Consider the following 72,089-nt stretch of genomic DNA (forward strand, 5'->3'; position numbering starts at 1 on the left):
TGCCAAATTGGATGATTCATTGTGGGCTTACAAGATAGCATACAAAACCCCTTTGGCAATGTTTCCTTATCAACCAATCTATGAGAAAGCCTACGATCTACCTGTGGAGTTGGAACATAAAGTTTATTGGGCCATCCAAAATTTGAACTTTGATTGAACTTTAGATAGTGAAAGAAAACTACTACAATTAAATGAATTGGATGAATGTAGATTGCAAGCATATGAAAATACCATTCTATACAAAGAAAAAATGAAGTGATGGAATGGCAAAAAGGTAGTGTAGAAGAATTTCAAGCCTAGATAAAAAGTGTTACTCTTCAATGCAAAATTAAAATTGTTCCTTAGAAAACTAAAGTCAAGATGGAGTGGACCTTTTATTATGACTTAAGGTTTTCCTTATAGAGCTGTAGAAATTTTGGATAAGCCTTTTAAGGTTAATGGGCATTGATTGAAAGTATGTCAATAAGGGACCATAAAAAAAGTTTAGGAAGTTGTGTGTTTAACTAAGCCATAGATTTAGGGATAGTCAAGGATGGTCAAGCTTAACCAAAACTGGCACTTTTTGAGAGGCAACTTAAATTTTATTTTCATGGTTTATGTTTTTTTTTAATTTTATTAGGAAATGTAAGTTTTAATGTTTTTGTAGGGATGAAGTGAAGCAAGAATGATGCCTCATATAAATGGAAATTCGACCTTAAGTAAATTTAGGAAGTATTTTTTTTTCCTTCGATTGCTATTATGACACATTATTTAATTTAAGTGTTGGGGAAAAGAAAGCTTTTTGAACTTAAATTGTTTTTGAAAATTGTGATCTAATTTTTACTTTCAAACCAAATTGACCGACTAGATTTCATAATATTGCACACTTAGTTGAATTTGCATATACTTTCCAAGATTGACTAAAGTATGATATAAAGTTGATTATGAATATGGTGGAACTTGAAAGGAATTATTAAGCATGTTTCTCTTTGCACATGATTTTTATACATATGCTTATATTCTCTTTTAATGAAATGCTATGATTTTTGTGAAAATTTGTGAAATGTGAACTAGCATGAGATTTAAAGATATGAATAAGTGCTTTAGAATTCACCTACTCAACCTTTGATGTGAAATCCTAGACTATATTTGATTCAAGAGATGATCTAGGTAGTTCTTTGGACGATTTGAGTCTTTTTCAATCCACGATATTATGATGCATCCCTAGTACATTTATTTTGAGCTTATTATATTATTTCCTTTTCTTTGTTTAGTCAACCACAAAATAAGCCAATAAGCCTTTTCTTTGATTATTATCATTTCTTTTCTTTACCTAACCCAATTGTGCTTACTTGTGTATTATGGACATGATTATGATTTTTAGGAGGAAAAGAGGCATAAAGAATGAAAGAAAGAAAATGCCAAAAAACAAAGGCAAAGGCTAATGAAGCCAAAAATGGCTATATTTTTCCTAAAGAAAAAAAATAAAGAACAAAAAAGATGTTGTGAAAAAAGAACAAAGTGATGCCTTAAAAGTCAAAGTTTCAAAAAATGCTATCAATTTTTCAGAGCCTAAGAAATTCAAAGAAAGTAAACCTAGGGTTTTGATCTTAAATTTCCTTCTTTCTACCTTGACCGAAACCTTACATTACAAGCCTAAAAAACCTTTTGACCTAAATCAAGTAAGTAAGTTTAATATTAGTGGAGAGGGAAGGGAATAGTGAACATATGAAGTCTATTCTATCTTTCGATTGAAATGAGATGAAGTATTTTGCATTTTTTTTACTTGAGTTATATGCATCAATTAAAGGTTAAGTAAATTCATATGTGTAAAAAGCATAAGATATTGGGAGCTTTTTTTTTAAGGAATTTATTGTAACTCTATGTTTATATTTAGCTTTGCATTATGCGATAGTACATAATGGAAATTTTATATAATTTTTGACTTTGTGAGTATGTATAATGATTTTTAGTTTTATTAATTTGACATTTTTCCTTAAGGACAAGCAAAGATTTAAGTGTGGGTGTATGATAGCACCTTAAAATGCAATGCTTTTACATGCTAAAAGTGGTGTTAAATTTTAATTTTGGTTGATTTTTTATATTTTTCATGTTCTTTTCAAGATTTTAGGGTTTCAAGCATATGAATTTCATTTTCATGTAATCCATGCATGCAAGCATGCAATAAGCATTTTCAGCCATATCTTAGAAGCCTATAGCCAAACCATATTGGTATAAATTCATCCATCCGTGCAACCAAGATAGAGTTCTACTTGCACAAGGACACATCCCCCTCTCCCATGGTATTCGACCAAACCAAAAATGTAAGCAAATAATGCTCATTTGGAGAATGTGGCATGCATTAAAGACTCTTTCATGATTGATCACATTCGGCCACCTCTATTCCAAAAAGGATTATATGCAATTTTCAGCTCACTTGGACACCACCCAATTTGGCCAAAAGAAGTTTAATCCAAAAGTGACTCTTTTGCTTAGCCATGAAGGAATTTAATTGCATAAAGACTCCTATCTCTTCCATTAGACTAAAAACATAATTCAAGAAGACTTCATGTAACTTTGACCCAACAAAAAGACCAACAACATTCGGCCAAAGAGAGATTGAGAGGAATATGACATTTTGGCTTAGCTTTGAAGAGTTTTGCTTGGAAAAAGACTTAATCTCTTTAAACTTCAAGAGTTTGGATGAAATTCAAATCCCTTCTCTGAAACCCATCGTAGTTGAACCTAAGAAAGAGATTTTATCAAGATTTCATCAAGTGAAGATCAATGGCCAGGATCACCATCATATTTGGCCAAGGCATTCAAGAATGAAAAGTCCACATTTGGCATACCTTGTTTGAAGATAAAGATCAACCTTATCATGTAGCATTTGAATTTGAAAATAATTCTTGTAATCCCTACCCTTTTGGCCGAATCCCTCACTAAAAATAGTAAGGCTAATCACCCCATTCCATTATCCCTTAACTCATTCTTCTCTTCTCTCTTTAGTTCTTTAGTTCTTTTCTTTTTAGTTTTAGTTCTTGGCTTAGGTGACAAATTTGCCAATACCAAAAGTTTTGTTCTTTAAATTATTTTCTTTCAATCAAAAAGTATTTTTTTCAAGATCTCTTTTACATTACTTTTAGATTTCAAGTCTTGTTTTTCCATTCTCAATTTCGGCAAGTAATCTCTTTATTTTTCAAGTTTGACTCAAGAATTCTTACTCTATTTCTTTACAAGTTTCAGCCATTGCTTTTCTTTACATGATTTCATGCAATTTAGTTTTATTATTCTTTTATGCAATCTTATACCATTTGGCATTCATCAAGTGTTATTATTTTCCAAATTGTTTTCTTTAGTTCTTTGTGACTATATTCTTTTTACTTCCTAAGAGATGGTGAAGTCAAGAATCAAGCCTATATTGCTTTCAATCTTTTCTTTTCTTTATATTTGCAACCAAACCCAAGTTTTCATCTATTTAGATAAAAGATCTTAAGATCTCGCTATTGGTACTTGAAGAATTAATCAAATTTACAATATATAATCCTTTATGAGACTATACTAGAATATTTTATTACTTGATCTGTGCATTTGCAGGCTATAAATAGGAAGAAATAAGAATTTTATGTAATTTTTGACTTTGTGAGTATGTATAATGATTTATAGTCTTGTTGATTTGAAGATTCTGCCTAAGGTTAAGTAAAGATTTAAGTGAGGAAGTATATGATAATACCTAATTATATAATTATTTTGTATATCACAATAGGTGGAAAATTTTAAATTTTAGTTGATTTTTGGTACTTTTAATGTTATTTTTATGATTTTATGGTTTCAAGCTTTTGTACATGCAAACCATGCAAGCACTAAGGAAGGAAGCATTCGACCATGCAAGGGAGGAAGCAACCAAATCTTATTGGTCCAATTGCCATCCATCCATATGACCAAAAGTTTTACATGCATAATGGTACTTCTATTTCACCTATATTATTTAGCCAATGCAAATGCAAGGAAAGTTGGAGCTCATTTGAAGAAATTTGCAAGATCAAGAACTCTCTAAACCTTATTATGCTTGACCACTTCAATTGCAAGAAGAGAAAATGTACATTTCATTGAATTTTGCAAGCACTGGGATTCTATCCATTTGTCCAACCTATTATAAAAAGACTTCATCCATTCAGCTATTCTAAAGATCAAGCTTACATGTGGTATTTGAACAATTTCAAGCTAATGTGGACTCTAAGACATTCAACAAAAGAAGGTTTTGGCCAAGAAGGACTTTTATTGCCCAGTTTTGAAGAATTTCAAATGGAAAAGGATTTTATCTCTTTGAAATTCAAGAGTTTGGATAAAAAGCAAATTATCTTACCTTGAAATTCACCTTTGCCAAACCTAGGATGGAGATTGGCTCAAGATTGAAATCAAGAATGATCAATGGCCAAGATGAATTCCATAGAAGTATGTTTAGCTACACCTCTTCAAGGATAATGAGTCACATTCGATCATTGTACTTTAAAGATCAAGATGGAGCTCTATCATTTAGCATTTGATTTAAACACAAACTATTGTAATCTTTACCCCTTCTGGCCAAACCTATGCTTATAAATAGGCAAGGCCATTCACTTGATCCCTCATTTCTCACTTTTCCTCTCATCTTTCTTTTCTTAGTTCTTTAGTATTTCTTTTGTTTAGTTATTGGCTTAGGTGCATTTGCAGGCAATACAAAAAGTAGCAACCAAAAGGCCATTCCAGTAAAAATTGCTTGCCATTAAAGCATAAAGTTCATGTATTTATCCAAGCTGGGTATATAAATTTTGACATGAAATAGAATCCAAATGTTATTAGAAACTCACTACCCAATCATACTGAAGTAAAAATAAATGGCATAATAGAATAAAAGGCGAAATGGGTTAAAACACCAATGTTGGTGATATTTGAAGCAAAGGTCATGGCAAAGATCATTCCAAAGATTGAAGAGCCAAAAGTTGATTCAAGTCATTTTTGCAAGTTTCATGAAAAGGTTTTTAGACATTCCATTGAGCATTGTATTGAATTTTGTAACAAAATGTAAGATATGATGAATTCTAGCAAAATCAAATTTTTTAAAGAAAAGGAAGGCATAATTACAGAACCATCTTTGGCTACTCCTCACATAGAGTTTCCATAATGAGCCCTTGGAATGTTCTTCCAAATCTCTGGAGTTTAGGAATGCTACCTTTGTAGAGGAAGGACCAAAGACACCAATAACCATCGTAAGTGAATCTACCAGGACTTTAGAAGAGGTTAAAGTGTTTAACTATGTGTCCTTGTCCTACGAGTTTTAAGATGAAGAATTCACATCCCTTTGAACTTCCTTTTGTTTTTAATCTCTTTCAAAGTATTACAATAAACTTGTTTCTAAATGCTTGTACCCAAGAGCATTAGGAATCTTTCTTGTATTGGCATTTATTTACTTTTTTAATACTTGAATAAAATGAAAAACATAATGTGTTTTTTCACATTTCCTTCTGCATCACCTTTGTTTACCTTTCATATACCTTTCTTTATTATCCTTATTACACCCATTGCTAAATTCCCAAATAATGTGATTTTGAATGACCTAACTTCTCAAGACAAAAAGAAATATCCAATGAAAATTCATCAACCATCATAAATGAATGTCTTCCAAGATTTATTGATTTATGAAAGAAAAAGAAAAGTAAAAAAAAAGATATAGGTTCATTAGTTACACCATGCATTTCAATAAAAGCTTGTAGCCTTTCAATGATCACCCATACGTGTTTCAATTCTCAATAATTACACTTCAATGAAAGTTTTGAAGATTGAAATGAGGAATAGCTATCTTTTATATACCTTTCTCAAGAAAAAAATTACCCATTTGTCACCTTTTTTGAGCTAGTAAAGATCTTCTTTTGATAAATACAATTAATGATCACCATTCACATTAAAGGGTAAATTTTGAAAAGAGAATTCATTTGATAAAAAAAAAGACAAATGATGAAATTCTCGAAGGGCAAAAGAAATAATTTCCTCGATATTGAGAGGTAAATTTTTAAATTACTTTCTCAAAAATTTTTTAAAAAAAAATGAAAATCATAAAAGGAAAATGCTAGCATTAATGCTTGAAATGATGAAAACTATCATTTGGTTTACGATCTTTAGACATATATTTTTGGCCTATTTGTCCATTTTTCATAGCCCTAACCTTAACCCAACTTTACATGCCTATAAAGTCCATTTTGATTAACTATGAATATTTGAATTAGAAAGTTCTACATCAATTCTCAAAATTCTTGTGGTGTTAATAAAAGCCAATAAAATTTTGATTCATTTTCCAACATGCCTTTTTGGATCAATTTGAGATTCAAATACATGACAAAATTCTCAAATAAAAATGAAACCTAACAAAAAAAACTCTAGAAAAGGAAAGGTTCAGGTTGAAAACATAAAAAGTGACTTAGATTTGGAAAAGTGCATCCACGTTGAAGAATCAAAGAGGCGACTCAAATGAAGGAGCAAATTACAAGAGATAAGGCAAGTCTTTGATAAATTACAAAAAACTTTCAAAAGACAATGGGCAAAAATCAACTTAAAGTGTTCTAGACATCAATCATGGATCATTCAAAGGATATCCTAGATTAATCGATTGGTGGTGGTTTGGATTTTCATTATATGGGTATTTTTGTTGGCCTACATAACATTTGACCTTTCATTGTATAGCTTTAACTAACATTCAAATTATTGCTCCTATTAAAATAAAGGCATGCATTTTCCCATCTTTCCTATCTTACCTATGATTTGCTGGCCTATTTGTGATAGGAAATTTATAATGCATTATATTGGTTATAAATTTAGATGATGATGCGTAAATAAAATGATAACAAGCATAAGAGATCTTGCATTACTATGAGAAATATTTGAGAAAAATTAGAAATGATATTTGAGCAACGAAAATGAAACATTGAAAATCATTTTGACTTAGAATGACATTGATCCTAACAAGATAAAAATGGCAAGCTTGAATTAAGAAAGAATGAGGACTTGAAAAGCGGAATTTGAAAATAATTAAAAGGATTGATAGGGGTGAAAATTTTATTTATTCGAATTAAGACAAAGAAATATGAAAATCTGAATTTAGATGAATCCTAAATTAAGGGACATGTTAAGCTTTTTCTAACAAATGTTTGCATTTACATCTTTATAGAGGCACTCGCACCATTAAAATAAATTTTGCCTTTCCATTTTTGTATATTGCATTTTGCATTTGCATCATTGTAATCAATTTTTGCATTTGCACCTTCAAAAGGAGCATTTACCTTTGCATTAGTAGGTAGGCATACAACATCTGCATTTACACCTTTAAAGAGAACATTTGCATTTGCATCTTGATAAAGATCATTCACATTTACTTCATGATAATTGATCATTAACATGGTTTATATTTTACATTATTTGATGAACTGTATTTATATCGTTTAGTGAGCATCGATATCATTATAATTTCAAAGATTGGCATGATTCCATCCAAAACCTTTACAATTAGTTTAATCCAAGTCATTTTGAAAAAGCTATGAAAATCACTTTTAAAATAACATTTCTTTTCAGATTTGAAGTTCAATCCTTATCATTTTCATTTTTCATCTTGTGATTCAATACCACTCATTTAATTTTTTCACTTGTAGTTTAGTCTCAGTCATTTTATTTTTTGATTTATAGTTTAGCCCTAGTCATTTTATTTCCTAACTTATGGTTTAGTCTCGATAAGTTCATTTTTTGACTTGCAGTTCATCTTTAGTCTTTTAATTTTTTGACCTATGGTTCTATTTCAGTCGTTTCAATTTTAGACTTGTGATTGAGCCCTGGTCATTTCTGATAACTTTATAAAATAAAGTTATTTAAATTTGTTTTCTATGTTTCACTTACTATTACGTCGAATATCTTGGAAAAAAAATTGAATCTTGGTGAATCTTGATTAATCTTGAAAATTCTTGCTCAATCTTATTGGGTTCTTGGTACATTTGGAGTAATCTTGGACTATTCTTGGTAAAGTACTATTGATTTTTAAAAATCTTGGAAATCTTGACATTGGAGTGATGAATTTATGCAAAATTAGTGTTGCCACTTATGGGAGTAAGAATTGATGAATCTTATTAGAAAATCCAAAAATTTCAAGCAATAATTATGTTAGGGATATTCATCCATTATAAAGGACAAAAGAGTAATTTCAAGTTGAATGCAAGCTCATGGAGTTCTATGTAGTGTGTGTAATACATGGGATTACTAATAGATGACATGGCATCAAGTTCAATCCCATTAGCCAATAGAGATGACATAGAGGCTTATATGACATGATGACTTGGAAATTCAATCCATACTTTGGAAAGACCAAATCACCTTTAATTTTCCTACTTCACTAAAGTTTTCCTACATTGACTTGAAAATCTCACCTTGGCTTGCAATTTCAAATTACATATCAAGTTTTTAGCACCGTTGCCAAGGATTAAGATTTAAGAGTCCTAGATTAATATCGATCTTCATATTCATCTATAGATTGGGTACCTTTAGTGTACATACCTTAGGCTAGAGCTTAGGTTTGCTTCAGTTTTAGGTGTACATATCCTAAGTTTTCTTGTTGATCATTATTCCCCTTAGCTATACATACTTAGGTTTCCATTTCTATAGTGGTTCATAAGGTATAATCTTCTTGTGGCCCACTTATACACTCAGTTAGGAATCGTGAGTTAATCCCTTTAGATCTTGAGCTTAAGGCTACTCATAGGAGGATTAGGAAAGAGAGACAAATTGATCCTACCATCACCTTAGCTAAGCAAGACACTAGAGTCTTTAGAGATTATCTTATGCTTGATCTTCATAGTTTTAACCATAGCATTAGGAGGCTAGTGATTCAAGCCAATAATTTTGAGATTAAACCTACCTTCATCCAGATGATACAATAGTCAATGCAATTTAATGGTCATTCAAGTGAGGATCCAAATGCTATTTTTTAGAGATTTGTGATACATTTAAATAGAATAAAGTTATTGAGGATGCCATTAAGCTTAGGTTATTTCCCTTTTCCCTTAGAGTTAGAGCCAAGAGTTGGTTAGCCTCAATGCCACCAGATTCCATTACCACTTAGGATGATTTAGTGCAGAAGTTTATGGCTAAATTTTTTCCTCCAGCCAAGATGGCCAAGCTTCAAAATAAGATTACTACACTTTCCCAACATGACTCAAATACCTTGTATAAGGCATGGAAAAGATACAATGAGCTCCCGAGGCAATGTCCACACCATGGACTACCAAAATGGCTGAATATTCAAATTTTTTATAATGGATTAGTGCCTAACACTAAGACATTTTTAAAGGTTACATCAAGAGGTGCTTTGATGAGTAAGACTTTTGACATAGCTTATGAGCTTATTGAGGATATGGTGACTAATAATTATTAGTAGTCTAATAAGAGATATCATCCTAGATGAGTTTCAGGGGTGTACGAGGTTAGTGAGTGTATAGCACTTAGCACTAAGGTAGATTCCCAAACCAAATTTGTAGAGTCTTTACATAGCAAGGTTACACCCTCAAAGTCGAGCCCTAGTCATTTTAGGTTTACTCATACCCATAGTTCCTTAGTAATATGTGATACATGTAGGGTAGGACACCCAGGGGAGTCATGTTTGAGCACCGACCCAAAGAGTATCCATTATTTAGGATAAACCCCTAAGCAACCTAATAACCCCCATGTTCCCATATATGGCTCGAGTTGGAAAAATAACCTAGTTTAGTCTATCTAGTCTATTTAGATACCATAACAACCTCAATACACTAGACCACCTGACCTACCAGGTTTTCAATGGCCAGCCTTTAAGCACCAGCAACCTTCATAGCATTACATTCCTAAATATCCATCTGTGCCAACCCCTAAGAAGAAACCTCAATTGAAGATCTCTTAGGTATCATGATTAAAACTTAGATCTCATTCATACCAACTCAGAATACTATGTTTTAGAATCATATCACCATGTTTTAGAACTAGTCACATCCATAAAGAACTTAAAGACCCAAATTGGTCAATTAGTGACCTTTTTTAGAACCTGAACCTAGGGCACCTTACCCAGTAGCACAAAGGTCAATCCTAGGAAGTAAGGGAAGGAGCACTATAAAGCAATCACATTTAGGAGTCATAGGTAATTAGCTAACGGCCAGGGCCTAATAAGTTCACAAGATGTGGCAGATGAAGGTTTGATGATGATAAGCCTGATAAAGACCTAGTTTATGATAGGGGAAGGGTAAGAAAAAAGATAAGGGTGTAGTACCTATTCCTACCCAATTTCCATAGATACCATCCTCTAATGCTATATCTAGTTCATCTAGGCCTGTTTTTCTTAGAGTTGAGCCACCTAGACCTTATATTCTTTTCCTTCAAAGATTTATGAAACAGAAAAAAGAGAAACAATTCTCTAAATTTCATAAGGTGTTTAAAAAGTTGCATATTAAATCCCATTTGCAAATCCATATGAGCAGGTGCCTACCTATGCAAAATTCATGAAAGATATTAACTCTTAAAAGAGCAGATTAGAGGATTATGACCAGTGAGTCCATGTCTATGATTCAAATAGGACTACCTATGATGCTTAAAGATCATGGTAGCTTTACCATTCCATGTACTATAGGTAGTATGGCCTTTGATAAAGCCTTGTGTAACCTAGGTGCTAGTGTCACGGGCTCTGACCTTAGACTCAGAATCCATGCGGCCTTAGGCTTAGAATCTTATCTTTTATGCCAAAGTTAACCTAAAACACAAGCATGTGAGCACTAGAACAATGGGAGGGCTGACTACGCAAGTTAAAGAGAAACAGGATGAACAAGGTAGAACACTAGAATATGCTGTATAGCCACTGAAATAAAAGTGTTTGATGGTGTACAAATAAGGGTGGAGCAGCCCTCTATTTATAGTTGAGGCTCTAGCTACACTTAATGGCAATATCCCTAGAATAAAGGCTAAAATCATGAGATTATACAAATTACAATCAATCAGGATGCTAACCCCTGATTTTCAGGGTCAACCAAATCTGCCAGGATGCTCTTGCTGATCCTGCCTGCTTCCAGAAGCTTCACTTGCGTATCTAGCAGCTTGGGCCCTTTTGGATGTGGTGCGGGTAGCTTGTATGCTAGGCCTTGGTCTCATGAGCTGGCCTACAAGCTAAGCGGGCATTCTGAACTCGTTTGCTAGGCTTTACACACAGATACTTGCCAGCACGCCTGGTTTGTGGGCCTCAACCTCTGGCTCGCCTGCTAGTGTGCCTAATGTGCCTGGCGAGCCTGCCTAGGGCATGACATTCTCCCTCACCTGATTGTGCAACGCCCTCGTTGCGTCTTCTGCATAGTACTACCTAATCTGGTCCTTGAACTATCATAAGTCTTCTACTAGTTCCCAGCTCGCCTCATTATTTGAAAGTCCCTTCTAGCACACCAAGTACTCTTATCTTGGTTGATAGTTCTTCCATCTCATCTCTCAGTCAGCTATGATGCTGTGAACCTCCTTCTCATATGAGGCCCTTGCTCCCAATGGTGCACGCTTTGACTTTGCCCATCCTGGATCTCCCTCATCCTCATGGAATGGCTTAAGCATGCTCACATGGAACATCGGGTGTACCCTCAGCTTAGGTGGCATATCCAGCTTGTAGGCAACCTTGCCTACCCTCTTAACTACTTGGAAAGGTCCCTCATACCTTTAGACTAGGCCTTTGTGTAGCCGCCTATGGCGCACAATGGGATGTAGCTTCACCAACACCAAGTCTCCAACCTGGAACTACACATCCCGCCTATTCTGGTCTACCCACTTCTTCGACCTCCTGGCCGCCTTGTGTAGACAAACTCTGGCCAAGTCAGTTTGCTCCTGCCATGCCTTGGCAAATTTGTATGCTGTTGGATTTGACCTTGTATAACCTGCAGCAATCGAATCGGGTGTTAGTGGTTGTTGCCCTGTCACAACCTCAAATGGGCTCTAGTTCGTTGCCTCGCTCTTTTGCAAGTTGTAGGAAAACTGTGCAATATCTAATAGCTTTGGCCAGTCCTTTTGTGTGGCACTCACATAGTGCCTGAGGTAGACCTCCAATAGTCCATTCACACATTCTGTTTGCCCATTGGTCTGCGAATGCATGCTGGTGGAAAAGTTCAAGTCTGACGAACAACTCAGTCTAGAACCTGCCCGTGAAACACCTGTCCCGATCACTAACAATGGTCTTCGGCACTCCTCAGTACTTAACCACGTCTTTTAGGAACGATCAAGCTGCCTCCTTGACTGGGCACTCATTGGTTGCTGGAATGAAGATTCCATACTTGGGAAACCTATCCATCACTACCATGATGCTTCCAAACCCTTCTGCTTTGGGTAGACCGACTATAAAGTCCAAAGAAACACTCTCCCATGGTTGCTCTAGCACTGGAAATGGCTCTAAGAGACCCCCTGGTTTCTTGAGCTCCACCTTGTCATGTTGGCACACAAGATAAGTCTTCGCATAGACCTCCACATTGTCCCTCATGTGCAGCCAGTAGTACCGATCCTCGATCAGCGCCAAGGTGCTGCTCACTCCTGGGTGTCCAGCCCACCTTGAATCATGACACTCTTGCAAAACTTCCTTATGGAGCTTTCCGTGCTGCGACACAAATAGTCTACTGCCCCTAGTGTACAACAAACCATCCTGCATCCAAAACCGCCTAGTCTTATCTTGCTAGGTGTACTCCATCAGAGCTTTGGTTGTAGGATCATACGCAAGTCCCTCCTTGATTTACGACACCAGTGACCCCTCTGGTTGGCTAATGGCAGCAAGGTTAGCCTTCCTGCTCAGGGTGTCTGCCACTAGGTTCACCTGTCCTGGCTTGTACTCCATCTGAAAGTCAAATTCGGTAAGAAAATCTTGTCATCTCGCTTGCTTGGAGGACAGCTTCTTCTGCGTCTAGAAGTAGCTGGTCGCCACATTGTCCGTCCTCACCATAAACCTCGACCCCAACAGGTAATGGCACCAAGTGCGCAAGCAGTGCACCACTACAATCATCTTTTTCTCTTGGATCGTGTACTTGCACTCAATCTCGTTCAGCTTCCTGCTCTTGAACGTGACTGGACATCCCTCTTGCATCAACACCCCCTATGGCAAAGTCTGATGCATTCGTATGCACCTCATACAGCTTGGCATGGTCTGGTAAGACCAAAACTGGCTCTTCGATCATAGCCCACTTCAACCTATCAAAGGCTTTCTGGCACCCTACGTTCCACTCCCATGTTTTCCCTTTCTTGAGCAATTTAGTCAATGGCGTGGCTATTGCTGAGTGACCTTTGATGAAGTGCCTGTAGTAGTTAACCAGCCCAAGGAACAATCTCAACTCAGTGACCTTGGCTGACGGTTGCCACTCCAAGATGGCGTGTATCTTGCCTTCATCCATGCGTATCCTGCCACCTCCCACTATGTGGCCAAGGAACAGGATCTCCTACTGGGTGAATGAGCACTTCTCCCTCTTGACAAATAGCTTGTGTGCCCGTAACACCTTGAACACCTGTTTTAAGTGGTCTACATGCTCTCCTAAAGTCTGGCTGTAGATCACAATGTCATCCAAATAAACCACAACAAATCGATCAAGGAACGACTGAAGTACCTTGTTCATAAGGGTGTAAAATGTTGCTGGAGCATTCGTGAGTCCGAAGGGCATCATCAAGAACTCATACGAACCATACCAAGTGACACATGCTGTCTTTCACTCATCTTCCTCTACGATCCTAACTTGATAGTAGCCCGACCTTAAATCTAGCTTGGTGAACCACCTTGCACTCCCAAGTTGGTCGAACAAGTCTGCAATGAGTGGGATGGGGTATTTGTTCTTGATGGTCAGCTTGTTCAAAGATCGGTAGTCTATGCACAACCACAACGACCCATCATGTTTGCACTGGAATAGAATCGATACACCATAAGGTGCCTTCAATGGCCTGATGAAGCCAGCATCAACTAACTCTTTAAGATACTTCCTCAACTCTCCAACTCTGGTGGAGACATTTCGTAAGGGGCTTTAGCTGACGGCTTGGCCTCAAACACCAGCTCAATCTTGTGGTCCACCTCCCTCTTAGGTGGTAGCTGGCTAGGTAGCTTTGCAGGTATCACATCACTAAAGGTCTTCAGCACCTTTAGCACCTCCAAGGGTGACTTGGTCTCATTTTCCTTTGGCTCATCATATTTCAGGGCTACCAAAAAGGTGTCTTCTTCCCTGCTTACCGCCTTGACAAATTGGATGGCTGACACCACCCGTGACCTAACTCCAGACCCTCTCCTCAATGGCACTAGGCATTGGCACCGTGCATCCAAGATGCAAACACAATCGATAAAAAGCACAAAGAGGGCATTAATTTGAACAAAGAAATCCAACCCAATCATAAACTCATAGTTGTCAAGGGGTATTACCTCTATGGTCTCCTTGCCTTTTCAGTCTCCAAGCTGTAACTCCACTCCCCGCGTTACTTCAATGGCTGGAACTTTCTTGGAGTTCACCGTTTTAATGGTACCAATCTTTTTCTGCATCTTTAGTCCAAGCTTTAGGGTTCTATCACCTAAAATAAAAAGATGTGAGGCACCTGTGTCCATCAGTGCACTCACTTTCTGACCCGTAACCATAAAATCTACAAACATCAAGCCCTTTGGCTTGCAGCTCCCCTTACTCTGGACAGTATTAAGCACCAATGACCCAAGCTTTGCTACCCCTGACTCTAGCTCCTTGTTAGACTCCTTATCTATAGCAGCCAGCTTGCCCTTCTGCAGGTAATTGCATGCTATGTGGCTCCCTCCACATAGGTAGCATGCTAGTGGCTCTCGGTCCCCCTTTGCTTTCCACTTACTTGTTGGTGGCTTCCTCTCGCCATCCTTGGTTGAACGGTCTCGATCTCCATCCTTAGACTCCCGATCATGATATTTTCCCTTGGACTGCTTCTTTCGGTCCCTATCGTCCCTGCCCTTACCCTTGGGCTTAGAAGACTCGAACTTGTTCAGAGGTTTGAACTCTATCAAGGCCTCAGCAGTAGTCATGGCTTTAGCCAAGTCATGAACTCCCCTCTGTTGTAGCTCATGCTTCACCCACGGCTTCAGCCCATCCATGAAAGCAAATAAGGCATCATTCTCACCTAGATCTGATATCTGTAGCATCAGTTCAGAGAATTTCTGGACATACTCCTTATGTCCCTTTGCTGGCTAAGTCGACGTAACTTTGCTCGTGCCTCATCATCAGCATACTCCGGGTAAAATTACTCTCTAAACTATTTTTAAAACTCTGCCCAAGTTTCAATCTTAGCACTCCCAAGCCTGACATCATCACACCTGCACCTCCATCATAATAAGGCTACATCAGTGAGATACATAGCAACGGTGCTTACCTTTATCACCCCATTTTGCATGCTCATGGCCTGGAAGTACTGCTCCATATCCCATAGGTAGTTGTCTACTTCCTTGGCCACCCTAGTCCCCTTGAACTCCTTAGGCTTGGGGACATCCAATCTGGACTTGGACACTCCAGCAAACATGCCATTCCCAATGACAGTCTTGCAAGCAACGAACTCACTAGTAAGCTCTTCCATCCGCTGGCGCATGGCCTCCATGCCATCGCACAAGGTCAGCACTTCAGCCTCCAAGGCTTTATTCTTCTGGGTGATCACGTTCATGCCTTTGTTGAGAGTAACTTCTAACTCACTTTGGATCTCATCCCCCATGGAGTCTAGAGATGCAATGTGAGTCTCTACTTCCTCAAGCTTTTCCCTCATGTTACCTATGGTCACCTCCACCTTGGCCAGCCTACCGTCCATGGTAGACCAAATATCTCTAGAACTGGCTTTCTTGCCTCTTCCACGCCCATGCTTCTGGGCCTTTGGGTGTTGGCTAGCAATGTTGCTTTAGGATGCCATCTCCTCAATCACGATCTAACCTGCACAACACAAACACGCATAATCAAACTTGCTCTGATACCAACTGTCACGGGCTCTGACCTTAGACTCAGAATCCGTGTGACCTTAGCTTGGAATCTTCTCTTTTATGCCTAAGTCAACCTAAACACAAATGTGTGGGCACTAGAACAATGGGTAGGGTTGATTACGTAAGTTAAAGAGAAACAGAATGAACAAGACAGAATGCTAGAATATGTTGTATATTCAATGAAACAGAAGTGTTTGATGGTGTACAAATGAGGGTGGAGCAGCCCTCTATTTATAGTTGAGGCTCTAGCTACACTTAATGGCAATATCCCTAAAATAAAGGCTAAAATCATGGGATTATACATATTACAATCAATCAGGGATGCTAACTCCTCATTTTAAGGGTCAACCAAATCTGCCAGGATGCTCCTATTGATCCTGCCTGCTTCTAGAAGCTTCACTTACGTATCTAGCACCTTGGGCCCTTCTGGATGTGGTGCGGGCAGCTTGTATGCCAGGCCTTGGTCTTACGGGCTAGCCTGCAAGCTGGGTAGGCATTTTGAACTCGTTTACTAGGCTTACGTAGATACCGGCCAACACGCTTGGTCTGCGGGCCTCAACCTCTGGCTCGCCTACTGGTGCGCCTGATGTGCCTGGTGCGCTCGCCCAGGGTGTGACACTAGCATTAACCTGATGCCTTGGTCTATTTTTTAAAGATTAAGCATAGGAAAAGCTAAATCCACTTCAGTTACTTTGCAATTGGTCGACAAGTCACTAAAATACCCTAGAGGGACTATGGCAGATGTTTTGGTTAGGGTAGAGAAATTCATTTTACCTACTAACTTTATGGTTCTAAAGGCGGAGGCAGACTATGAGATCTAGATTATTTTAGGGAAACCTTTTTTAGTCACTGCTATGACTTTGATTGATATGCAAAAAGGAGAATTGACCATACAAGTTCAGGATCAGAAGATAACTTTTCATTATTTTAAGGTTTTGCCATTCCTTGATGATTTTGATGAGTGTTCAAGAATAGAGGTATTTAGTGATGTGAATCATGATGTTTTACACTTAGAGCACCCTATTTCACATTTTGAGGACTCACCTATAGTCAAAGAAGTAAAGGACATGGATTTAGGTGAGAATGATGGTGAGATATCAATAGTCTTTACTTTTTGATTTGCACTACCTTCTAGTAGTGAGCCTTTAGTTGATCCTAACACTTTTCCTAAAGTGATTAGACCTTCAGATCTAGATTCATTGAATTATGAGGCGTTCCATTTTGATGATACTTATCAAAGTCCTTTGAAGTTTGAGGGTGATGGTGTAGTTGTTATTAATGGGATATCCTTTTTAGTTGATTTACTAGTTTTTGAGCACTTTTAATTTAATCATACCTTTCATAGTCCTTCTAGGAGTGACTATGTGGATATGTTGCAAGAAGGATATAATATGATTTATGCTGATGATAGACCAATTGATTGGATGCCAAAACCAAAACCCATTTACCTTAGTGCTTTTCAGTGTGAGGTTGAGGGTTTTCTTGAAAAGCTTATTGCTACTTTTGCTTTCCCACATGATCTACCATTAGACCATATTTATGATGAAATGGTAAAGAGAAAGGTCTTGAAATGGTTGGATTTGGGAATTTACTATGGAGTGATTATTATGAACCTATAGGGTTAAGCTTGTTCTGATAGTCTAACTTTCGACTTTAAATAAAGCGCTTCTTAGAAGGTAACCCAAGCTTTACATTTCATGTTTTGTTCATTTACTTATTTTATGATTTTCATGTTTTGCTTATCTTTTCTTGAACATATTGATGTAGTTTTTTTTATAGTTGTTTCATTGTTTTGGAAGATGAATAAGAGCTTAAAAAAGAAGTACTAGTTTGGCCAAAGCTTGGATAGATGATTCAATCACCATGCCTCCATAATGATAGGGGAGTTTCCTTGTTCCTCTCTTTTGTGCTTTATTGCTTCATGCTTACACATTGAGGACAAAGTGTTGTTTAAGTTTGGGGGTATGGAAAATCACTCAAATTTTGAAAAAAAATTCCTAAATTTTCCTTGATTTTGCCTTGAAATTGAGCTTGACATGTGGTAGCTTGAATCATTGTTATACTTTTTTTTATTAATTCTCCATGAAGCCAATAATAGGTAGTCGTTGCGAATGAATATAGCTTTAGGAAAAGATTGAACAGGCGTGCAATATGAGATGATACTTAGGTTTAGTGAATTCTTGAATATGGTATTCATTTGTGAGTGATGTTTTGAACATGGAATTGCATTTTTTATCTAGTATTGATTATGTGAGCATGAGATTGTTTTTGCATAGGTCTTTAGAGTTGTGTTTCATGATTCTAGAATGTGTTTTGATCATTTTTTAAGGTGAAATCCTAGAGGACACTTGATTAGGGAAATGATATAGAGCTTATTTAGATCGTTTGAGCCTTTTGAGTCATCCTTAATACAATATTTCCATAGTCACCCCATTTGAGCCTTATGATACCTTTTCTTTGTTTTGAAACCACATTACAAGCCTATAGCCCTATTTGGTATATTTCCTATCTTTTTGGTCTCTTGCCTTATATGCATTAGGATATTAATGCACCATTTGTGAGCTGTGCATTATTAGGGAGGAAAGGTGGAACTTGGAAAAAGAATGGGAATTGAAAAAAAAAAAGAAAAAAAGAAAGAAAGAAAAAAGTCAAGCTAGCTTACAAAAGAAAAAAAAAGGTGTGAAAAAAAAAAGAAGAAAAAAAAGAAAAACAAAAGCAATAAAGTGGTGAAAAAGCAAAGAAAAGAAGAAAAGAAAAGAAAAATGAGCACGATCAAAGTTTCGGGGTTGATTCTTTATTCAACCTCACCTTTCTTACCTTGAGAGCTCAACTATGGATGATCCTAGACATGTGATGCATTGTTAGGGTACTTGAGCCTAAATGACTTTTATTATACCTTGACCCTAGCCTTACATTACAAATTTATGAAAGTCCTAAATGATCCTTAGTCATATGTTTATCTATATTAGTGGAGAGAGATGTGATAAGCAAACTCATGAAACATGAGCATGCTTTATTGATCATTGTTACTAATATTTCATGTTTTGCATAACATTACTAGATTTCATGCAAGGATATGTGAGTGGTGTTGCTTGCTTGTGGAACCATAGTTAGGAATGATCCTAGCCTAGGTAGATTCTTGTATATTAGCACTTGTTCATGATTTTGCTTTAGTTATATTCATTGATCAATCTATGAGGCATTCATGTTAAATGAAGCATTGAGGGTATATTATGATTCTTGCTCAATTTAGTTTTGCTAGAGAACAAGCAAAAGCTTAAGTTTGGGGGTTTGATTGCACTAAAATTTTAACTTTTTCATGCTCATTTTAAGTGCAATTTAATTCATATTTTGGCTTTTTCCTTAGGAATTTTGGCAGAATTTCTCCTAAATACACATTGATCTCATGTCTAGGTACAAATTATGAAACAAAAAAATTTGGACAATTTTGATACATTTTTGGAGGATTTTTTGTACAATTTGTATGAGTGGTCTAAACTAGTTCAATAAGCAAAATTGATATTGAGGGAGTTTCCTTGATTTTTCTTGCATATTTTTTAGTATTAATTTCATAATTTTTGTAGAATAAATATATTAATAAAGTGTTTGGAAATTTTTTGCAAAAAAAAAAGAAGTAATATATATATATATATGAAGGATGAATGAAGAATGCTTGGGCATGCATGGTGCATGAATTGAACACCAAGAGTGCAAGGAGTCAGGTGGGATTAAAGACACCCAAAAATTGAGCTGAGTTGGCAATTCAAAGAGCTATAACTTGGACATTTTGGAAGTGGCAAAATGGATGAGGAAGGCTTGCAATTGAGGAAGAACAAAGAAGCCTACAAACAGCCATGCACCAAGTGCAGAGGCAAGGAGGAAAGAAGTCTCTACAAGCTCACCTCATTTTAGATATTTTAGAGAGACTTTTTAGGGCTTCATTCACCACTCACCTACCTATAAATAGGAATAGAGCCAACCATTTTAGAGAGACTTTAGCTTAGTATTTTATTTTTCTTGTTCTTTAATTTTTGCACTTTCCTCTACTACATTTTACTTTCTTAACAAACAAATAGCCCTTGATCTTCATGTTTTTCTATTGAGTTTTATTGAACTTTTACATTTCCTCAAGTAATTTTCAGTGTTCTTTACAACCTTGACAATGAAACTTGTAATATTTTTATTTCTAGCTCAAATCTACTAATTTTTATTAAAATTAAAATTTGTTTTGAATATGCTAGTTTTGACCTACCTGTAATTTTTTGATGATATCTTATTCATATCTTACTTCTTTTTGTTCAATTTTTTTCATAGTTTGCTAATTTAATTAGGTACAATATATTAAAAATTCAGCTTCAAACTCAAACAACAGAATTCTAGGTCAAGATCGAAAGATTCATCTGCATGTAGGTGATAGGTATAGGTCAAATGTGATCAATCAAGTTTGGCAATAAACTGCTCTCTCCTTGAAGAGTTGTTTGCCCTGCTTCACTCTAAATCCTTAGTTTTACTTGTTTACTTATTGATTCTTACTTGATTCAGTTTATTTATTTACATTTCATTGCTGTTTAGATCATTTTCCTAGATGATGTTTTGATTTTTTAGATTCTGTACCTATTTTGAAGTTGAGTTTGTTGAGTTGATTTCTTTGTTAAATCGTGCTATTTTCTTATTGGTTTAGATAGTTAACTCATAGATCTAGTTATTCTAGCTTAGATGAAGTTCATTTGCAATATATAATTATAGACAAAATTTTTCTACGAAAATTCTTGGGTTTCTACTACATACCAGCTACTGTTTTAGTTTCTTTATATTGTTTGTGTTTTTTTCAGCATATTTTCTTAGGCCACTTAATTCTTCATTTAGTTCTCTACTCTTTTGTAAGAATTCTAGATTAGGTATAGATTCATTTATGCAAAGTAGAAGTCCAAATAGTGAAATAAAAAATTATTTTCTAGCTATGGTTATTCTTTGCATTTCTGGTTTGATGTATTGCTTGGTTAAGCTTTCTTATACATTCCATTCATTTTCTTCCACTTTAGATCAAGTGTTCATACATGCTATTTAAGGGTTGTTTCAAAACCAGTTTAGGTTTAGGAAGTTTTAATATTTAGCTCTCATTTCCATAATGTAGTTTCATGCTCACGTAAATTTTACAATTGTAGTTTACATGTGATTTGCACATTTTGCATTTTAGTCTAGTTATTATGCGCCTTTACATTTTAGGATAGTTATAATTTTTCATTTGCATTTTAGTAATTTTTTTCCATGTCTTGATTTTTTTACTTGGTTTTAGTTGATTACTTGTATTTTTTTAGAAGAATTTCAATTGATTTTTGTTATTTGGCAAATTAGTTTTTTTAATTTGTTAATTTCGCTTAGTTAATTGTTCATTTTTTCATGTATATTCTTTGATTGAACTAACTTCGGTAAAAGTAGGGTGATAATTGGTACTTAACTTAGGAAGTTTTACCTAATCCCTGTGGGATCGATATTCTAACTAAAAGGTCACTTTTACTACTTGTCCAGCCTGTATACTTGTAGATTTTTCTAATCACCTACCTTGATTAGTAGATGCACTTAGTTATACTACTTAGAGTTAGTTTTCCTAAGTTGACCAGGAAATCATAGTTTGAATTAATACTTCTACCAAGGGTAGGATTTGCATAAAGATAAAAGATTCTTTTAAGAATGAGGGCAACATACAAAGAGAATTTAAATTTAAATTTTAGATTTTCTCTTTAAAAAGACTCCAACTTGAAGGCAAACTCCAAGAAGTTTTCAAGAAGCCTAAAACCTATTTAAAGTTGAAGATTTATTTCTATAAAAATGCCAAGGATTCACAAGTAATTACAACATATTCTTTTCTCTTAAAATGTCTTAGCCATACACTATTCTTCAATTTCATGAGATTTAAAGTTCAAGAAAAATGCAAGAAGAGTTATGCAACTAAAACCTTCAAGACTTTAAGCTGCTAAAAGATTAAAGTCATACAAGATTCTTTGCCAAAAAGAAAGACTTTGAGAGCTACTTTTCCTCTTCTAAAGAAGTAGCCTAACCTTTTAGGATTTCTTTGTATTCTTGTTCTATAAATAGCTAGTTTTAGGCATTAGGAAAAAGCATGGACTTAGGGTGACAGACTAGTCCTTAGTCTTAGGTTTTCTTTCATTGTACTTTAGTTTTTCAAGTTCCTTTTAGTTTTCTTTAAATCATTTTTGGTTAGGATGAAAAATCAACCTTAATTATTTAGAGTTAATCTTTTTAAGTTTTCTTTTATGTTTTCAAGTTCTTGAGTTTTCTTTACTTTGATTTTAGTTTATTCAAATTTGATTTTATTTTTCAAGATGGTTTAAGTTTTTGTTTTGTTCAATTTCAATTCAAGCTTACTTTAAATCCTATTATTGCTTATTTCTTCACTTTAAATTGCATTTTCTATTTAAGTTACATTTTATTTATGTGATTCATGCTCTTTAGGTTCTATTAATGCTTTAACTTTTTGTTTACATTTTTCAATTGGCTAAATTAATTCAATTTGCATGCTATTAAGTTTAATTTAATTTGGTTCTAAGTTAACTTGTTCTTAAGTTTAATTGCTCTCAATTGGATTATATTGCATGTCATTAGGGTTATCTAGTTTTGATTGTTTATTCAAGCTAGGTTCTTACATATTTAAGTTGTTTACTTAAAAATTATAAGTAATTGCATGTTTTTCGGGTTAATTGGTTTAATTCAATTATGTTCTTTGTGGACTTAAGTTTAAGTTAAGTCGATTATGTTATTGCACGTTGTTAAGTTTAATTTGCATGTTCTTAAGTTTATTAGGTTTAATTTGCATTTGGTTCTGGTTAATTTAAGTTAATTACATTCTATTTTGAGTTTAATTTATATATTTGCATGTTTATTTGTTTAATTAAGCTATTGTTTTAGTTATTGCATGTTAATTTTAGTTTAAGCTTATTTAATTTAGTTTAATGCATAAGTTAATTTTCTATTCTGATTAATTAAGTAGTTTAATTTAGTTCTTGCATATTATTTTCAATTTGTCTGAATATAGTTAAAGTGTTATAATTTTGGTACTTAGTATTAATTTTATTTATAATCTCTGTGGTAGCAATCAATTTCATTTTCCCACTTGTGGTTTAGTCTTGATCATTTCATTTTTTGACTTGTGATTCAGTTTGGGCCATTCCATTTCTTACTTGTAGTTCAGTCTTGGTCACTTTATTTTTCGACTTATGGTTTATTCTCGGTCATTTTATTTTTTAATTTATAGTTCAATCTCAGTCACTTCATTTTTTAACTTATGACTTATGCTCTAGTCCTCAGTCAATTGCACTTTTTAACTTGTGGTTCAGTCATGATCATTTTATTTTTAAATGGAGATTCAATCCAAGTCATTTTCTTTTTAAAACTTTGATTCGATACAGGTCATTTCCCCTTCAAACTTTGGTTTAATAGAAGTTATTCAATTTTAAGTTTCAAATTTCCTCAAAGAATTGAAAAAAAAATACATTTAAGCTATTTGCTCCAAACAAAATTGTTATTTATATCATTACTCAATTTTCATTTCATAAGAAATACAAAGAAAGATAACTATGGACACCTAATTTGTGGAAGTATATATCAATCAAAATTCACCAATTAAACTCAATAGAGTCATTATTTGTCCAAATAAGGTTTCAAAGTCTGAGTTTCGTGTTTACGTAAAATCAATTCATTTTTCAAAATTTCTAGCTCATTCTTTTCATCAATTTGAATTTTTATCTGAATATTGATATGATATTTGCTATTGGGTTCAAAAATACATTTTGGACCAATTAGTTCTTAAATAGGCTTTAATTTTATTTTTCAATTTATGCTTAGGCTTTGAGCCTAAGTAAAATAAGGCCATTTTTCTTCTATTTGCCTTCATTTTATTTTCATTCATTTTCTTTCTTTTAGTTTCTATTAATTAAAAGAGGTAAAACATTGGAAAATAAAAGAAATTAAAAAATCAAAAAATAAAAAATAAAAATAATAAACTTAATTTTGCTAAATTAGATTCATTTCCTTTTGACAAATCTAGAAACTTTTTAAAGAAATTGAAATTAAAAAAAAAATTAAGGAATTTTCAAATCGTGAATTGTGGAAAGATTTAACAAATTTTCAAATTGGTAAAAATCATGGCAAAAGTCAAATGGGCAGAATTTTGTTTACTAAACAAGAAAAGTTTTAACAAATTTTCAATCAAAAACAAAATCAAGCACATAAAGGAAAAAGAATCAAAAAAATGAATTAAGCATAGAAAAGGAAAAGGATTGGATCTCCTATTTTTCCATTCACTAAAAACACCATAATTTTGGGTTTAAATTACTATATAAATTGCCACAATCTACACAAATGAGCAACCAGAGAAATCACAATAGTTAGACAATTCACAACAAATATCATCAAGCACAATCACAAAATACACTAGAAAATAGCCAAGTTTTTTTCCTTTCTACAATAACTGTTTTTAAGAACCTTTTTTAAAATATTTTAGAAATTTCAAAAAAAAAATTTGAATTTTTCAAAAATTTTTAAATCTTTTTAGATTTTTTTTTAATTTTTTCTTTGAATGCTAACATAGCATTGATAATGTGGCGTTGACTGGACTTTTTAACATGTATCAGGATCTTATTAGATGTTCATGCCACATCAACGTTTAAAGTTAATAATGTCAAAGGTTGGAGCAATATAATATACCAAAATATAGTTTAGGTACCTGATTAAAAACCTTTTTAGTTTAGTACCATATTAGAACAAATACAATAGTTCAAAGGCTATATGGGATATTATCCCCTAAAAAAATCAAATTTTAGACTTTACAAAAAATGCAAACGAATCCTTTTTGGTATTAAGGGAAACCGGATCGCTCACGACCCGAGAGGGGACCCACACTCTGACCCATTTCAAACTCAAACCAATTGCCTAAAATGCTCTTTTTTTCTTTTTTTTTCCTTTTGCATGCTTTATTTTCTTTTTATATAATTATATTTATGTTATTATCTTTATTTATTTCATTTATTTATTTTCTCTTTATTTATTATTTTAGGGATATGCTTTAACTATTTGAAAACATAAAAAAATAAAACCTAAAACATTTAGATTAATTAAGAAAAAATAATGATTTGTAAATTTATGTTTTTGTATAATTATCTAAACCATGTAAATATCTTTTTAAAAAAAATAAATAAATCCAATCTTGAAATTCTAGAAGTCAAGAATGGTTGACTTCTTAGATATTTCTAGGAGAGAAATTTTATTTAAATTCTCTAGATTGGCAAGAAATTCAAATAAAATTTCAATAACAATATATTAACATTTGTCTTTAAATAAAAGTAAGAAAATAAAAAATATAGTAAAATTTTGAAAGCAGATGAAAATTTTTCCAAAGATGAAATTCTAACGATTTGCAAACGAATAATTTCTTAGAAATTTCTAAGTAAGAAAATTTCTAAAAGTATCTCCAATGGTGAAAATTTTAGAAAATTTTCAAAAACAATAATTGACATTTTATTTTCAAACAAACAATAAATAAAATGTAAATTTAATAAAATTTTTTAAATTGTAATTATTCCAAGAATGAAATTCTAAGGAATTGCAAATGATTACTTTCTTAAAAATTTTTACTTTAGAAATTTTTTTAAAAGTACCCCAAATGGTGAAAATTTTAGGAAAATTTCAATAAAAACAATAAATATTAATTTTCAAACAAAAAATAAATAAAATAATTTTATAAAATTTTTCAAACAACTGAAATTGTTTCTATGATAAAATTCTAAAGGTCAAGAATGGCTAACTTCTTAAAAATTTCTAGGGAAGAAGTTTTTGTCTAGATGTATCTCAAGTGATGAAAATTTAGAAAAAAAAAATTAATAACAACAATTAATATTTATTTTCAAGTAAAAAACAAAAATAAAATGTAATTTTATAAAAAAATCCTTAAAAACTCTGATGATGAAATTCTTAAAAATCACAAATTGTTGATTTTATAAGAAATTTATAAGTGAGAAAATACTTCTAAATTAACCCAAATAGTGGAAGATTTATATATATTTTCAACAAAATAAAAAAAAATAAAAAGTAAATAAAAGATTAGAACTAAAAAGAAATTCTTCCAAAAATTATTTAGTAGATTCGACGATCGAGCCTCTTTAAGAAATAGATGAGATTCTTGAATACTCTTGAAGTAAATGAAGTTTTTTAGGAATTTTGCCAACATGACAACAAAAACCTAAATTTCTTTCCAATACTTTAACTAATAAAATTAAAGAAAACAAATTGATAAAAGTGATTAATTGGTATCATATTTTGACGGGCATTGTAGGGATAATAATACCTTTCCCACACATTATTGTACTCTCAAATCTAGTTAGGTTTAATAAATCAGAACCTATTATTTTTAATTAGCCTAATTCAAGTTAGGATTTCTTTAAAGAGAGTAGATTCATTTAGGTAGCACGTCAAATAAAAAGTATTGGTGGTGATTCCATTGTTTTGTGTTTAATGGTCAAGTTCTTAAACTTACACGTTATGGCAGCAATTATAAGACTCTTTTTGAATAGTGGATAAGAAGAAAACCTAGTTTAAGACACCTATATGTTTGGGGTTGGCTAGAGAAAGTAAGAATTTATAATCCATATGAGAACAAACTAGACTCAAGAACAACTTGTGTTTTCTTCCTTGTTTATCCAAAAGAATCTACAAGGTATAGATTTTACTATCCTAGCCATAGTACAATAATTGTTGAAATTGAAAATGTTAGGTTCATAAAAAATGATGAAACTAATGGGAGTATGGACTATGCAAAATAAGAGTTTAAGAAGTTAGGGTGCATATTCCTTTACCTATAACTTCTTCTCAAATTTTTATTCCTACATTTGTTATGTAGTTTAACAACTTACAATAAGAACAAATAAATGACCAAACACCCTATAGCAAAATTGTTTTCAATGAACATATGATTGGGTCAATTTACAAGTGCACAAACCATACAAGTAATAATAGTAAACCTTCAATCAAGATATCATCTCATAGAGATTATGTAAAGAATTTCCTAGGCTAAGTATCTATTATCACCCTCACCTTCTATAGTTGGCTCGATCACCAAATGAACATGAAAACTAACTACTACAAAAATAAAATTGGATAAAGCATCAAAAGCATAAAAAATGTAAAGCCAAGTACATGAGAAAATGAACAAGGATAAAAGGCACATAAATGCTATAAAATGTAAAATACAATACCAAAATCAAAATAAAACAAATCTGAAATAAAAATGAAAGTGATGAAAATGCAAAATACAAATTACATTGTAAAACTAAAAAGTTCAAAACTAATTCTAGAACACCGTGACTTGCAACAATAAATGAACTTTACATGGCAACAAGGTAAATGAATTAAAATCTAAAATTGAAAATTCACATAATGGACTAGAGTAAAAACAAGTTTAAAATGTAAAGAAGTAAAAGTTGCAAAACCTCAAGTAAAAAAATAAAAACTGTGACTACCTTGCATTATTAACAAAACCAAATTTGAGCAGCTATTTTATATCTAAAATGAAACATAAACAATTGAAAGCAAGCTGGAAAACTAAAGAACTATCAAGTAACATCATGGAAAACCAAATGGAAAAGCTAAGGTTGAAGAAAAATGGCACAATCTAATGGAAGAACAACTAAACTAAAAATAGTAACTAACTTGCAACTTGAACTTTAACAGATTGGTCTAGATCTAAATGATACTAAAACATATGCAAATGAGTTGGAAATGAAGAGATCAATTAAGGAACAAGAATTAATATTGAAAAAGTGCAAGAAAATGCAAGATCTAACTAAGAACATCTACAACAGAATTTGAAATTCTTCCAATGACTCACTGAGTTGGTGAAAGAAAAATTATATCAAGAATCCTATGGTGAAAATAACTTAAACTGAGCTAAGGAACAATTAATTAGCAAGTTTACTATAAAATCCAATAAGAAAATCGCACCAAAACAAATAAACACAAGCTCATCGAACTAGCTACTCAAGATCTACACAAAACAGTGAAAAACAAAGCAGTAACTGAACAAATCATCCAAACAGCCAATAAATCCTTGAATTAAATTGCAACAAATTGAAATTAAAAAGCTAATAAGTAAATCTAAAAGATCAAAGTTTGAAAGAAACAAACTAAACCCCTAGTGGAGAATGGATTCACACCAAATTGTTTGTTCACGCCTGGAACTACATTGTCACCTACTTCTAGTCGTGACTTCCAAATTTGATCTGGAACAACGTAGTTCAAATTTTAAGCCAAATATTTATTATGTTATAGCCTTATGAGTTAAAAATCTATGAAAAAATTGGGCTAAAACAAGCTATGAGTCACTGATTTTTTATCAAAAGAGTGCAACAAGGTCAGCTGCATAAATTAAAATCCATATTTGAATTCAACATGAAACTAAAGGAATTTGAAGAGGAAATCATTATAAATTGTAAATTTCATTATGAAAATCTTAAAGAACATTGAAAAGAAGTGTAGGAAACTTAAATTTGCAACAATTCAATGAGGAAAACTAAAATTAAAATTGTTTGGCAAGAAAAAAAATTCAAGAAAGTATAGTGCAAGAAAATGTAAAGTGTAAAAATTTAAAGAACAAAAATATTTAAATCCTAAGCTAAAGTATTCTTTTTTTTATGGCAAGCCCTTTCCCCCTATTTATAGGCAAATGGGAGATGCCTCAAACCCCAAAATTTTTCAAAAATATTTACAAATAAACGGTTTCTAGGGTCTTGCTTCATCACTTGTGTATAGTTGTTAGCGCCTAAGTCTCTACTAGTTGCAAGCTACTTTCTCATGCATTTTTTTCGATCCAAAATGTCAATACTATGGCCAATGAAAGCTCTCCAAAATGCCAGCTCATGTGCTCCTTTCCTTAAAGTCTTCAAAGTATTGGAGCCAATTGCAAGTGGTTACATGAAGTCATGCCACTAGCACTTTTCTTTCTTTTCCTTTTGCGCCTCTTGCATGAATAAATGTTTACATTTTTGCTGCAAAATTCAAGTCATTATATAAATTAATTTAAAATAAAAATAATTACAAAATTCTGGAAATAATACTTAAAAAAATCATGGAAACAAAGATAAAGAAAACTCCCTTAAAAGGCAATGTAATTCAATGACACTAGTTATGGTCTTTTTCACAACTTGCACAAAAAATCCTCTGAATTGTATAAAAAATGTCCATATTTCTTCATTTTCTCTATTTTTACCTACACATGACACAAATGTGCATTTCGGTGTATTTTTGCCAAAAATCTCAAGGAACAAGTTGAAACATAAGTAAAATTGCATTAAAAATAAGCATGAAAATACTAAAATTCTATGCAGTCAAACATGCAGTGGATGAACCACATGAAATAGTATTAAAAAGATCTTGAAAGCAAAAAAGATTTGTTGTTTCTGATGAATATATGGTTTATCCTACAAGGGTCAAAATTTAACTTAAGAATTGATGAAGATCCAAGTTTCATTTTCACAAGTCATAGAAAGTACTAATTCTACTAAATAGTTAGACACCATGAAAGAAAAGTTGGGCGTAAATAAATCATAATGATTTTGAGGATATTGTTGAGTTTTTTAAAGATTGTAAAAGAGTTGGGTGTAAATAAGTTTACAAGATAAAGTGTGACTTAAATGACAATAGCAAACGATACAAGACTAGACATATTGCCAAGGGTTTTACTCAAAAGGATGGCATTGACTATAAAAATATTTTATTTAGTTTCCAAAAAGTACATATTTAAAATTATTATAACAATAGTGGCTCATTATGACTTAGAGTTACATCAAATGAATGTAAAAACCGTTTTTCTAAATGAGAATTTAGATTAAGAAGTTTACATGGATCAATACGAAGGTTTTTCAATTAAAGGAAAGGAACACATAATGTGTAAAATTAAAAAGTCAATGTACGAACTTAAACAAGCTTCCCGACATTAGTATCTTAAGTTCAATGATATTATCACTTCCTTTATATATATATATATATATATATATATATATATAATGAATGTAAAAACTGCTTTTCTGAATGAGAATTTAGATGAAGAAGTTTACATGGATCAATACGAAGGTTTTTCAATTAAAAGAAAGGAACACATAGTGTGTAAAATTAGAATGTCAATATACGAACTTAAACAAGCTTCCCAATAATAGTATCTTAAGTTCAATGATACTATCACTTACTTTATATATATATATATATATAAAGGTCAACTGGAGCAAGTTTATATTTTTTATTTTTATGTCAATGACATTTTGCTTTCTACTAATAATTTTAGCTTATTACATAAGACCAAGAAATTTCTCCTTAAGAATTTTGAAATGGACAATATGGGTGAGGCATCTTATGTGAGTAGAATTGAAATATTTAGTGATTGATCATAAGGAATGTTGGGGTTGTCTTAGAAAACATACATTAATATAGTTCTGGAGAGATCTAAAATGAAAAGTCTTTACAAGTGTTGTTCCAATTCATAATAGAGATAACTTGAGCCTTATATAATGTCTAAAGCATTAATTGAAACACAAAGAAATGAAAATTTTTCTTATGCATCTATTGTTAGGATCCTAATCTATACCCAAACTCATACCATGCTAGAAATTAGTTTCAATGTCAGAATGCTAGGAATGTATGAAAGTAAACCAAAATTAGATCATTGCAAGCCTACAAAGTGTGAAGCTATTTGTCATTACTGCATGAAAGCTAAGTTTGTGACATGCTTTGAAACCATTGTTCATGGTTATGGCTACCGAACTTTATTTCAAGACTTGGAATTATCAACAATATTGCCAAGCCACTAAAAATTTATTGTGATAATGCCACAATAGTCTTTTTTTCTAAGAACGACAAGTATTCAAAAGGTGCTGAAAACATGTAATTGAAATACTTCACTATTAAAAAAGATGTCTAGAAACAAAGAGTGTTAATCGATCACTTTAGCATCAATTTTATGATAGTGGATCTGTTAACAAAAGGCTTGCCACCAAAGACATATAATGAATATGTCGAAAGAATGGGCATTAGTGAAAACCATTATTTACATTGTGATGAAGTTTTTGTTCTTTATGAATTTGACACTTTAAGCTCTTAAAAATATTGTTTCTTATATATTAATGCATCTTGTTCGATTATGTTAGTATACATGATTGAATTATGTGAATATGAACAAAATCTGTCTCTAATAAAGACAATATTGTCAGAACATTATGATATCTCTTATTAAACATCATGTTGAGTAAGAACTTCTACTATGATAAATGAAAGAGGCTATGTGGAGATAATGACAAACATCTATTATGATCTTTATTGGTTTTTATTTAATGATAATTTATTATTTAATCAATTTAAGAAATGACTTAGCTTATATTATGAGTATTATGTTTTATTATTAAATCACAAAGTTGAATAATTTCACGTAAGCAAAGTGGGAGACTATTAAATATTATATGATCTACAAGCCCGTTATCTAACTTAAAATATTTTTTTTGTTTATGGTTTAATAACTTAAGTAAATAAGTTATTGTAGTTTAATAACTATTGAATGTTATTAACCTCTTATTGATCAATCAAAATAAAAGAAAGTTTTATTTATAATTATGGAATGAATGAATGTAAGTCAAACAAAAGAGAATTTTTTTTTATAATTCATACTTGATGGAATGCACAAATGAATGTCATTAAAAGGAAAAAAAAAAATTGCTCCACTATCTCTACTTATAAATTAATACGTTTTATCTTGTATGTTAAAACAAAAGAGACAAGAGAAACAAAAAAATTTTATAAAACACTTACATAAAAAAAAAATTATTATGGATGGATGACCAATGCATAATTTCTCATTAATTAAAAAATTATGAAAATAATTTTATTTTAAGACTTTGAACATTAAAATTATACAAAATTAAGATTTAATTTACATGATTAAAAAAATCCATCACCCCTTACTTTCACCACAATTTTATCATTCAAGCTATAATTCGTTATTATTTTTAGTACTATTTTTTATGCAATTAGAATTCGTATTGAAAAATTAAATAAATTTTATTAATATTTAAGATAAAAACATTTAAAACGATAATTTAAAAATAAAGTATTGTGAGTGAAAATATATTTTAAATATATGTTATTAATAGGTTTTTAAACTATCGTTATAAAATATAAACAAATGAGATTTTAATTAATAAGTGATTTAACATTAAAAGAGTTCCACATCCTTAAATAGTTTAAAAATTGATTATGTTAAATTAAGATATATCATATACAAACAAAATTTTAATTATGAAGCAAAAATTTTAATTAAAATACGGAGAATCTATAACTACTTTTGCCTATATCAATATATAAACATTAAGATATTATTAATTAAAGGACATGCAAATCGATTTGAGTAATTGATTTAGTATATTTTGAACTGAAGAAGCGCAATTCGAGCAAATTGAGAAGCTTCAAGCAAAACAAAACAAAAACAATTATCGAACGTACACAAAGGGGGAAAAAAGAAACTGACAGTCCTTATTTTCATTGCTTTTTAAGATCAAATTGCAAACAAATTTAAAGAATAACATTCATAATTTCAGTCCATATATAATCACAATAAGGAAATTTTTGTGTAAAACTGAATCGAAAAACACAAACGAGACCAAAACTGCTGTAAAAACTGCCCAGACAGCCCTGGAACATCATGCACTGACCCACAAAAATGCTCACAAACCACAAATCAGCTATCCTTTCTTTTGCGGACTCAATACCCCATATATCATAAATAGACACTTATAATATACACATTCTACCAAAAAAAAAAAAAATCATTTCAATCTCACGGATGACTGTTTCACCCTCAATCAAAGCTTCGCTGGCTTGGAGTAAAACATCATGCACAAACATACGACAGGAACCGTCTTGGGGAAAAGAATTGGCAATAAAATATGCTTCGACACACGGACAGGACATTGCATTCCTTCAAAACCAGAAAGATGCCTGTCAAGCTAATATAACTATGAGGAGAGTATGGATTGCAAAGCAAGCTGTTGCTGTGGCTGCAAAGATGACCAAGTTGAGGCCAATGTTGCTGGTGGCAAAGTCTGCTGAAGCTGCCTCAGTAGATTGACCATCCGACTTGCAGTTTGTTCTGTGGCTAGATCCTTCCCACATAGAACCTACAAAACAGCAACCATCTGTAAGAGAACATGCTCATGTATAAGTTGTGAATAAATGACTTTGCGTTCATGCCCTAAACATACACAACATAATTAATAAGAGGTGCTGAAAGAAAGGAAACTAATTAATGAATAAATGACTTGTTTACATGCCTACACAGACACAGGTAAAATGTATGGATATACATGCTCACATAACAAATGCCAGATAGGTGAGGCAAAACAAAGAAGCCACAGCATTATAGCCATATTTGCATGACTGCTCCACTGAAGTCTTATTTGTCAACTGCACAAGAAGTTCCTCATTGGTTTGATTAAGCATGCAACAGTGCCTCAAATGGTATGAGTTGAAAGTGAAATTAATTCATGAGATACTTTAAGACAATACATTAAGGGTGAGTTTCGCGTGTATGATTAAGGAGAGAATAGGATAAAATTAAATAAGTGGAACCGCTAGAAACTATCATCCTACCTTTATGTTTGGTGTGTAGAAAGATTAAGACCAAAATATTAAGTTTTTATTTTATACCATGTTTAATGTATACATAATTAAATGCAAGATGCTTTTTTGTCATTGGACAAATTACCCTTCTCTATATAAATACAAATTTTATACATTCATGGAGAGCCATAACAGATATGATTTCTCAATTAATTATACAATTACATATTTCTATAAAAGGATGCCTTTCTAATTGATAAATGCCTCCAAAATTTTATTTTATTCATGCACTATTTAAACAAAAGATTAATATGTTTAAAACAGCTTAGGTAACTCTATTTAAAAAAATAAATAAATAAATAAACCTATGCCATACAAATAAAGTATTATATTAAACCAATGAACTACTATATACTTATTTATACTATTCTCTTCAAAATTTTATATAATTTATTATGTAAAAATTTAAACAATGAAAAAATAATTCATCCATTGCAAATGTAAGTAATATTACTTGTGGAAACCTACTATGAAGTATTACTTGTGGAAACCTACTATTACGTCTAAGCATCAAAACTCATCAAACATTTCATTCTCCCTTTTGTTATTATTATTCTCTCTTTTTGTTCCTTTTTTTTTTAGTTTTATTAATCCTGGTCTAGAAAAAGGTATATATAACAAAGATGCACAAAATTGTAAAATTTAATTTGTCTAGATTTCCAATGTTTCAATTATTTTTAGGAATCTTACTCAATGGTGTCTAAAAAACACACAAAACCATCTTTCCTTGTCCAAAAACTCTTCTCATTTTAACCTTTTTATGTTTTATATTTATTTGAAATGTTTATGTAACAAAAAAGAACAATGCAAAATAATATCAAATAATATAAAACAAATGGCAATAAACCTATTAATAGCTTATATTTACAGAAAAGCATAGAAAAGAAAGCAAGTATAATAAAAAGAGGAAGAAATTTGAATTTTACCTAATAAGAGAGAGAAAGAAAAAGAAAATTTGGAACAAAGGGAATAGAAGAAAGAAAATAATCATTTTATATTTTGGGCTTACCAATCAAACAAAGACATGTATCACACTACAACTGGGTAATGCAACTTCTAGGAGAAAAATAGGCAATGCAAACATACCTCCCATCCAATCTTATGGGATGAAATATAATCCTCTCCTTTTTGAAAGGATTAAGTAATCCTATTATAGGAGAAGGACTAATCCTATTTGCAATCCAATCCTCCCTTTTTAGGGTACACCAAACATAGGTAGGATGGTTGTTATCCTATCCTATCCCATAATATGGGGAACAAACACACCCTAAATACCTAACTACCATGCAGATAAAACAGACAGGTAGCAAGAAAGAAATTTGCAATTTCTGTGTATGTTTTGTTCAGAACTATAGTTACCAGATTCACTTGTGGAACCACAAACCAATTCATGGAGTCCAGATTGTGGGTCATTTACAACCTCGGAGCAGCCAGTACGCAATATGGATCCTAATAATGGGGCTCCAAAATTTATAAAGAAATAAAGATTTTTTTTTCTAGATGGTGTTGCAATCACAAGAAGAAAATAGAAATGGAGGGAGGAATTTCTGTTACTGTCTCAAAGCTGAGAATAAGGGCAGGTGAACACGGTTGACATAGGAAAAAAAAAGAGGACAGATTAGGGTCAGCTTAGGGTTTTATTTTAAAATGATATTGAGCTTAGACAAAGTTAATAATTGGGCTTGAATCTTTTTCAATTCTGTCTTTTATAAGTTGGGTTTATATAATTTTGTTGTTTTTAGCCTGAACCAAAAAGCAAAAGTTTTACCAAGTCTTAGGCCTTATAATATCTTGGGCTCCTGCATAGCTACAAACTAATTGGATTTGAGTTTAAAATCATTAAAAATATATCAAATTATATTTTATGAAACTAAATTATTTAAAATTAATATTCATAGTTAAAAATAAATTAAACTGACGAAAATATTTAAAAGTTCTTTTTTTTTGGATAAAGGAAGACATAGAAGAAACACTATTGGCGATCCAATAATTGTTATAAAGTATACCACAATCCATAATAACATACCAAGCCTACCGCCTTGAAACACAAGTTAACTAAATGATGCACATCGTTCCCATACCAGTACCATGAACCAGTACATGTCAAGTTCCTAGAAACTATTTAAAGAACAAGCAGTTCAAACAGAAATAGCCGTTAGGTTAAGAAGATTTCAATGCAATAACTTGAAATTTTTACCTCAGCAAATACTGCAACAATCTTAGGAAGATATTGATTGTTGGGACCCAAAACCTCATTGTCCGACCTGAGAACACATTAGACACATTGTTTGATAATGGGCAGTAACAGCATACTGAGGCAAAAAATAAACCGTGGAAATGAAATCAGTTAGGTTAAATCAACAAGTTGATGTTACCTCTCTACCATTGAACAAAGTTGTTCGTGGACAACTTTGGCTTCAATCAGATCACCTTTTATTGGCAAGCAGTTTAACCAAGCAGGAATAACCTATCAAACACCAAAGGATGTATGTTCAAGGCAAGCCAACATAAAGAAAACATAAATAAAGCATCAAAATCAGCAAAAAGACATGCAGCAACCAGTATTACTTTTGTTAAAAATGCAATGCAAGATTGGTTCAAAAAAAAGTATAATTATAGAAACACTGCAATCCATCTGAAATTGTAGAATATCTATATGCATTAATGCATAGAGATGACCAACAAGCAATGCTCACCAGCAATATGGAGTGTTTCACACATAAAACATTATAAATTATGTAACATAACAAATGGATGCCCAGCTAATATACCAATTCATGGTAATGTCAATTAGAAAAGGCTTGTGTTAGTGTAAGTGGGAAAAGGGGGTTAAGGAGAAGGAAATTAAACATATCTATGCTAGTATTATAGCTGTGTTTAATGTGCCAACCAGGCCATGTGTCAATGGCAAGGAATAGGCCGTCAAACCTCAAGGCTCCCAAATTCAAGTCTGACCATGTTTTATTTAGGGGGTTTAATTTGCTCATTAGATGTAATAGTTATGTCACGTATGTTGAGTAATGCTTCACTGTGTTGTAGTTTATTCTTGTACATGAAATCTCATAAAATGAAAAGCTGTGCTTTAACATTTAAACATGCACTGGCATCAGACTGTCCACACAATATGTCTCTAATTTAAATTTCACAAGAAATGAGGTAGTCTGATATATAAAGTGCTTTTATGTAAAAACTATTGTCATTTTTGCACCTTTAGGAAGGCATTCCGTATCCATCACACCCTGAGTGAAGAAGGTTAGCGGTGACAGAAGATCACCAATAATCCAATCACTTGTGGTTTTATACCACTATATTTGAAACAAAATTTTAAGATTAGTGTATTACCTAATGTAATCAATAGAATACTGTACCATCAGTCCATACCAGTTTTTTTTTTATCAAGACCACTACATCCCCTTATCTGCAATGTTCTGTCCATCAAACTGTATCATTATGCACCAGTCGTACTAGCGTGCTTTGGTTGTTTCAACATTCAACCAAAAAGCTTATGTCAGTCAAAATAGAAACTTAACTTTTTGGTGTTTTAGTTCTTTTATATACAAGTCCACATCAAATCAGCGAACAGATTTGTTTGTCCTCCAACTCTACAACTTGCTTTCATGGCAATCATGAAGGAAGGTAGCATAATTGGGCAAATGGTCGCATAAAACACACGGTGGGTAAAGGAAGAGGTGAAACTTCTGATGAGGAGATGAGGACAAGGGTAGTAACAACAATAAGATGGCTTTTCTATAAGTAGGGCATCTTTTTATCAACTAGCAGGGCTTATAAAGTGTTGGCCTTTCTTTTGTTCACTTATAAATCTGGGTCTTCTCTGTCCAAGTTGAAATTTGAGGATAGTTGTCTAATTTCTATTTTCCCTTTTCTTTTTCCTTTTTCCAGAAATAACAGTATCTCAAAGGAAAAACTGGCTCAAATTTTAGATCTTGATTAAAATAAAACTTCTTATAAAATATCAGAAAAGAATTTTGGAGAAAATTTTAAATCCTTAATAGGAAATATTTGTGAGCTACAATACCTATAAATTCAAAATGATGCACTAGGAATTACCCTCAAGAAAGAGGACCGTCTATTTTTTAAAGACTATTGTTTCTAATTTGACGTTCAGCTATATTTACACATAATATATATATATAGATAGATAAACAACAATATGTATGCATATACATATCAAAAGCCCCTAATTTCTTATTTTTGCAAACTTTCACACTAATAAGAAACAAAGAGGGGGAAGAAGAAAAAGTGATTCTCAATTTCCCCAAGGTTCTCTACCATAAGAGTCAATTTGATAATTGTGAGCCATGGCTATAGTTTCAAGCTCAAATATAGAGAACCGCATACAAACCTATACTAGTAATGTTACTATTTCCATGCATATGGCTCATGGTACATTACAAATGGCACTGGTTTTAACCAGGCATTTGGAGACTTCATGCAATAGCTCAGAAACGTGAATGTGTTTAACGCAAAGCACAGATCCCTTTCCTTTCATATCAAAACATCTAACTTGGAAAACTAATTTTATTGGCTATCATACCTGAGCTGCATCAATACTGTCACGATGAAACAGGCATATTTTTCCTAAAGCAGAAACAGCATTATCATATGCCATAACATTTTCAGGTTGCAAAGCATTAGGATGCCGGATTACAGCATTTAGCCTTGATAGAGCCTCTGGACGAAGGCAAAAATATATGTTATTAATTCTTAAAAGAAATAAATCACCTTATAGACAATCATGCCAAACTAACCTCCAACAAGTGGCTTAAATACAGGTCCACCAAATTCTGCACAAACACCAAGTCCATATACCGCCGCCTGTAACATAAATCAAACAATTGCAAAACAATCTCAACAGCCTAAGGTGCTTTAGATGCCAGAAATTAAAAAGTACAGACCTGTCGCACATCTGGGTACTCATCATTGCTAGCTTCCAATATGAAAGGAAGATATGTGTCATAATATCTGTTTCAGAAAATTACAGCAATTGTATCAACTGATAATTCTCCGTGATGGTAATTAGCATGAGAAAATTAAGCAGCTTACTTTAGAGCTGGCTCACGACACTGCTCTGCAACATCATCAAAAATACATATTGCAATTCTTCTTTCTTCAGCTGTCTTATCTTTTCCCTGTATTTCAGACACACACAAAGAAAGATAGAGAGATAAGGAAAAGAGCGTGCTTTAGGAGAAAATTTTTATTTTGGATATTCCACAATAATTGTAAACTGATTTCAAACAGAGACGAATTTCTCAGAACTTACCCACATAGGTGTAAGATATGAAGATAGCTCATCAAAGAAAGGCAAGAAAGAGGCTTTAAATGTTTTGATCAAAGTTCCCAATATTTCACCCACCTGGAAGCAGAATGCTCAGTAAGGCAAGAAAGAGGGAGCTTTATGGTTTTAGAAAGAAAGAAAAAACAGATAAATAAAGGTTACCTTGTCATTTATGTGTCCTATAACCATAGATTTTATTTAAAGACTTACTTGGTCAAAAACTTCTTCCTCTTGCTCATTTTCCTCATTAATTAACTCTCCCTCTTCAGCATCGAAGTCTTCAGCTTTGGCTCTTTCAGCTCTCTCCCTTTTTCTGCTCGCACTACCTGTGATTACTTGTTTTATCTCATCCACAATAGATCTAACCTGGCTTTCATCAAGAAGTGGACCAGAGATCTGAAAGAAAAAAAAAATGCTCAGACATTTGAGATAAAGATTTCTGAATTTATATGATAGAATGATGGCAACAACAAAGAGACAAAGTAAGATTAAGCCAAAGAACTCTCATAAAAGGTATCGATGCATGTCAATTAAAATGAATGAAACACAAAGATTGTGAATTGAAACTCTGAAATGCATTCTTGATTGCTTAATTACATATATTGACTAAAAGAAAAAGAAACAAGAACTCAAAAACAGCCCAGGAGAATACTTGCTTACAGCTTTTAACATAAATCAATATGAAAGGCTTTAGTTAGGAATTAGTTGAACTTATTAGCTGATACAATTGAGATACCATATTAAGTTCAAGTAAGTTTCCTGTTTTAAAATGTTAATTAATATCCAAAGCAGAATAATTTTAAACAGATAACAATGAACAGAAGAGATGCTACATAATTAGCTTCTTTTCATAATAGAACAAACCTGTAAGCATTCATTCAATGCATCCAACATGCTTGCACATATTTCAGTATCAGGTTCCTGCAAGAATATGAAAATTTAAGTACTTTATCTATGAAACGGAACATGTCAACGAAGTGAATAGAGCTTCACTACGTGAATAATCCTAAAAGTAAACAACTATAACCTTATGCAATGCCTCCACTAGAGCCGGAATAATGTAGTCAGACAACTGCTTTACATAGGTCTCATTACGCCCTTGAGACATTCCCTTCTCCATAGCTAATTTTGCAGAACGCAATAACTCCGGCATGGCTAGAAACAAAATTAAAAAACAGGACATGACAGAATTACCAAAAGCCTAACAAACAAGAAAAGAAAGATTCAAAGTAGAAAGAAAGCATATATTGTCTATCTTATACCTGAAACAGCAGCTTTTCTAACTTCCTCGTGGAAATAAAATTTAAGAAGAGGAACTAGAGTTGGGGCAACCTGCATCAAATTTTCACCCCTATTTTAGTATCATATTGCTAGAAAGTCTCGAACAGTAACCCAACATAATGAATTGAACCAAACCTGATCAATCCATGGAAAAAATCCTTCCTTCAACTCATCAGCATAGCAACATAGCATGTTGCATGCTGTAGCCTTTTCCTCCAGGACGCTAGTCTTAATCCCAATTCTTTTGTCCCCAAGGGTAATTGTTTCCATACTGTCCAATACCAGATATAGTCTTACCATAACACCATATAACATAATGCAAAAGAACATGCTAATGCTATAAGCCAACCAACAGCCAAAGATGACACAGCTAAGGCCAGGACTGTGTGCCTGTGTGGTGTGTGTGCACATGCGCTCATTTGCGTGTCTGTTTCTCAGTTTGTCTATATGTTTCTGTATAACAAAGAGAGATGTAGAAGAGAGAGAAGGTAGAGTTTTTGATCTATACAAATGTGTAGGGAGGATAAACAAGATACACATGCATGTATCAACATTTACGTTGCGTATCAGCATAATATATTAGTTAAAACAGTAACAAAGTATAACCTTTCATCATCAGAGTCCTCTATGTCATTATCTGAATCTGCAGATGTAATAGTTACATCTGGCTTAAGTTGAGCAGATTGGAGAAGGGGAGGCATGACAACACTCATGTAAGGGAGGAAGTCTTGTCCCAAACACTTGCAGAGTCTGGCCCATGCCTGTAACATGGTGATATCATTATATGCGAGGACAAATAAACAGGTGAAAGATATTATGATATTTTCTATGCATTTTCCATGCTATGGGCATACTTGCAGCATGTAACTTGTTGTTGGATCATCTGTTTCCATTTGGGATCCTTGCAATGACATAAGCACTTCCATGACCTTGCAAGAAGGAAAATAGAAAAAGTTAGATAAAATGTATTGCTATCTTTGATGAACATACAAGATAAAATATCAATATAATCGTAACGGTATAATGAAATTAAACAAAGAGCAACGGCAAAAACAAAAAGAAAAGTACATGCTACAAATTACAGAAAGCACAGGTCTGCTCATAAGGATGAAGGTAGGTATATGCCACAAAACAGAATAGCCTACAATATCGCTGTGCATTAAGCTTCTTCAAGTATAGGTGAAAATATAAACTAAAACAAAACAGAAAAAATCACTTTCAGTTATACAATGGATTCGTCCGATGCACATTTTGGCATTATAAACAGAGACTCAGAATAACATTTCTTTATCAACTGGGAATAAAAATAAAAAAATAAAAACTCAATCCAGAACTCATGAAACATGTGGAAACTAATGGAGATATGAGCAGGTACTGCAGTCTGCATTCTTATAGACAACGACAGGCAATTCTAAAATTAAAAAAAAAAATGATTTGCTTCCACAGCAAGTATATGAGGAAGTTCCAGTGAGTGACAACTCAATTTCTTTACAAAGAGAGACAAATATATAAACTTTAAAACAAAAAGGAAAAAAGCACTTTTAGTCATTCTATGGATTCCTCTGATGCACATTTTGGCATTATAAAGAGAGAATCAAATAACATTTCTTTATCAATTGGGAATAAAATGAATCCAAAACTCAAGAAACATTGGAAACTAATGGAGATCTGCAAGCAGGTGCTGCAGTCTGACTTCTCATAGACAACTACAGGCAATTCTAAAATTAAAAAGTTGATTCAGTTCTACAACAAGTATATGATGTGCAAGTGTGTGAGCATTCAAAGTTTCTTTAGATTTTACTAACTTCACATGTGATATAATCAATGGTAAAATCAAATAAGAGATCTACTTGATGGGCACCTCCCTCAAGTTGATATCTAGCCCACCTCGATTATTTCCAAGGAACAAGAAATGTATATTTTCCTTAGGCCAGAGAGGAGGCAGATACCAACTCCAAATTGCACCATTGCACTCCCTAACAGATGATATCACTAAACTCAAATACCTCAAAGTTCTACCATCCATCAATGACTCTTAAGATATAAGAAAATAACTAGAAGAGGAAAAGAAAACAAATTAATACAGGATAGGTACTTCTACATGCCTACCAACCTGCTTAGCATCATCTCTAAACTTCTCCTTTCCAACAGCCATTCCAACAAGACTAATGCACTCCATGGATTTGGCACGAAGCATGCGATTAGATTTGTCAGTTGCATTGACCAAGATAGCTTTCAGGTAAGGCATAACTGCATCATAATATTTTTGGAAGTGCTCCTGCAAACCACCATATCATTGAACTGAGCCATCCATATAAAAGATATAAATTAATGATTACTTTAGCTTTCTTTTGTATGAAGCTACACCTGAGATGAGTCAGCGACTGATGCCAAAGCAGTCAAGGCACCTTCTTGCACCATTTGTTTCCCATTCTGGATCATATATTCGATATTTAGACAAAAAAAAATGATATTTCATAAAGTGAATTTATGCATTCTTGATGTGACATTTAGAACTCCAATATTCATACCTGTAAAAGTACAAGCAATTTGCTAACTATTCCATCCAAGTAAGGTGTTAAAATTTCCGGAGTACAGTTCTCACTGAAGTTAAGCACAGCTGAAGCAGCATGGGCCTGTGCAGAACAAACTGTTATTCAAAGTAAACAACAAAATCTTGAAAACACAAGTACCTAACTGACAGTAAACGAGGTAAAACAAAGACATTATAATAGGACTCTTAAATTTACAAACAATGAGCAGAAAGTTTAATTCAGTTTAACCTAGGCATGGCTCCATCCATCTATAAATAGGAAGTACCATTAATTCAATATTTACATGAAGACTTAAACGAGGGGCTTTTTTTCCATAATCTGCAAAATATTCAGGACATTCCCACTGATGCAGCATCCACTTTTGAATCAACTAATTCCCTTCACAATCAGTTATGAGGCTCTTAAATATGCATCCACCATTTCAGAGGCCAATCTCTAAAGATGCTAGCAAAGCTTAAAGTTTAAGTTCTATTTTGTCTTTCAAGAAGAGGTAAGATGGAGACTTGTATAATGAAATTTAAAAACTTTGTGTTCATTATTTAAAAACATATCAGTTGACATATTTAGAAATTTTAAATACTGACCACATAAATTCTAATGAGTGATAAAAATAATTTGATAGTAACCAGTTGAAATATTCCAAAGTGGAAAAAATGGCAAGTTCTTATTATATTATATGAAGTGCTTTGTTGACTACAAAGATATAGATACAACCAAATAAGAACATATCCACTCAGATAAATTTACCTAAAGCAAGTCATTCCACTAGAAAGACATAACACATATGAATAGAAAAAAGATAAGATGAAAATATTATCTCTATGTAAAGCACCATGCATGTTAGTCAAAGCTGCAATTTTATGTCTCCAACCTGGATTGATTTTCAACTTGTTTCTCTCAACTTAATGATTAAAGATAAAATAAGCATCCAGCTAATACCATGAGGGAATCATAACATGAAACAAATCTTTAGCAACAGTCAAAAGTAAAATCTAGAGTCGTCAAAGCAAAATTATATATCTCTAGTTAACCTGTACTCGTGGATTCTGGAAATCATCCATAGCAGCAGCTAATGCTGGCAATACTCTTTGGTGATATTGGTTCTGCAAATCTGGTCCCAAGTCAGTAGACAATTGCCCGATTGCATTAATAGCTGCCCATCTCACACGGGGATGGGAATCACGAAAGGAGTTCAAGACCATAGAAACCACTTGTTCCAGATTTTTAATCATAACCTGCAAGTCCAACAAATTAAAACTGAACAAAAATAGGGGACATGGTCTGAATTCTCTACTTTGACCATAGAACATACACCAGCCAATATATAATCCAATTTTTTGTTTGAAACACAAACTGAACCAGCTGAAAAAGCTATATCGTTAAGCTATGGCTAAAAATATTAGAACAAAGTTCCATCCCACTGTTCAAGGAGTAAATTGAAAACACCATGCACCAGACTGAATAAGCAAGTACATTCGTAGTGCATTTAGAATCATATTCAGTCAGAGGGGGACTAACCATTACCAAGGAAGCAGTTTTTATCTGTCAGTTTCAAGAGCTGGACAAACCAATAATGTAATGTGGGACTGTGTAATGTTAACAAAGTGCAACAACTTGGAACAAAAAAAAAAAAGAGTAAATACTGAATTAACTAAAAGCTTGGATTGCTATAAACTAGAAAGAACTAGAATAATACCAAAAACAACATTAAAATATATTATAAATTTTCCTGGTCTAACAATATTAAAACATATATAATATTAGGTATACCTTGGCACAACCCTCAGCAATCTGAGCAAGGGCAATCAACGCAGCATGGTGCTTTTGCCACTCAGGAGCAGCCAAATAAGATGGCAACTGCTCGGATGCAACAGGAACAATTGTATTTCCACCCAAGGAAATTGCCAGACGATCCAAACACTCCTGTCCAACGCTGTAATTGCTAGTCTCTCCAGCATCCTCATCCTCAGTTTCAGCAGTGTGCCATGCTGCATCATCCTCAATATCCAGCAACATTCTCATCAATATTGCAAATAGCCTACTAATAAATTGCGGCAACTTCCTCATCATTCCAGGAGCACGTTCCCTTGCTTCTGCCAAGGTAATCACAAACTCAACCGCCAGGTGCCGTGTCCCTTCTTCAAGTGATTCTGCTTCCGCAATCTGCAGCATAGACCCCACCACATCAACAAGCTGCCTCCTGAGAAACCGCGGCTCCGTCCCTGCCAACTCAATCAACAACTCCAGCGCTTCTTGAGCTGTGGCCTCATTCCCGTTATTCAAAGCTTCCGTCAAGGTCCTCATCATCGCTGGTAAAAGATCCTGAAACCTATCCCGGTCAGATGAGCTGGTCAAACACTGAATAAAATTGATAACCGCATTCAAGGCGGCGATTTTGACATCGGCATTAGAACTTTCACTCAAGGACCTCAAGAACACAGCGTGTAGATCCTTTATGAAAGGAGTCAACACATCCCCAATATACTGACTCAGCTGGGCAAATATAAAAAAGGCAGACTCCTGTAATCTAGGGGAATCCGAAGAGACGCACTGGAACATAAACGGCAGCAGTTCCGGCCACCCATTCTCTGGCAAAATACTGGAAGCAAGCTCCGCAACAGTATCGCACAACTTTTTAGACAAAGTTTTAGTATTTTCGACTTGGATTTGAGACAACAGGACCGATTTGAGGGAGGACTGCGTGGAGATGCTGAGGCGAGGCCAGATATAAGAGTCGTCACGGGTCAACAGCTTACGGAGGAGAATAGTGGCCATGGCACGAGTCTCGGGCTGAGCGCAGACTTGGAGGAGGTGGGCGAGGCGGAGACAGAGGGCGTCTGGGTCTGATTGCTTGCATAGATTGAATAAGGCCTCGGCGTGAGAACGTTGTTCGTTCGAGGAGGACATCAAGTGGGAGATTAGGGTTTCGAATGGAGCCGGATCGGGTCCTAGGATGACAGTGAGCTGGGATTGTTGGTCCATGGCGATGGCGGAGAAAATGATGAAGAAACGATGATGTTGATCCTCTCTCTCTTTTCTTCTGTTTTGTTCTGCGTCTGTTTGTTTGCTGAGAAAGAAAGAGAAAGACGTGCAGGAGTGTGGGAAAAGAAGAGGGATATTAAGGGAAGAGCTGATTAGGGCTGACAAAGAAAAGGAGGGCTCATTAGCTGTATTTTTGTGTCATCATGATTGGCGTGAGTCCCACCTTAATGGTTTTTTTACATATTTTGGAGGGAAAAATACTACTGAACTATGGTCTATTATTATGCTACACTTTATTCTTTACCGATACACTGATAATTAATTTAGGATAGTTTAGCATTATTTCCATGGAAAAAATTTTGAATTAGAAAAAGTATATCTAAAATGTGTGATAAAAGAGTTTAATTAAAAATTTTAAGTAGTGTTCGGTTTTGGAAAAGAGAGTCATTTTTTATTTTTATTTTTTTAAAAAATAAAAAATATAAGTGAAAAAGTGTTTGATAATTAAAAATAAAAATAAAAATAAAAATAGATTGAAATATTAAAATAAAAAAAGATATTTTTCATTTCTAAAATAAAAGATGTATATTATTTTTTTTTATTTTATAAGTTATGATATTTAAACATTTTTTAATATCATTAATTAATAAATATATATTATATTTATAATTAAATACTATTAATAGCAATATCATTGAATATTTTATATATTTTCTTTTTTTTTACATTTTTAGAAAATAATTTTTATTTAAAATTTAACCCAACTCAAGCCTAATATTGATAAATTTTTTAAATTGAATTCTGGATCAATTTAACACAAATGCTTCGTGGTCAAACTTTATTAAACAAAATCAATCTTAATCAAAATCAATTAAATTTAGTCAAATTTAGGTCATCCCTTGGAACTCACAACAAAATGAGATTATCAGAGCTTAAGATTAATAAATTTATGATTTTAATGCACAAAAAACGCTATTAAGTTTCGGGAGGGATAAAATTATCAAAATACCTTTCAATGGTATTTTGTATAATTTGATCTTCTCGAGGTTAGATGTTCATGAAAACCTCTAGATTGTGTTTTGATATAATTTCATATTTTTTGTGTATTAAAAACCTTAATTGTATCTCGAGATGATTGAAATTTTGAAAATACTCTTTACGATTATTTTTGTAATTTGATCTTTCCAAAGTTGATTTTTTTTCGAAAAGCTCCAGATCATGATTAAATATTATTTTATAATTTTTGGTGTATTAAAAACCTTAATCGCATTTTGAAAATGTTGAAATTACCAAAATACTTTTTTGAGGTAATTTCGTAATTCGAAACTTCCTAAGGTCGGTTTTTCACAAAAAGCTCCAAATTATGTTTTAATATTATTTTATGATTTTTTATATATTAAAAACTTCGACACACCTCGAAATGTGTGAAATTACCAAAATACCTTTTAAGGGTGTTTTCATAATTTGACCTTCATGAGGTCAATTTTTCACAAAAAACTTTCCAATTATATTTTCATATTATTTTATGATTTTTGGTGCTTTAAAATCATAAAAACAATTATGGGATCATAGGCTTATAAGGAAATCATACAAAAAGGCCTAAAAACATTAATAGAGGCAAAATTATCATTTCACATGCTATGAAGGGATTGCCACACATATAGCCAAGAAAATGTGCTGTGAATAATGAAGGCCATTAGATTTTAAAGGACACTAATCTAATGGCCCACATTGTGAGTGTATCCACAAAGTTTAATAAAACAAGACACATGACTTTGTGCCATTTGATGGAATTTGATCCAAGGGCCAGTTAAAAGGCTTTTCTTTTCTAGTTAAAAGCAACAAAAATGCAATAGAGGTCAAGGAGGACATAGCCAAAAAAATAGAGGGGAAAGGCAGAAAAAATGAAAAAAAAAAAGAGAAAAGGAGGTGGAAGGAAAATAGTTGGGAAAAACTAAGGTAACTTTTATTCATATTTACTTCTTTTGATTGTCTTTAGACATGGAACTTTAGGAAACATGGATTTCTTTCTTTTTTCTTTTTTACTTGGTTCATGTAAAAAATGTGTGGCTTGTTTCAAAATGTAAATGTTTTCCATGAATGAAAAAAAATGGGTTTTAAAGTTCAAAAGATTTGTTTCCTAGTTTACATGGTTATCCATAGGAGCTTTGTCGTGAATCTTTTTTCCTTTTTTTTTTTTTGTTTTAGAACCAACTTTCATGAATGATTTAGTTATAGTCAAGAAGCTTCATTTTTGTTATGTTTTCCTTACTCAAAATTTGTTTTTATGCATTTTTTTGGTTCTATCCATAATGGTTGTTTTGAAAGCTTAAAGTTTGGACCTTTTAGTGTTCAAAAAATGGTTTTTCATTTCTATCTTCTTGCTAGCTATTTACGAACATTTTGACTCAAGTTTTAAGCTTTTAAGTTCAATTTTTATGATAAAGATTGAAGCTTTTACAGGTAAAGTGTAAGAGTTTTCCAAAGCATGACAAACAAAGAAGTCTTTTATGGTTTTTGTGGGAATTTTGGTTCTATCATTAGATGGCTATGTTTTTTAGATTCAAGGCTATTTTCTTTGTCTTTAATGGGTGTTTAATGAAGAAAAAAAGGGTTTTTTATTGTAAAATTCAAAAGGTTTTAGAAATAAAAGGATATAAGTGTTTAAAAGGCAACAAAGTGTTGAAATCCATAAAATGGGATTTTCGTTTGTCTTGAAATAAATCGAACCCTTTCCTTTAACTTTTCATTCATCACCTTTAGTAAAAGCCTTGGTTCTTGAAATTGTCCAAATTGTATGTTGCATATTAGATTCGTTTCTTAGTTTGCATGTTGTGATGCATATTATTATTATTATTATTATTATTATTATTATTATTATTATTATTCTTGTAGACACACATTTATGTACGAGACCAATCAAGATTGATTTTCTTTGTTATTAGTATTTTTGTTATAGTATAGCATGTTATTATTATAGTATAATATGTTATAATATAATATTATCATATAGTATTATTATTTGTATTATTATAGTAATTATATTATACATTATATTATTATTATTATTGTAGTCTGATATTATTATTATCATTATACTATATTTATTATACTATAATATATCAGTATTATTATTATTATTATTATTATTATTATTATTATTATTAGTTTTAATTTTGTCTTTATTCTCTTTTCCTTTCTTGTTCAATCTATGACAAGAATTTTGGGAAACTAAAATTTTGAAACAGCATATCAGAATCCCATAGTCAAATGTTTTTAATGCTGAATCAAGTCTGAATAACTGACGAATTCAACGAAAACCAAATTAGAATCCGAAAATTATGCTAAGGTAGAATCTAATCCCAGGATTCAAGCTTGGATTGGTTTTGTCCGATTCCTAAACTTCTTATTGAGAGATGCCTATAAATTGGCCACAATTTGACATAATTTGGACACGGTTGATTTTGGCAGAGAAAAAGCTTTGTGAGTAAATTTCTGAAAAATTTTAGGGTATTAGGTTTCTGAGATTTTGGACTTCATGAGAGTCTAAATTTAGTTTTGGAAATCAAAAAAAGTTTGAGATTTTTTATTTTTGTTGGAGGTAAGAGGACTTAGTTTTGAATTTTTGGAAGCAAGGTGAGATTTCTAGAAAATCTGGAGAATCTGGGGAAATTTGGGTTTTTTTTCTATAAAATCTGGATTTTTTGGATGAACATGAATTTTTTGGTTGAATTTTTGGTAGGATTTTGATGATTTTTCTAGAAATCAATAAACTTTTTCCAATTTTTGGCCAGTGTTCTCAGGTTGTTCTTGAATTTCTAAAGAGAAAGCAGAGCTTCTCGGTGCTGGAGAAAAATGGGTGAAGGGTTTTGAGCAAAAAGCACAAAGCTTGGCTTTTATATTACCTCTACACAACGTCATTTTGGACAACTTAGGATCCTTATGAACCCGAGTTGGATTCGTGTGCCAACATGCTTTAACCTTTCCTGAATCGCAAGGTTTTCTTTTTTTTCATTTTATTTTATTTATCTTATTATTTTAAGTTTTTTATTTTATTTTTATTTTTTATTTTATTGGTTTTTATTTATTTAGTAATTCAATATAAAAAAAAGGAGAGAGAAAAAAAATCATGATCACTTACTCATTTTAACCAACACAACAAGTGATACCTGAGAACCACGGATAAGAGAAAGACCCACATTTGATCTTATGCCCATAAGCTACATCGAGCTATATCAAGAGCTCTATAAAAACCACCTCATTGCCTTTATTCTTGTAAAACAACCTGAGCATCCCTATCCCAAATGGTATGATGCCACCGTCCATTGTGACTACTATATGGGGTAACAAGCCATTCTATTGAAAATTACATTTTTTTGAAGCAAAAAGAGCAATATTTAATTAAAGAAGGGCTGATAAGCTTCGATATTAGTGGGAAATTGGCACCTAACGTCAGTGGGAATCCCTTACCTAATCATAAAATCAATGCCTTAGACAAGGATAAAAGTATATGAAAAGAAGGGTGGATAAGCTTAAAATGTCATTTAACCAACTATATGACACCTTATATGAGGTCGAGTTAATACAACCAGTGGCTCCACACATCTATGTGGAAATATACATCCCCAATTAAAGTTGTAAGTATCACAATAGAGCTCCAAGGTAGTTTATAGACATCTATAAGTAATTTCATAATTAGTTGTAGAAACCAATGACTCCTACTAAATAGAGTTATATGAGGAGTCAGAAGCTTTGAAAGATATTAGGGTGGCTATGACAGATAAATGGATGCCTAAACCTTTCACCATCTATTGTAGTGAAAAATCGAAACCAGTTAGGAATAAATTTGTTCCCAAAGCAATAACTTTCAAAATTCCACACCCATTCTCCTAAAGAAATGAGAAGGCTATACCATAGAGATATAATTGTGAGGTAACAATCCAGGGTTAAAAAAAGGTTATGTTAAAATTTGAAATTGCCAACATAACAGGTGTATGTGGCATAACCAAAAGTAAAAGGTACTATACCCCAAAGACATTAGAAAAAATAAAAAAGGTGATAAAAATGCATATTACATTAGACGTGATGCCAGAGAAAAATATTCCAAAGTTTGTACCAAAAAAAAGCTTACAAGTTCTTAAAGCTAGTAAAACATAGTGAATCTCTGTGGTAGAGCAATTAAACAACATGCCAACCAGAATCTCTTTGCTATCACTTCTCATAAATTTGAAACCACATCATAATACCTTGTTAAAGGTATTGAATCAAGTTTATATAGCACATAATGTGTCTATAGAGTATGTGAATCACTTAGTAAGAAACTTAGTGGTGCTATATCACATCTCTTTTAGTGATGATGAGATTTTACCTAAAGGCAGAGAAAGCACCAAGGCTTTGCACATTGCTGTTAAATGCAAAAGCCATATAATAGCCAAAGTCCTCATACATAATAGATTAGCTATCAATGTCATACCCATGTCTACTTTGACAAGGTTACCCTTTGACAGGTCTTATATTTAAAGTAGTCATATAATGGTTCGAACATTTGATGGGACTAGACATGAAGTTTTGAGAGATATTAAGTTACCCATGCAGATTGGGCCATGTGTATTTAACATAAAGTTTCAAGTCATGGATATTTCTTTGCCTTATAGTTGCTTATTGGGAAGACCACGGATTCATATGACAGATGCTATTCCTTTCTCATTACACCAAAAAATCAAATTTAATATGAAAGGCCAGTTGGTGATTATGACAAGAGAGGAAGATCTATTGGTAATTTAGCCCACAAATGCCTTATACGTAGAAGCTACAAAAGAATCATTGGAATGTTCTTATCAATCTTTTGAACTTGTTAATGTAGTAGGTGAAAGGATCAAATTCAGTAAGATTGTAAGAAATTAGATGATAAATAAGGGTTAAAATATTGGATTTGGTTTGGGCAAGAGTCTACAAAGGATAAGAGAGCTTCCCAAGATTGAAGACTACGGTAGCAAATTGGGTTTGGGTTATGAGATGGAAAAAATACGAGACAACGGAAGAAAGAAAAAAATTAGGCTGATGGTTGTTTTCTATTTAAATGAAACTTTTATTCTTGGTGGATACATGTACCAAGAGATTAAGGAGAACGCAAGAAAGAAACCAAGATAAGAGGAAACTTTTGTCAAATTATCCATTCATATGGTAGGTGACAAAAGCCAAAATGAGGAAGCGTTAGTTTACTTATGCCCATTTGGCTATGAATTATGAAATTAGAGTGTCATCCAAATGCTTGTTATTTTTTATTTTCTTTCAATGTAATCACATCTCCTAATTGCTTATGCCCAAAATTGTTGGGATAAACTCTTATGTTTGGGCCTTTTATTTTTCATTATTTCAATAAAAGAAAAAGCATACATTTTGTCCATTTCTTTTATTCCATCCATTATCCTATCAAAGCATCTTTCCAATATTTTCTATTTCATTAATTTTTAGGTCCCTAAATGAATATAAAGGTAATCATGACAATGATCCGGGGTTTAATTTCAAAAATTCAATTAGTACTGATAAACATGATACTAAAGAAGACTTTGAAGAATACACTTTATCTCTAGATTTAATGAGATTAGTTGAATAGAAGGATAAATCCATTGAGCCTCATTAAGAAGTTATTGAAATGGTCAATTAAGGGGATGCCGAGAATAAAAAAGAAGTCAAAGTTGATACTTCACTTCTAACGATTGATAGACAATGATTAAAGAATTTGCTATAAGAATTTGTAGATGTATTTGCCTGATCCTACCAAGATATGTTTGGGCTCAATACCAAAATAGTAAAACATAATCTACCATTGAAGCCTGAATGTAAATCAATCCAGCAAAACTTAAGAAGAAAAAAGCTAGAGATATTATTGAAAATAAAAAAAAAATAAAAAAACAATTTGATGTAGGCTTTCTACAAGTGGCCAAATATCTTGAATGGGTGGCTAATATAATACTTGTCCCTAAAAAAGATAGAAAATATGAATATATGTAGATTATTATGATTTGAATAAAGCTAGTCTTAAAGACAAGTTTTCTCTGCCTCTTATTGACACTTTGGTAGACATTACAGCCCGACACTCGGTATTTTCTTTTATGGATGGATTCTTTAGCTATAATCAATTAAAAATGGCTCCAAATGACATGAAAAAGACTAAATTTATAACTATGTGGAGAATTTTTTGTTACAAGGTCATGCCTTTCGGACTAAAAAATGCTTAGATAACTTATCAGAAGGCTATGGTAACACTTTTTCATGATATGATGCACAAAGAGATTGAGGTATATATGGATGACATGATTACAAAATCTTGAAAAGGAGAAGACCATGTAGCTAATCTCAAAAAATTGTTCGAGAGGCTAAGAAAATTTCAACTCAAGCTGAATCTGTCTAAATGCATGTTCAAAGCTAGGTTAAGAAAACTATTTGGATTTATAGTTAGTTAAAGAGGGATAGAAGTTGATTAGGACAATATTCGGGTCATTCAGAATTTATCCCCTCCAAGCACACAAACGGAGGTTCAAGACTTTTTAGGCAGATTGAACTATATTTCCCAATTCATTTCTTAACTCACTTTTAAATATGACCCCATCTTTAAGCTCCTTTGAAATAATGATCCCAATGAATGGAATGAGAAACGCCAAAAAGCTCTTGACAAGGTCAAGCAGTACTTATCAAATCCTCCAATATTAGCACCACCCATTTCAAGAAAGCCATTGATTTTATATATAGTGGTACATGAGAAGTCAATAGAATGTGTGTTAGGGTAACAAGATGAATTTAATAAGAAGAAAAAAGCTATTTACTACTTAAGTAAAACATTTACAAAATATAAGTCTAAGTATTTATCACTCAACAAGATGTGTTGTGCTTTACCTTGGATAACTAAAAGACTTAGGCAGTACATGCTCTACCATATAACTTAGCTAATAGCTAAATTGGATCCAATCAAATACATCTTTGAGAAGCCATCAATATAAAATAAAATCATAAGATGGCAAGTGATGCTCTCAGAATACAACATAATGTATGTGAGCTAGTAAGTAATCAAAGGAAACATCATTGTCGAATTCCTCGTAGATCAGGCTACTGAAGATTATGAATCTATGACACTAGATTTTTTATATTAAGAATTAATGGCCATCTCAAGAGTAGAAAAAGACAATGATGAGGAAGAGACATGAAAACTGTATTTCAATGGGGTTGCTAATGCCATTGGGCATGAGATTGGAGCAGTATTAATATCTCTAACAAAATATTATTATCATGTGACAACAAGATTAAATTTCAACTACACCAATAATATGGCTGAATATAAAGCTTGTGTTATGGGATTGCATGTTGCTTTGGATAGAAAAATTGAGACATTAAAGGTGTTAAGAGAGTCAGCTTTGGTTATCATCAACTAAAAGGCCAATAGGAGACAAGGGACTTAAAACTCATCCCTTACCACAAACACATCTTAAAGTTGTGTAAGTAATTTGAAAGCATCCAGTTTGAACATTTGTCTCGTGAGGATAATTAGATAGCAAATGCTTTGGCAACTTTAGCTATGATGGTGCAAATTGGTGACACAATTGAAATTTAACCTATAAAATTAGATGTGAGAAATGTGTCGGTGCATTGTGCCAACCTGAAGGAGAAAGAAGATGGCAATCCCTAGTATCATACATTATACAATATCTAAAGAATCAGTAGTACCCAGATCAAGTAATAAAAAATAATAAGAGAGTCCTCAAAAGATTGGTTATAGGATTCTTTTTGGATGGAAAAGCTTTGTATAAGAAAAGTAGAGATTAAGTGTTACTGTGTTGAGTAAGTGCCTTTGAGGCCAAAAAGAATATTGAGGAAATCTATGATGGTGTAAGTGGTGCACATACAAATTAACACATGATGGATAGACAAATCATGCGGGTTGGATATTATTGGTTGATAATAGAAAAATATAGCATTGATTACGCTTGAAAATGTCATAAGTGCTAGATTTATGTTAACAAAATTTATGCCTTACCTGCTGTTTTACATGTTATGGCACCACTTTAGTCATTTTTTATATAAGGGATGGATGTTGTTGGCCCCATTACCCCAAAGGCCTTAAATGGGAATAGATTTATTTTTGTGATGAGTGATTACTTCACTAAATGGATTGAAACTGCTTTTTTCACGATGTGACTAGATTAATGGTCTATAAGTTCATCAAAAGAGAGATAATCTATAGATATAGGCTTTAAAAAAATCATCTTAGACAATGCAAAAAACTTAAATAGTAAAATGATGTAAGAAGTGTATTCTAAGTTCAAGATCAAGTATCACAATTCAGCTCCATATCGCCTAAAAATAAATAGGGCAGTAGAAGTTGAAATAAGACCATCAAAAGGGATTCTAAAAAATAAGATAAAAAAATATAAGGACTGGCATGAGAAATTGCCTTTTGCTCTACATGCCTATCGAACATCCGTACGTACTTTCATCGATGTAACTTCATTTTCCCTAGTCTACGAAATGGAAGCCATATTACCTGTAGAAGTACAATCTCATCTTTGAGAGTCTTAAGAGAAGTGGGATTAGAAAAAGATGAATGGATTCTAGAGCACTATGAGCAATTGAACTTTGTTAAGGAAAAAAGACTAGTGGTACTCTACCGCGATTAATTGTATCCAAAAAGAATGATGAGAGCTTATGATAAAAAGATCTAACCTCATTAATTTCGAGAAAGTGAATTGGTACTAAAAAGAATTCTCCTAAGTCAATGTGATACTAGAAAAAAGTCGACTCCAAACTGGAAAGGGCCATATGTTGTGAAACGAGCTTTCTCAGGTGGAGCATTATATTAGTCGAGATGGATGGAGATAATCTCCGCAATCTCATAAATTCTGATGTTGTGAAAAAATACTTTACTTAAAAAAAAAAGTTCAAGTTGAAAACCAAGAAGGGTGACTTGAATTGAATGAGAGCAACTCGAATGACTAGAATATGGCAACACTTGAAAGGTATACTAGAAACATGAATTTTAAAGAGCTTTGAGGTGTTGGGGCATCATATTTTGGTTGAATTTTTGAAAAAATCCAAGATTTATTGTCATCATTATCTGATTGGTTATATTAGGGCATCATTATTCTAAATAGCCATCCCTATACACTTTCATCTTATTCCTAGCCATTATTTGTAATTTATTGCTTATCCAAATAAATGATATTTGTCTTATTTTCCATTTTCAATATATATTTTCCCTTTCTTTTTATACCTTGTCATGAATAGAAGAAGTGCATAACTTGCATATTATATTTTAAAATTGAGATAATGATTAATAATTAAATAAAGTCATAAGAAATTGTATGTTATTTTAAGAAAATTGAAAGAGAGAATGACCAACGATGAACTCCTCCAAATAAGAAAGAATCACTAATTTCAAAAGCTTTTCTTGGGATGAAGATAAATACTTATTTAGGATAACGAATGATAGTTTTCTTGTCAAAAATGTATAGAAATGAGAATGTAGATGAAAGCTGTGGAAACCTTAGTACCACTATGAATGTTCCATTTGCATTTTAGATAGGGCATACATTCATATCATTGCATGTTTATTCATTATAGGTTTTAATCTTGACTCTGTCCAGGTCGTCTTTAAGACTTGCGACATTATTTTAGTCATTCAATCTCGACTCAGCCTAGATCATTTTTTTGACTTGCAACATCATTCCAATCATTCATCTTTGACCTCAACTCGATCTTAGTCACTTTTATACTTATGACACTATCTCAGTCATCTGATCTTGGCTTAAACCAAATCATTTTTCTAACTCATGGTATCATCTTAGTCATTCATCTATGACCTCGACTCAATCTTGGTCACTTTCAAACTTACAGCATCATTCTAGTCATCTGATCTTGGCTCAATTTAGATTATTTTCGGACTCGTGGTATCATTTTGGTCAATCATCTACAACCTTAACTTGGCCTTAGTCATATTTAGACTCACGGTATTATCTCAATCATTCGACTCAGCCAGTTTAAATCACTTTCAGACTCGCGACATCATCTTGATAATTCATTTATGACCTCAACTTGGTTCAGATCACTTTCAGACTCATGGCATCATCTTAGTCATTCAACTATGACCTTGACTTAGTCTTGGTCACTTTTAAACTCGTAGCATCATCCTAATCATCCGATTCTGGCTCAAACTAGACCATTTTTCTGACTCACGGCATTGTCTTAGTCATTCATATTTGACTTTGGCTCACTCTTGATCACTTTTAAACTTGTGGTATCGTCCTAGTCATTCGATCTTGGTTCAGCCTAGATCATTTTTTTGACTTGCGATTCAATTTCAATTATTTTCACTTGCTAATTTGACTAAAACAGAGTGACTATCTAGGTTTTTGCATCATCTCTGTCTAATAGTGATGTGTAAAAAGGGGTAGTTGTAGACACCCATTTATGTTTGAGACCAATCAGGATTGATTTTCTTTGTTATGAGTATTTTTGTTATAATATAGCATGTTATTATTATAATATAATATGTTATAATATAATATTATAATATAGTATTATTATTAGTATTATTATAGTAATTATATTGTATAATGTTATATTATTATTATTGTAGTATGATATTATTATTATTATTCTTATTATTATCGGTATACTATATTTTCTATACTATAATATATCAATACTATTATTATTATTATTATTAGTATTATTAATTTTGTCTTTATTCTCTTTTCCTTTTTTGTTCAATTTATGACAAGAATTTTACGAAATTGAAATTTGAATCAGTAGATCAGAATCCCATAGTCAAATGTTTTTAATGCTGAATCAAGTCTGAATAACTGACAAATTCAATGGAGACCAAAATCAAAATTCAAGGATTATGCTTGAGCAAAATCTAATCCCATAATTCAAGCTTGGATTGGTTCTGTTCGATCCCTAAACTTCTTACTGAAAGAGGCCTATAAATTGGCCACAATTTGATAGAATTTAGACACGGTTGATTTTGGGAGAGAAGAGGCTTTATGGGTAAATTTTTGAAAAATTTTAGAGTAATGAGTTTCTGAGATTCTGGGTTTCGAGAGAGTTTAGATTTAGTTTTGGAAATCGAAAAGAGTTGGGGATTTTTTATTTCTATTCGGGGTAAGAGGATTTAGGTTTTGAATTTTTGGAAACAAAGAGGGATTTCTGGAAATTCTAGAGAATCAAGGGAAATTTGGGTTTTTTTCTAGAAAATCTAGGTTTTTAGGATAAACATGAATTTTTTGGTTAAATTTTTTTATGAAGCTTGAATTTTTCGATGGGATTTTAGTGATTTTTCCATAAATCGGTGAACTTTTCCCAGTTTTTAGCCAGTGTTCTTGAATTTTTAGAGAGAAGGCAGAGCTTCTCGGTGCTAGAGAGAAAGGGGAAGAGGCTACTGAGCAAAAAGTGCAAAGCCTAGCTTTTATATTACCTTTACATGAAGTTGTTTTGGACAACTTAGGATCTGCGTGAACTTGAGTTGGATCTGCATGCTGACCCACTTCAACTTGACCCAAATTGCAAGGTTTCCTTTTTCTTTTTTCATTTTATTTTCCAATTTTATTTTATTTTATTTATTTTATTTATCTTATTATTTTACGTTTTTTATTTTATTCTCAGTTTTTTTATTTTATTGGTTTTTATTTATTTAGTAATTCAATATTAAAAAAAAGAGAGAAAAAATATTTTCTTTTTTGGAAAATAGAAGATGTAAAAAAAATAAAAAATAATAAAAAAAATTTTTATCCTCTAAACTATTAAAGGATTGCTTCATAAATTAAGCCTTACCAAATTATTGGGAGACTTAATGAAATTTTTGAAAATTTTTACAATTCTTTTGGTAATAAAATCTCATAAACTATTAGGAGATCTGCTTCAAAGTAAGTCCTACCAAACTATTGAGAGACTTTACTGATTTTTTTTGCATAAAATATTATAATAAATCCTACGATAGAGCCTTTTCAGAGTGAGATACTAGTCTCTATGAATACTCTTAAGGTGAGAGAATTATTTTAAATTGCTACCAAACTATTAGGATAATTTTAAGATTAATTTTCAATACTAAATATTTTGGTAAAGCATAAACATTTTTAAGGCTTGAATAATTTGAAATTAAATTGGTACCATCTTTTGATAGGCATTGCGAGGGTACTATAACCTTTCTTACGTGTAACCATACTTCTGGACTTAAAATCTGGTTTCAACGATCAGATTCAATCAGGTGACCGATCACATCTAAGTAAAAAAGATTAATGGCAACTCTTCTAATCTATTTCTAACGGTAGATCCACGGATCTATACATTATAACAATTATTATTATTATTATTAGTGCATTTTGCTTATGAATAACTTGTTGCATGCTTAGGCATTCTAAATTATTGTTTATATGTTATCTTTAATTACATTCATGCATTTATATTTGATACTTGCATTTTTAAATATCTCTCTAAAAGATCAATAAAAATCCAATTTTTAAAAAAGTCATAAAAAGTGAGCTTGTTTTGAAAGTCTACCCAGATGTTGAAGATTTTTAGAGGGGTTCGTAAAAATATCAAAAAAACCAAAACCATAAAATCTTAAAATCTTGAAATCCTAAAACCCTTAAACCCTAAACCTTAAAATTTTAAAAACCCCAAACCTTAAAATCTTGATAACTTTATTTTATAGAGTCATTTCTAGTGCTTTTATGGTTAATTTATGCTTAGTTATTTGCAAAACAAAATTATTTTTACTCCTAAATGGTTGAATTTTTTGTTTTGTAGGTTTTCTTAAAAAAAAGAATGATTTTTGGAAATTCTTGAATTTTCTTAAAATTTCTTCATGACTTTTATCATATTATGGATAGTTGAGACGTTTTTGGAAGTTCTTGATTTTCTTGAAAATCTTGAAGTTTAAGAATGGAAAAAATGTTCAAGATTGGCTTTGGCAAGTGTTATGGAGTTGAAGATGATGAATCTTGAAGAAAGAAGGTGAAAATTCATACAAGAACTCAAGTTGGAATTTTGGTAATGAATAAAGGCAAAATTGTACTTTCACATGATTGCAAGTCCATAGTAGCTTATGTAGGTGCACATGCATGGGATTACTATGGGATGACATGGCATTTAAAGATTTTTCTTATTAGTTAAGAAAAATGATGTAGTATGATGATGTGGCAATTTTATTTTTTTTCCTATTTAAAGTTAGGTTTCTTTTCTTAGTGGTGAAGTATTCTTAATTCTACTTGGAGTAAGATTTTGCATGGATTATAAATACAACTTATATGGGCATTTAAGAAGCATTTTGGATGATGTTAATTTTTTATTTTTCTTCAAGAATTCAAGTCAAGGCATGGGAAAAAAAGATGAAGATCAAGATGGAATATTTGAAGTAACTTTGTGGAAGCTAAATTTAGTTAGGCCAAAAATATATTTTCTTGATTTGGTAAGATTCTATTTTTGGTAAGTTTATGTATGGTATAAGTTGCTACATGATAGGTTATGGTATATAAAGATCTAGAAGCTTTCTTTTTAAAAGTCTTAACTGAAGAAGCATTTTGAGATTAAAGAGACTAAGTCCAACTGAAACTATGTGAAGTTTTCTTGAAGTCCTACTTCTGTAGAACCTACCCAGGGATCTTTAAGGTTTCTTTTGCCCATAAATACATCATATTTTTCTTAGAAAAGGGTTAAGGGGTTGGGGTGACAAACCAACTTTGGCAACTTAAGTTTTCTTATTTATTAGTTTTCTTAAGCTTTCTTTAGTTTTCAAGATTCTGTTTTAAAGAATTAATGTTCTTTTAATTTTCTAGTTTTTAAGATTAGTTCAAGTACATTCTTTTTAAGTTTTTTAAGCAATCAAATTTTGGCTTTAAGTTGTTTTCCAATTTTGTTTATACAATTTAGTTTAAAGACTCAACCTTTATATTTGGTCTTGTTTTCTTGCTTATATAAGTTGTGTTTTTGTTTAATTTATGGGGAGATCTATTCGGCTAAGGTTCTATTTTCGTTCAATTCACTTATTTGCATGTCTAATTTTGATTTAATGATTCAATTATATAGTTAAATACTGGATTTAATTTTGATTTATGTTTAATTTTTTTATATGTTTAAGTTTAATTCTTAATTTATATGTTTAATTTTTTTATATGTTTAAGTTTAATTCTTGATTTATATGTTTAAGTTCTTGCGTGTTTCTTTTGGTTTAAGTAGTTATTGATTTAATAAGCTTTTGTTATTATGTTTTAACTTGATTTTTAAGGTTTGTTTAAATTAGTTTAGGGTTTTTGTTTTGAGGGCTTTAAAAAATTGCATGATAGGATTTCGATTTTTAGGGTTTCATATATTGGTTTAGTTTAATTCCGATTTGGTTTATTTTGGTTCTATTACATGTTTAAAGGGTTTCGATTTTGCTATATATTGCATATTTTAGTTTCTGTTTTGCTTAGGTTGATTTATTTGAAGTTTGTTTAGCTTATTTATGATAGTTTGCATGTTTTAGGTTTTATTTACGTAGTTCTATTATCTCTTAATTAATTTATCCAAGTATAAGAAAGGGTGATACAATTTTGGCACTTGTTACTCTCATATTTACAATTTTCATGAGAATGATACTTTACTTATCATTATATTACTTATATGATTCTATATGCTTGCAGATCACCTATCAAGTTTTTGGTGCCATTGCCAAAGATTATTTACAATAATTTCAATATTGATACCTGTGGAAAAATACTTATTTACAGCTGGTTGTAATCTTGTAATCTGTATATTTATATTTGTATCTCTAGAATTAAGTATTTGTATCCCTAGAATTAAGGAAGATTTAGTTTTCTAGTTTAACCCCTAGTTAGTTGTATATAAACCTAAGATTTTTGTATAATTAAAAATAAGCAGTTTTTCAATATACATTCAGTTTTCACAGTGATTTATTTCTTAGTTTTTTCACATGGTATCAGAGCTTTATGCTCTTCTTGGGAAGAAAAATTTTCAACCTTTATTGCTAACTTTTTTAGGCCTTCATTGCCGAATCCTGTTTAGGCCTTCATTATCGAACCCTTTTAAAGAAAGATATCACTATCACCCATTTTGAGAAAATGTTGACTGAAAAAATCACTGGAGTACTACAGATATCTTAAAAACAAGGAGAGTTTAACAGGGAAGAGATTGAAAAGCTGAGAAACTTATTGAAAATCCTTGAAAAGCCTATTATGGTATGTTATTTGGGTAAAGTTTCAAGTTCAGGTAAAACTTCCGGTTCTCATGGATTAAATGTCTCGGCTAAGCCTATTACGAGTTCTTGGGTCATTGACTCAAGAGCCATAGACCACATGACACATTCCCCACAAAAGTTTAGTACATATGACCTGTGTCCTAGTAATAAGAAAATTGTTGTTGCTGATGGTTCACTTACCACAGTGGCAGGATTAGGAGATGTTCAAGTTAATCCCTCATTTGTTCTCAAAAATGTTCTTCATGTTCCTGGATTGTCTACTAATCTGATATCTATACAAAAACTTATCAAAGATATGAATTGCAAAGTAACTTTTTATCCCTCTTATTATGAATTTCAGGACCAGACTTCAGGAAAAATGATTGGATTTGCTAAGGAGAAGGATGAACTATGCTATCTTGAGACATCAAATAACACAAGTAGTATAAAAAATAGTTTACTTTTGTCATTTTTTTTTGAAAAATCTTTCAATAAAGACAAAATCTGGCTTTATCATTTTCGTCTTGGACATTTTTCTTTTGAAACCTTGAGAAACATGTTTCCTTCTTTGTTCAAAGAATTAAATGTTGAAGATTTTCATTGTGATATTTGTGAATTTGCAAAACATAGACGTGTGTCTTTTCCAATCAGTAACAAAAGAAGTTCTACTCCTTTTTACTTGATTCATAGTGACATTTAGGGTCCCTCTACAATTCTTAATATTTTTTGTGCGAGATGGTTTGTTTCATTCATAGATGATTGTACTAGGGTCTCTTGGGTTTTTTTTACTTAAATCCAAATCAGATGTGAATAGTATGTTTTTAAGCTTCCAAAACATGATCCAAAATAAATTTAGAGTAAGAATCAAGAGATTTAGGTTTGATAATGTAAGAGACTACTTCAACCAGAGTCTATCCATCTATTTCCAAAAAGAGGGGATTATCCATGAGTCATCTTATGTTAATACTCCACAGCAGAATAGAGTGGCAGAGAGAAAAAACAGTCATTTATTAGCCACAACCCGAGCCTTTTTTTTTCAAGCAAATGTACCTAAATCTTATTGGGGGGAAGCTGTTCTCACTGCCACACACATTATAAATAGGTTACCTTCAAGAGTTTTGGGATTTAAAACTCCTATGGAACTACTCTCACAATTTTATCCCAACCTCAATACCACAAATAATCTCACACCTAGGATATTTGGTTGTACATCATTTGTTCATGTTCACAGTCATAACAGGGGAAAGTTGGATCCAAGAGCAATTAAGTGTATTTTTGTGGGGTATTCTTCAACTCAAAAAGGATATAAGTGCTATCATCCTCCTACCAAAAAATTTTATGTGTCTGCAGATGTCACTTTTGAAGAAAATAAACCATTTTTTACTCAACCTTATCTTCAGGGGGAGACTTCATTCATGGAAGATAAGGATAAAGACTTCTTTTTGCTTGATTTGCCCCATTCTTCAACATTTACACCCATTAATTCTTATGAGTCGAAACCTGTTTTTGCTGAGCCCAAGTCAAACATTGAATTTAAGTCTGAACCCATTTCAAATACGAAATATGTGACAAAGGATAATATTATTCTTGATTCTATGAAGGAATTAAAGATGTACTTAAGAAGAAAAGTTCCAGATCCTGAACCAGTGCCAGTCCAAAAACTTGATCCTAACTCTGGAAATAAGGTAACTACAGTTTTTGACTCTGTTTCTCAAAATGAGCATGAATCTCTTAAAACTATAACTAGTGATTATGATTTACCTATTGCCATTAGGAAAGGAACCAGAAAATGTACTAAGCATCCACTATACCCAATATCTAATTTTGTGTCATTTGAAAAATTCGCACCATCCCACAAAAATTTTCTTGTGAGCCTAGACACTATTTTTGTTCCAACTACATTATTCGAGGTATTATCCAGTGAAAAATGAAGGCAAGCCATGAAAATAGAAATTGAGGCCTTAGAGAAAAATCAGACATAGGAACTGGTAGAGTTGCCTAAAGGAAAAAATCCAGTGGGGTGTAAATAGGTTTTCACTGTTAAATACAAGGCAGATGGTACTGTTGAAAGGTATAAAGTCAAGTTAGTGGCTAAGGGCTACACTCAGACCTATGGAGTGGATTACCAAGAAACCTTTGCTCCAGTTGCCAAGATGAATACAGTTAGGATTTTGTTATCATTGGCTGCAAATTACAATTGGCAGCTTCAACAATTTGATGTAAAGAATGCTTTTTTACATGGTGATTTGGAAGAAGAAATATATATGAAGGTTTCACCGAGATTTGGAGGTCATCTAGAAGCAAACAAAGTATGCAGGCTAAAAAAGGCTTTATATGGCCTTAAACAGTCTCCTAGAGCTTGGTTTGGGAGATTTACCAAAGTGATGCTAGCAATGGGATATAAACAGAGTCAAAGAGATCACACATTGTTTATCAAGCACTCTGATTCAGGGAGAGTCACAGTTCTATTAGTGTATGTTGATGATATAATTGTAACTAGAGATGATGAAAAAGAGAGAGAATCTCTAAAACAGTGTTTAGCTAGAGAATTTGAGATAAAAGAGCTTGGGAGATTGAAGTACTTCCTAGGAATTGAAGTAGCTCACTCACGGTATGATATTTTTATCTCACAACAGAAATATACGATGAATCTTCTGAAGGAAACTGGGAAGCTTGCATGTAAACTTGTAAATACCCCTATAGATCCTAATCATAAAATTGGAAAAGCTAATGAAGATGCTACTGTAAATAGAGAGATGTACCAAAGATTAGTTGGAAGACTCATTTATCTCTCACATACTAGACCTGATATAGCATATGTTGTGAGTGTGGTAAGTCAATTTATATATAGTCCTAAAGAAGTGCACCTACAGGCTGTCTATCGTATATGCACTATTTGAAGGCCAATCCTGGGAAAGGTATCTTATTCAAAAGAGATTCGAGGTTAGTTCTAAAAGCATATACAGATGCTGATTATGTAGGTTCAGTAACTGATGGAAGATCTACCTCAGGCTACTGCACTTTTTTAGGTGGTAATCTTGTGACTTGAAGGAGTAAAAAACAGAATGTGGTGGCAAGATCAAGTGCTGAAGCAGAGTTCAGAGCAATGGCTCAAGGAATTTGTGAACTACTATGGTTAAAGATTATCCTAGAAGACTTGAAGATCAAGTGGGATGGACCAATGAGACTCTACTGTTATAACAAGTCTGTAATAAGCATTGCACACAAACCTATGCAACATGATAGAACAAAACACATTGAAGTAGACCGACATTTCATAAAGGAGAAACTAGACAGTGGATTGATTTGTACACCTTATGTATCAATCAAGGGTCAACTCGTAAATGTGTTGACTAAAGGTCTCAGCAGTGCAATATTTCAAGAAATTATTTCCAAGCTGAGAATGGAAAACACCTATTCACCAGCTTAAGGAGGAGTGTGGGAAAACACTTATTTACAACTGGTTGTAATCTTGTAATCTATATATTTATATTTGTATCTCTAGAATTAAGTATTTGTATCCCTAGAATTAAAGAAGATTTAGTTTCCTAGTTTAACCCATAGTTAGTTGTATATAAACCTAAGATTCTTGTATAATTAAAAATAAGCAGTTTTTCAATATACATTCATTTTTCACTCTGATTTATTTCTTAGTTTTTCCACAATACCAATTACTCTTTTTGTAGCTTGGATTTTTTTTATACTAATTTATTTTCATTTTTTTATGTCAAGGTTCTTTTCGTATGAGGCCAGGAACCATGGGGACTATGTTACTCCTTTTTTGGAGAATTCACAAGCTCAATGGTTATTTAATTACTTAGATGGTAATGTTTGTGATGGGGATTACTATAGTGATAGGTGTGATCAATACTCTCATATTTACCTAAACACTTACACTCAAGATTGGGAGAATAGGTTCGAAGTCTCATGGGGTAGTAGATAGGGGCAATCTTTTAGTTCATCACCTACACATAATGCTTCTTACCCTATTAAGTCTCTTTCACCTTATTACTCACCACAGTACCCACACCTTTATTTTCCACCATTACAGCACATTCCACTATACAACCTACCTCCTTTATACCATACACTACTATAGTACTTTTCAGCACCTACTTAATATCACCCACTACTTCCACTAGAAATAAAACTTTCATATAAGGAATCTTTCATCAGATTCATCCAAAACCAAACCAACCTCCTCAAACCTAAGTAGCTACTTTAAAAAGCCTTAATAAATCAGTACATCCTAGTTAGTCAAAAAAAGTGGAGAGCACTCTTATGAATGAATAGAGGAAATAAGGTATAGTGTATGTTCATGATGATGATAATGAGCTTATTGTGATTGATATGTCTACATTTGTTAAGGTGATGGATGAAGAGTTTGTCGAACTAGAAAAACATTCTTGTGAAATGGAAGTAAAGGATGATGAATCGCTCTAGGATATAACATTTTGGAAGAGTTTAACATTAATTCCATTAAAAGAGTATCTAAGCTTTTTAGTCCACCCATGTCATTTCCTAAGCTTTTTGAAAATCAAACACTAGATGATTTAGAGATAATTAAGGTGGAAAATTTTGCTAATGAGGGTTGTGTATTTAATGATTTCCTTATACCTTTAGAAACACCCCTTGTTAAGCTTAGCGAAGAGGATGAAATAGAGGCATTTTTTTAAAAAATGATTAAATATTGTAATGGATAGGAGTTGGATGATGATAGGATTAATGAATTTTTGAATGGACACTTAGATTTAGAAAATAATAATGACGAGGATAGAACTATTCCCTACTTCTCTAGAAGTTTCCCTAACCTCTGATCCTTAGCTTTTTATCCTTTTAATTCACTCATACATATACCATCGATGGAATAGCCCTTAGCTTTAGAGCCCAACCTTATAATTTTCTTGGTTGTACCTTTTTCACTGGTACTAAAGCCAGTGCCTGCCCACCTAAGTTAACTAATGCTATATGATTGTTACTTTTCATATAGTGCTTTCAAGCACTTAGATCAAGTAATAAAGTATAGTATTCTAAGTATTGTCTCTTCAGGGATTATAGAAAAATAATGTTAGTTTGATCATGATTACCAAATGTGAAAGATAAGATCTTATATCTTAACAAATGAATATTTAGGATTTTAGGATTGCAGGGTTTAAGTAAAGATTAAAGGCAATGTGTAGGCATGGTTCTACACTTTACCAATTGTCACATGGGAAGTAAAAGACTAATACCAACAACTAACCCTAAAATAAAGAATTAAAAGATTGCAAAGTAAAAAAAATTGAAGATTGTAAACAAGAATGCCAAATTGCTTGTAAAGTGGAGAAATATTGCATGAAAGAATTAAAAAACATGTAAAAGAGAGAGTAGCCAAATCTTATAAAGAAAACAAAAAAACTTGGATCGATCTTGGAAAATGATGCTTAGCTGAAATTAAAGAAAATAAGAAACATGATTTGCAAGCTTTAAAAACAAGAAAAGAGATATTTGAATGAAAATACTACTTGATTGAAAAAGATTTAAAGAATAAAAACTTGGTAGTTGTCCAATTTGTCACCTAAAACAAAACGTTAACCAAAAGAAATAAAGAACTTAAAGAAACTTAAAAACAAAAAGAAAAAAGAAAAATAAAGAGTGGGATGATTAGAATGAGGGAATGGCCTCTCTATTTATACAATGGGATTTGGCCAAGGGGTAGGAAATTACAAGATGCATTTTCAAATTCAAACTTTAGGGGATAAGCTTGATCTTTATCTTCCAAGTTGCATGAAAAAGATAAACTCTTTAATATTGGATGCCTTGGCTGAACATGATAATGATTTTGGCTTTTTATCTTCACTTGATGAAATCTTGATAAATCCTCCCTCTAGGTTTGACTATAGTGGATTTCAAGAGAAGATAAATTTGTTTTTTATCCAAACTTTTGATCTTCAAAGTGATAAAGTCCTCATCCTATCAAAACTCTTCAAGATTAAGCAAAAGACTTATAATTGGCTTTAAACTCTTATTGGTTGAATGGATTAAGCTTGGAGAGTTCAAATGCTTCTAAATTTTCCTTCCTCTTTGTATAGCCAAATGTGCTAATATCCTTGTACATGTCATTTTCTTCATGGCTAAGCAAAAAAGCATGGTTTTCTTAAACTTTCACCTTGACCAAATGTGAGAGAGCCTAATTGGGCTTGTGCATGCTTGAAGATGGACCAATGGTGGGTGGCATTATGCATGTAAAATTAATCCAAATGTGAGCTTTGCATGGTTACATGCATGGCTAGCATGAAAATAAGTTTTGAGCTTCAAAAACCTAAAGCAATGAAAATAACATGAAAAACACCAAAAATATCCAAAAATTTAAATTTTAGCACCATTTTAACGTAAAAAATCTCTATATATTTTGGTGCTATCACTATATTGTTTAAGACATTGTTAGAGGTGGGAAATTTAACCATATTCATTAAGCACCACTACCACTTAAAATTTATTATTGAAGATGTGGTAAGTAGAAAAACCATCAAGTAGGTAGATGCTGGTATCAAATGTGGGGTATCACCTAACCCCAATAAGAAGATTTTTTAGTGAGTAACGAGCACTACTTGGAAGGCAACCCAAGTTTTTATTTTTCAATTTCATATTTATATTCAGTTGTTTATTTTGATTTTTTTAAGATAGATTATGCTTTGGTTTTTCTTTTTCTTTTTTTTTTTGTTTTTGTAGGAATTAAGAGCAAGGAAGCTAAACTAGATACAGCATGGAGAATTTCCACAAATGCACATTTGGCCATCACCATTTTAGAGGAGTATGTCTTTTCCTTTTGGTGCTTTTATGCTTTATTTGCACACATTGGGAACAATGCATTATTTAAGTTTGGGGGGAGAGAAAATTTATGCCAAATTTTTTCAAAAAATTTCAAAATTTTTAATTTAAGCTTAATTTTTCATGTTTAGAATCATTATATCATTCCCTTTATTATTTTCTTATAGTCCCATGATAGTAATCTTGATTGACTTTAAGTATAGCTTTTTAGAAAAGATTGAATGTAAAGAAAGCATAAGATGAATTTCAAAATTTGCTTTTTTTTTAATTGCACTATCCATATTCTTGAGCACTTAATCTTGATCTTTGAGATGTATGTATGTTTAGTTAAAGTTATATAGATGTGGAGTTGCATTGATCTTTCAAGTTATGCACTTATTATTTGCTTGAGCATCCCTCGAGGCGAAATAATAGACCACACTTAACTAAGGAGATGATTTAGGTCATTTTTGGATTGTTTAAGCCTTTCAAGATAACCTTTATATATGTTTATCCTTAGTCGCCCCTTTTAAGCCTATTATATATCTTCTTTTCTTTGTTTAATTATCTTTATCCTTTACCTTACCCTATATGCATATGGATCAATTAAAAGTATTATAAGAGTTACATCGGGATAAAAGGGTGGTGTTTGGAGTTTGAAAAGAAAAAGTTTGTAAATTCTATTTCAAAACAAAAGACAAGAAAACTAAAGGCTAAAAAACTAAAAAAAAAAGGAAAAAAGAAAAATAACAAAGCAAAGTTATAAGTGAAAATCAAAGTGAAAGTTGCTATTTGTTTAGAAAATAAAGAAGAATTTAAGTTTGGGGTGTTATAATTTTCTTGGAAACTCTCTTATCATTAAAAGTTTAGATCCTAAGTAATGCATATTTGGGTTTATGAGCCTAAAGTTTCCTTTATCCTACCTTAACCCTAACCTGACATTACCAGCTTACTAAAGACCTACTGATCTTTGGTTAGGTTTGTGGCAAATTAGTGGATAAGGTATATGAAAAGTAAACTTATGAAATTTGTTTATGCTTTGAAAGGATTTGTTGATTTCATAATTGCTTAGCTTTGATTTGATATCTTGTGTTGATTTGAGAAAGATGATTCACACACACATGAAAATTTGTCATAGGAATGCAAACTTATTCTTGAATGATTTTTGTGTGGCATCTATGTTCATGATTTTCTTTCTAGATATACTTATCATGCAAATTTTGAGGATTCATAAGAATCTAGTATTGGGAGTGTGTATGATGGTCTCTAACATGTTATTTTCTATATCTCTTTGTTTTTTGCTTGAGGACAAGCAAAAGTTCAAATTTAGGGATTTACTAACACTATTTTATAAAGTTATTTCTAGTGCTTTTATGGTTGATTTTTGTTTAGTTTTTAGCAAAACAAAGTTCTTTTTACTCCTAAATGGTTAAATATTCTATTTTGTAGGTTTTCTTGAAGAAAAGAATGATTCTTGGAAATTTTTGAAGATTCTTGATGATTCTAATCATATTATGGATAGTTGAGATGTTCTTGGAAGTTTTTGATTTTCTTAAAAATTTTAAAGTTCAAGAATAGGAAAAACATTCAATATTGGTTTTGGCAAGTGTTATGAAGTTGAAAATGATGAATCTTGAAGAAAGAAGATGAAAATTCAAACAAGAACTCAAGTTGGAATTTTGGCAATAAATAGGGGTAGAATTGTACTTTCACATGATTGCAAGTCTATAGTAGCTTGTGTAGGTGCACATGCATGGGGTTGTTACGGGATGAAATGGCATTTAAAGAGTTTTCTTATTGGTTAAGGAATATGATGTGGCATGATGAGATGGCAATTCTATTTTTTTTTCCTATTTGGAGTTGGATTTCTTTTATTAGTGGTGAAGTATTCCTAATTCTGCTTGGAGTAGGATTTTGCATAGGTTATAAATACAATTTATATGGGCATTTAGGAAGCTTTTTGGATGAAGTTAATTTCTTATTTTTCTTTAAGAATTCAAGTCAAGGTATGGAAAAAAAGATCACGATCAGAAAGGAAGGATCTGAAGCAACTTTGTGGAAGCTAAATTAGTAAGGCCAAAAATATACTATCCTGATTTGGCAAGATTCTATTTTGGTAAGTTTAAGTATGGTATAAGTTGCTACATGATAAGTTATGGTATATAAAGATCTAGAAGCTTTCTTTTTAAAAGTCTTTATTGAAGAAGCATTATAAGATTAAAGAGACCAAGTCTAATCGAAACTATGTGAAGTTTTCTTAAAGTCTCACTTTAGCCGAACCTACCTAGGGATCTTTGGGGTTTTTTTTTTTTTTTCTATAAATACATCATATTCCTTTTAGAAAAAAGGTGTAAGGGGATGGGGGTGATATAGTAGCCTTAACAACTTAAGTTTTCTTATTTATTAGTTTTCTTAGGCTTTCTTTAGTTCTCAAGATTATATTTTAAAGATTTAATGTTCTTTTAATTTTCTAGTTTTCAAGATTAGTTCCAATAAATTCTTTTTAAGTTTTTAAGTAATCAAATTCTGGTTTGAAGTTCTTTTTTAATTCTGTTTCTACACTTTAGTTTAAATACACAACCTTTATATTCGGTTTTGTTTTATTGCTTGTATAAGTTGTGTTCTTGCTTAATTTATGGGGAGATCTATTCAGTTAAGGCTCTATTTTGGTTGAATTCACTTAATTGCATGTTTAATTTTGATTTATAGATCCGGTTATATAGTTAAAGATTGGATTTAATTTTGGTTTATATTTAATTTGTTTAGTTTGCATGTTTAGGTTTAGTTCTTAATTTTTATGTTTAAGTTCTTGCATGTTTTATTTGTTTAAGCAGTTATTGATTTAGTAAATTTATGTTATTGTGTTTTCACTTGATTTTTAGGGTTTGTTTATATTAGTTTAGGGTTTTAAAAAATTATATGAAATTAAGGTTTTAATTTTTAGGGTTTCATATATTGGTTTAGTTTAATTCTGTTTAGATTTATTTTGGTTCTATTGCATGTTTAAAGGTTAATTTAAGTTTATTGTAATGTTATAAAAAGTATTAGGGTTTCAGTTTTGCTATATATTGCATATTTTAGTTTTTATTTTGCTTAAGTTGATTTATTTGAAGTTTGTCTAGTTTATTTATGATAGTTCGCATGTTTTAGGTTTTATTTGCTTAGTTCATTATCTTTTAATTGATTTATCCAAGTATAAGAAACGAGATACAATTTTAGTACTTATTACTCTTATGTTTATAATTTTTG

General features: G+C 32.2%; 1 protein-coding gene and 1 non-coding gene across 2 annotated transcripts; both read right to left on the reverse strand.

Annotated features, from left to right (window-relative positions):
- Positions 1-9,169: 9,169 nt before the first annotated feature.
- LOC149514697 (small nucleolar RNA R71) lies at positions 9,170-9,276 on the reverse strand. Its single transcript, XR_016328405.1, has one exon. It is a non-coding gene; the product is annotated as a small nucleolar RNA R71 (small nucleolar RNA).
- Positions 9,277-32,539: 23,263 nt separating this feature from the next.
- On the reverse strand, positions 32,540-45,931 carry LOC111301799 (uncharacterized). Its single transcript, XM_022897772.2, has 20 exons — positions 44,612-45,931; positions 43,873-44,076; positions 42,818-42,922; positions 42,654-42,719; positions 42,400-42,564; positions 41,141-41,215; positions 40,893-41,047; positions 40,422-40,557; positions 40,268-40,337; positions 40,033-40,160; positions 39,870-39,926; positions 39,216-39,401; positions 38,991-39,083; positions 38,771-38,856; positions 38,623-38,689; positions 38,476-38,542; positions 38,262-38,398; positions 36,082-36,173; positions 35,904-35,970; positions 32,540-33,204 (listed from the first exon to the last, which is right to left on the reverse strand). Exons 1-20 carry the CDS (start codon positions 45,821-45,823, stop codon positions 33,043-33,045), a joined length of 3,330 nt encoding a protein of 1,109 aa, XP_022753507.1. The 5' UTR covers positions 45,824-45,931; the 3' UTR covers positions 32,540-33,042.
- Between the last annotated feature and the right edge of the window lie 26,158 nt (positions 45,932-72,089).

The sequence above is a fragment of the Durio zibethinus genome, chromosome 15 (assembly GCF_047325235.1).
Source record: "Durio zibethinus cultivar Kanyao isolate XHJ-2024 chromosome 15, ASM4732523v1, whole genome shotgun sequence".
NCBI lineage: Eukaryota > Viridiplantae > Streptophyta > Magnoliopsida > Malvales > Malvaceae > Durio > Durio zibethinus.

Excerpts from the sequence above, each read along its gene's own strand:
- LOC111301799 (XM_022897772.2), bottom strand. The coding sequence starts at position 45,823 with ATGGACCAACAATCCCAGCTCACTGTCATCCTAGGACCCGATCCGGCT. Across the intron at positions 39,927-40,032 it reads TAGTGGAGGCATTGCATAAG|GAACCTGATACTGAAATATG; the intron begins GTTATAGTTGTT and ends ATATTCTTGCAG. Across the intron at positions 36,174-38,261 it reads ACAGTATTGATGCAGCTCAG|GTTATTCCTGCTTGGTTAAA; the intron begins GTATGATAGCCA and ends GGTGTTTGATAG.